General features: G+C 42.5%; 1 protein-coding gene across 2 annotated transcripts; it reads right to left on the bottom strand.

The window, feature by feature from the left end:
- Nucleotides 1-5,443: 5,443 nt before the first annotated feature.
- LOC149473346 (transmembrane protein 198) lies at nt 5,444-53,641 on the bottom strand. Of its 2 annotated transcripts, none has more exons than XM_089680275.1 (5): nt 53,313-53,641; nt 21,521-21,760; nt 20,078-20,653; nt 13,970-14,118; nt 5,444-10,629 (listed from the first exon to the last, which is right to left on the bottom strand). In XM_089680275.1, the coding sequence occupies exons 2-5, from the start codon at nt 21,708-21,710 to the stop codon at nt 10,480-10,482; spliced, it is 1,065 nt and encodes a 354-aa protein (XP_089536401.1). In that variant the 5' UTR covers nt 21,711-21,760; nt 53,313-53,641; the 3' UTR covers nt 5,444-10,479. The 2 variants fall into 2 exon arrangements, with proteins under 2 accessions (XP_089536401.1, XP_089536408.1); XM_089680282.1 differs by lacking the exon at nt 53,313-53,641 and adding an exon at nt 52,823-52,848.
- Nucleotides 53,642-65,587: the final 11,946 nt, after the last annotated feature.

The raw sequence follows: 65,587 nt of genomic DNA, 5'->3' as shown, positions 1-65,587 counted from the left end.
ACACTCCAAAGACATGCTGGTATGTTAATTGGATCCTGTGTAAATTGGCCCTTGTATATGAATGTGAGTTAGGGACCTTAGACTGTACACCCCTTGAGGGTTAGGGACTGATGTGAATGTACAATATATATGTAAAGTGCTATGTAAATTGACGGCACTATAGAAGTACCTGAAATAATAAGTGACACTGAAAGGCAGCTCAGATGTGCACTGATATGTGGCACTGGCAGGTGGCATGGATGAGCGATGGCATTGATGGACACTGACAGGTGGCACTGATGGGGCTGCACAGATCATCAGTGCCCTGATAATCAGTGTACATGTCCCCTCCGAAGAATGCCACTTACCAGCTCTCCTCTCCAGCTGTCAGCGTGACAGCTTGTGAGGAGAGAAATGCCGTTAACCGGCATTTCCCCTATTTACATGCGATCAGCTGTGATTGGACACAGCTGATCACGACTGAGCCGTCATCTTCGGCTCTTTCCGTTGATTCGCTGTGTCCGAGGGCCACAGCGCACCGCCGATCGCCACGCGTTCCTGGAGCCGTGAAGCGCGGTTAGAATGGGAGAACGTCATATGACGTCCTCCCAGAACGAGAGAACCGCCTTGTGCCCGTCGTTGTACTATATGATGAAACAATGAATATCAGTCTAGCACCTTCATACAGTCTTACGTTTGTGATGAACAAACAATAAGCGCATAGGTTCAACGTGTTTTGCTGCATTTGCTTCCTCAGGATCCACACTTGAGATGCAACACTAGAATTAATAAAAATAGAATCCAAATAATATCTTAATTTACATAGAATCAGCAAAAGAAAAAAAAAACTATGACAATAGCAATAGTGGGGGTCAATAATGAGTCAATCCTATACGCTTGTTTGTTCATCACAAACTTAAAAGTCATGTATGATGGTGCTAGACCATGATATTCATTGTTTTTACGTAAAATGTCTATTTTAACAGAATGGATTAAAACATTTGGGGTTTTTTTAGTTTTGTGTTTTATATTAATCCCATTGTGAGGTACATGTAAAGTTTTTTTCTGAGCAAGATAGTGCCACATTTTTGCTTCGGAGTGGTTACTTATGCTTGCTATTGTTCCTGCTATGATTGAAAGTTTGGCATGGTACCACAATGTGGATACTTCTAACTTGGCTCCAAAACACACATTGTCTTTCTTGCTAAAAAATTTTTTGGTACTTTTTTCTCTTTAACCACTTGCCCTCCAGAGGATTCCCCCCCTCCTTCCTTACCGTACTAACGACATTTACTTCCTTCTTTTCCCACACATAGAGCTTTCTTTCAGTGGTATTTTATCACTTCTGCTATGCAGAGCCATACAAAGCAGGGTGCATGAGCTGACAGGGGAGAGATTTGTGTTGCTTATACACAGGTCTCCCCCCCCTTGGTAATAATCAGAGGCTGCCGGGTGCTGGCGGGGGATCAACAGCAGGGACCCAGTGATTGACAGCTGAGGCCACACGCCCCCTACCTGAAACTGCAAAATCACATATATATATGTGATGCGGGAGGCGCAGGCGCAAAGTTGTTAAACATGTCCAGTAAAAAAAAATGTAATCAAATTTAGGCCAAAATGTGTTCAGCTACATGTATTTGCTAAAATAAAAAAGCACTGACTCTGTACTAATGGCACTGGGCAGGAAGGGCTTAACATGAGGGGAAATCAAAGGGTTAACTGTGTGCTGGGAGTGTTTTTCTGGTGGGAGGTGTGTTGGTGCTTCACTGTAAGAACACTGCTCTTGATGGCTGTGCTGTGCACAGCCATCCAGAGCAGTGTGCTCAAGCCGACAGGGAGGAGGACTGTTAGTAAACAAAGCAGCCCTCCTTCCTGTCGGAGATCCTCGGTAATCAGCAGCCGGGACCCAGTGACTGACGGCTGCGAATGAAAACGAGGGAAGGGTGCGAGTGCCCCCGACCCGGAAATGCAAAAGCACGTATATATACACATGTGATTTTGTGCACCCCTGCCACCCTGTAGCAGTATAGCCACTATAGGGCAGCGGGGATGTGGCTAAAGGAAGACAATCATTATAACATCTAGGTAACCAGGAGAGGTGACTAATGGTCTACTTCTTTCATGACAGATTTCCTTTATGTTAGAAAGTCCAGGGGATTGACTTAATTTAAATATTCTGTATATAAAGCTTTTTTTGCTGTCTGTGTCACATTGGGAAGATCCTCCTTCACTCCTCATTCCAAAAGACAACAGGAAGTGAGAAGAAATCTCTTCAAAGTGACAAAGGTGCTGTTAGTTGGCACCAAAAGTCCACATTGGAAGATTTCACCTCTCATTCAGTTCTTGGAATTGCACAAATTTTTTAGCCTTCTGACCATGGTCATAGCACATACTGAGGGATAAATCTTCCCTTCAGGGACACACACAACCTGACAGAGGTTCCAACCCTTCCCTACTCTCTAAAATGTAAAAGGGATCGATTTACTAAAACTGGAGTGCAAAATCTGGTTCAGCAGCGCATGGTAGCCCATCGGCTTACTTCTTCAGCTAGTTCAATTAGGCTTTGACAAAAAAAAAGAAAAACCACCTAGAAGCCGATTGGTTTCTATACAGAGATGCCCCAGATTTTGTACTCCAATTTTAGTAGATCAAGTTTTGACCTTAACCATGCTGTCTCATGCTCACTTGTATTAAGGCCATACTCTTTTTTTCCAGAATTAATTTTGGCCAGAGCAAAATACTTACGTGTTCTTGCAAGGCAAGACCACTTACTGTTATCTCACATATATATTCTTATTATAGCCAAATTTACCACCTCGACTCCTCCCACAGTTTTTACACTACATAGACAGTAATATACCGAAACGTGCAGATTGTTCCCTATTGGTGTGCTATTACTTTGTGGAACGTTTCGCCGAATGGTTCACGAAATATCGGCGTTTTTGTGGTGAAATTGGTCCCATAGGAATGAATGGCGGAATGTTCAAAACTAGAGTGTGAGCTGAAAAATCAGGACATGATTTCTAAACTGGTATCACTCCCTTATTTTCAAGCCCGCCTACACAAATCTTATATCAAAACATTCAGCTATCCCTGCTGCCACTAAAAATGTCCATGGCTAAGCCATAGTCCTGATAGTTTTCACAATATGACCATTTGTTTGCAACTCACGCCGCCCATTGACCTTTTCACAGTTACTCCAGCCACTCCAACCACACAACAGTTACTCAAGCCACTCCACCCAGTTACTCCGCCCACTCCAGTTGTAGACTACTGGTGGAGGCAAGAACACTTCACACAATTTCCCCAGAAATTTTAGCTTTTCTAGTTTAATTTTAAAATCTCAGATGCAAAGAACCCTCCAGTGTTTTCCATGATCAATGGGCCGCACAACCCCATGTACATATAGTCTGAATAGTGAGATCTGATGTCCTACCGGAATGTACATTCCACAAAAGTACATTAAGTCCTTGGTGCGGATGATACGCAAATATGCAGCCTCGCAGTGGCTGGGCCTTGACGCCAAGAGGCCACATATTTGTGTACACAATGTAAACAAACATACGTCGAGAGCGTGCGTCCGGTGTGCTCCCAGCACATTTAATGGTGCCTAACGGAAAGGTCCCTATTGCTACTTGCGATCATGGCTTTCTGATTATGTGACCGCCAATCATGGCAGTCACATGACCCTAAACCCCGCCTTACAGCATTACAAACCCCTTAAAGGGCTGGGAGGCACCACTGCCAAAGGGTTAAGCCATTTGCTTTGTAAAATTGCAGCGTTTTGTTGTGTGATTAAGGGAGGTGTTGCGGTGCAAATCAAATGCATTTCTGAATATGCCTTCTGCATAGGTTCTCTCCCTCCCCTCTATGATAAACTAACACACTTATCAGTCTACCAGGGAAAGGCATGGGAAAACTCATTGTAATCCGATAGCTCCCATTGAAGTATTCAAATCGCACAACACGCAGGACCCTTTTTCAAAACCGCACCCCCACTATAATGCATATATGTGAATGCCCTTTACTGAAACACATTCAACTTCACTTGTTATGGAAATTCGCAAGCTCAAAACGCACGCACATAAGTGCAAAGAGCAAGTGGAAAGTGTAACCAGATTTTAAAACTGCTCTCTATCCTCTTGAGAGATAGTTTATAATTGGGTGATATGGGCTTCTGAACTTTCCACATCCTCCACTTTCATGTCCAAACCAGTATACATATGAGATACCAATCCCACATTTGGGGAGTGGACATAGCTTGATAAGATGTGACTAGGAGTATGGGACTCACGGATAACGATGTCTGAAAGGAACCACATTCCGCCAGGCCTGTGTTCAGTGCAGTAGGGGAAAAATCTGATTGGTTGCTAATATTTATTGCTGACACTTTGAAGTGACGCTAAAAGGAGATCCTAATCTCCAAAAATAATCCAGTCTCCTCCACTACTTAATGACCTGTGACCTATTTTTCATGAAATCCAAACTTAAATTTTTTTTGCCTCCTTGTAAATGTCTTTCATGAGCGCCCAAACTTCTTCTTTTCCTCTCACTTCCATTTGTTTGGAATGAGCAAAAGCACTGTTCTATGTACACTACAAATTTCAAACTCCATCTCGGGAGCGAGCAAAAAAGCATGGCTACATTCCTACATACCATGGAGAATGAACCAGGTACCCTCTAACAGGAGAAAAAAGAAAATGTACAGATATGGAGGAGTCTCAGAATAGGGGGGTATCATTTGAGTTAAAGAATAAGTTCATGGGCGATGTATGGGCAAGCAGATATACAGACAGGAAGACTCAAACTATCATAGCACCAAAGTAGTTCATTGAGAACTACAAGCCGACAGCCGCTAAAGCTGTCGGGACTTGGTAGTTTCTCATTCACAGAGGACTGTGAATGAGTGACAATTGGGCAGGCAGAGTCCTGCACAGCCAGTGGGGGAGAGAAGATTCCCTGCTAGATGTCAAAGCAGGGGCCAGTCTGATCATAACTTGTTACACTCTGAATTTGGGTGTAACAGGTTATGAAAGGTGAACTTATCCTTTAAAAAAATCTATTAAAGTATATATTTTTAAACACCCTGGTCGTACCCCATTGTCCACGATTAGTGCGGTCATATCAGTGCGGTTCCAACTTGGTCAGAGCCGTACCAATTTCTAAAGTAGTGCATGCACTACTTTTGCTGCGATTTGCATAGACATCTGTTACAGATATCTTGAAAATCGCAACTGAAATCGGCAGGTCACCCGATTTTTAAATCATGTGACTTCATTGTAAGTCGCACGATTTCAAAATCAGCTTTGATGTGACCGGGGGCTTAATCCAGATTATAGTGTCACTTTAATGAAGGAGGCCTTGTATTCTCAGAGAACGCATTATATTCCCTTCCCTGCAGTTTATTTCCTTCTCGTTTTAACCCTCACATGAAAACAGCAAATAACCAGAATCACAAATAAAACCTTGTTCTGTACATTTTATTTCACAATGGCTTTCATGAGGCATTTCTAATATTCAGATTATAGAACAATAAGGCCCCATTTTAAGAACATTACTAACAGTTCGAATGACATAAATATTTGTAGTAATGTGGTCCTTACGAGGATGTGCCTGTGGGAAACCATACAAGGGGTGAGGATCGAAGACTCTGTTAATAGAAATGTTTTTAACACAAAGCAAAGCCAGTTTAGTAATCGCTCAGTATACAGTTTAACAAAAACGTAACAAAAATACAGCAAAACAGTATTTAAAAGGGATCGCCCTACTAATAGAAACTTTGTACAGAACAAGGCCTTCCTTTTACTGGTCATGTAAATTGTCACAGTGGCTTAGGCATATCCCAGGGAAAGCAGGCTTATATGACTGTAGCAAACCACTGGGATAACTTCAAGCCCACCTCCAAGGAACAGATAAATCCTCCCTTGCAGCGGGGCTGCTCCTGCACTGCAAAAATTAGGTGCTTTTTTTAGATTTGGGGCAGCCGGTGCTGTCCATTAGTCCTTTGCCATCCTCATATCCAATTCTAGCCTATAGGCTCTTTATTGGACTTGACATCAGAGGACCTGTGACCACTGAGTGTAGAGCAGACAAGGCAGCAGGGACTGGTCTTAGTCTGAGGGGATACAGGGGAATCGGGTACATTTTTTTTTTTTTTTTTTGTGGCCCCTTAGACCTAAATAAGCATTTAACCCTTGCAGGGTAACCCCACTACAGAGGAGGATTTTTACTTTCCCTGGAGTTCATGTAATAAGTGTCACTACTCAGATGACAGATAATGTGGCTAAAGAATTGTGTCTAGCCACTTCCAATAAACACCAACAATACCAAAACACAATACTTTTTTTGGATACGAAATATCAGAGTTAGCAAAAAAGATTGCTATATATTGTGTACAATCTGTAACTGTATAAAAGACTTTGAACATTTAATATTAGGAGCCAGTCAATCTGACCTGCAGGCCAGGAAGGACTTTTAGAGAGCAAAGTAGTATGTGACCTCAGTGAAAACAACAGAAAAGGTTAGGTTCCAGCTGCCATGTGTCTGGCCATTTTTCTCTTGGGATCCATCTAGTCCTGCTAGGTTTTTTTTTCTTTGTTTTTCATAAGATTTAAGAAATGTCAAATATAACGAGTTACTTTGCCTCCAAAAACTTGGCCTTGAAAGAATTGTTCTGTATATAGGTCACATTTGCTCCTTCCATTACTTGAACACAAGGTGGCAGCATGTGAGCTGCTATTATCCTATTAACACGTTGACTATGGCAGCAGCACACAATTTCCACAACATTGATGCGCAGAACCATCAATCCAAGGGGTATCAAAATAGTGTATGAAACATTCTGCACTATTCATTTAATTCTCAATAGCATTAAATACATACACCCATGCAATGAAATGGTATATCCTATTTTCTTACAAAATACCTGTATTACCTATGAAGAGCCATCAACGTTCTGCTTTTCCTCAGCCCATCACCATGTACATGTAAATAAAAGGAGTCTGTCTGGATTAAAATATAGCAGCTGCAACAGCTGACTTTTTCCAAAGTGCAGGCTACAAGACTATCCTCCTGACCCTTCCTGCACATACAATAAAATGAGACATTGATCAAGCAAATTAGCAAAATAATTAGTCACAATTTAGGATAAGTCTCCACCCACAGGTTTATAGACCCATGCCTTGGGTTTTCCTGGGCAGCCAAGTGTGACAGTTTGAAAAATTCAAAAAGATTACTGAAGACTAGATAGATTTCTACTCTAAACAGACATCATTAAGCTGTGGTCAGGGTCAGGTTTAACACAGTCACCCGTGCAGAGTAGCCAAAAGGAGGAGTTTATGACTTGTAATAAATCTGTCCAACTGCTCCTGTTTAGCATTGTGACAGCATTGATAAATGCCCCCCATTGGCTCAGAACAAGTATGTGTACATGAGTGGTCTAACAATCCACTGGGTTGCAGGATTGTGCATTAGACCAACCACCCCAGATTATACACCTTACAAAAAGTCAGCAATGACAGCTCTTTTTTCCAGCCTGCCAGTTTCCCTTTAAGGAAAAAAAAAAAAAAAAAAACCTTCTGTGGCACTTAAAAGGCTATTATCTGCTCTGTACCAGCCATTCTCCACCAGAGGTTGTTAGGGAGCTCCGTTCCTTTGATGGTGCCTGCATAGCCAAGGACCCTACGACACCCTAACTGTAGGGGGGGGGGGTGTATTAGGACCACCACTGTAAGGGGAACATTCTTCCAACTATCCCTCAAGGTAAGGGACCTTTTTCCCAGTGACCTCCAGGGGTTCCCTGAGGCCTGGATATTATTTTAAAAAGGTCCCACTAAAGGTGAAAAGGTTGAGAAAGGCTGCTATAGAGATAGAACAGGAACCAAAAGTGTGCCCTGGGCACAGAAGGCAAAATTGCAATTATACTTTGGGGTGGATTCACTATATAGGTCTCACATCTCTTTATATTTGGCTGCCAAATTACAGCTATTTTAGTAGAACGTCCTACCTGTTTAAAATGCATTGGAAACAAATGGGTGCAATTGGAAGAAACCACTCATCAGTTTTTGAGGACAGTCAGTTGAGTTACCACTTTCTTCTCTTTATCTCTTGGGGGTTCTTCTTGTAGAAGAAAACAACCCTCTGAAACATGTGGTGGTGTGGGAGTTCTTGTGCTGGGATCTTAAAGTGGTTGTAAACCCTTACATTATACTCAGTGAATGGACTGGCCTCAGGTGATGCACAGATGAAACAAATCCTCCTACATATGTTGAATAGATGTACAGGACAGATGGCTATAGATAAAACAGGTGCAAATCCCTGAATTTACAAAGGACCTCTCTGAAAAATAAGGTGTGGGGAGCTCTCACTTTGCAGAGCTTAGTGAGAGGAGCTCTTAGAGCTCATTGGAGGGAAGGGACGCACCCCCTTCATGGAGCACACAGGAACAGAGCTGAGGCTGTCAATCGATCTGTAGGTCCCTCCCCTGTCACCATTTGTCAGAAGTGACTCATGCAGATAGCAGGAGGAATTAAGTAGCAGATAGAAATGACATGTAGTGCTCTGGATTAAGACAAGTACACACTATAGAGGGATAGGCTTTGTTTATTATTCATGTCTGAGGTTTACAACCACTTTAACAGGTAATAAGGAGAGGGATCAGGCATGCAGATATAAAAGATAACCTTTCAAAAAATATGGGGTCTAGATAAAAAAAAAAAACACTTTAGGGTGCATGTGCAGTGGCAGACTTTGTAAAATGAATGACAAAGAAAATGCATATCAGGTGTCGCCTCACTAAACCAAGAAAAAAGATGGCACCTCCCATACATCTATCCCAACGTATTCCTTTAATTAGGCTATATGCAGCTAAAATGGAAGTAGTGGTTTTGGGGTATACCTTTGTAATATTCCTATAATGCTTTTCATAGATAAATCCATGGCTATAGAAAAAAGGCATAAGTAGGATGAACCTGAGTAGAGGTGTCATGCTGCAGAGTGAGACTTTTGTGGATGACCATGCTGCAGGACCAGATGTTATCCCCATTTGCTCTGTTGTTGCCCTCATAGCTAAATGGACATTTTATTAAAGTGCAAGAAGTTTCATTTTTATGCATCCAAAATTACAGTATTATATAGATCAGTGTGCTGTATAATACAGAGATTTAACAATTTTTCCTCCAACCAAAAATATACATATGTCTTTATATAAATTTTTTTCTCTGGGGTAAATAGTCCTTCATAAAATCCATGACAACATTCAGCTAGTCTAAAAAAAAAAAAAAAAAAAAAAAATATTTAAGCCACTAATTTCTGCATTTTAAGGTTGTACACTGTCTGCAAAGATACAAATATAAAGGCCTAAAAAGAAAGAAAAAAAAAAACTAATATTAGCTCCAGCCATTTTTTGTTCATTATGCAAACTTTTGCTGTTTAAAAAAAAAAAAAATGCATGAACTATACTGGCCATTTAAATTTTACTATTAGGCGGCATTTTAGAGGTTATAGAATGAAGCCTTTTATGAATAGAGATTTGGATTCTTTATCAGTCCTATGCACATAAACAAAACAAAAAAAATAAAATAAAAACCAAATACAAACACACTGCAGTCTTAAGGCAGTGTAACATCTCAATATTTTCCCCTCTGATGCATTTTTCATTGAAATTAATAGAAACATCAAACACAGGTTAGTTGCATGTTATTAACACCAATTGCAATGCACTTTGTATTGAATGTCAATATGCATCATAATGCACATCAATATGTTTAGTAATAAATTGGCATGCATCTTAAAAAGGCATTGACATACATTTCTATTGACTTCAAATGGAAAAGGCATCAGGCAAAAAGGTGAGAATCCAGCCTTAATGATTAAATTATACTCCCACATAGATTTTGTTTGTAGCAAATTTGTCTTTTTAAAAACACATGCAAAATCATTGCTCGATATTGGTTTCCATTATGGCACCCATATTTCCCCCATTTTAGTGGCTGTCTTTCTCGCTCAAGAAGCAACTGCAGCATCCAATCAGAAAACAGAAAGAGTTGCTGTGTTAATTGCATCACTGAACAATTTGTTGGTGATAACTCAAGGGAAAAAAACAAAAAAAAAACAAACAAACTTTGAAGCAATATGTGCATACATACAGTACATGTTACAATACATCTTTATAAAGCACAGTTTTATTTTAGGTGTATTTTCCCTTTTATACGGATATAAAACCCTGATCGAATGTGCAGTATTGCATACATGTTCACTTAAAATGAATCTTTCTATACTAGCCTGCCTGGAACCAGCACAATATAACAAAAGAACAATTATACTGATCCATTCATTACAAATGGTCTGGGAATTCGGGTTCCAAAAGTTCGCATTATTTGGAAGGCAAGACATGGGACACTCGCAAATGAAATGGTAAGATGTGATAAGAGGCGACACGTAAGGCACAGAGAAGCTGCTATGTCTGATCACATAGTAAGTGCAGCTGGAGATCAGAACACCTCACACTTGGATCACAGGCGTAGTGGCTGTAAGAGGCACAGTGGAGCCACACTCATAGTCCATGTCCACAACAGTTTGCATATTTGTGCTAAGGCTGCTCATGGATGTGCCGCTACCAGACTGACGTTCTCTCAGGCTTTGCAGGTAACTCTGTAACAGAAAGAGAACAACTCAGATGATGTTGAAATTTTACATAGCCGAACAGCAAATGACAGGCCGCTGGCCATGGCCTCTGAAAGACCAGAGCAGTAATAGTTGTTCAAACAGCTTTAAAGAGTATGTTACCCCAACATTTCTTACTCTAGATATGTGCCTGAGATACCATGTACTTGTATGGAAATGTATCCTGCTCGCTCTGTATTGCTTCCTTTTTGTGAAATTCCCAATGTTCCTGCCAGACCCTCTGCTTTCCTATTAAAAAATGAACACACTAGGCATGAGAGCACAGCGTGGTCAGTTTTCTGGCTGCGCTGTGAACTCAGCATGCTCTCCTCCAATGATCAGACTTGCACTAACACACCCCTGTGCACAGCCATTCACTGGAAAGATCAGTGCACTGCTGTTTCTCCACCCTCACCTCTCTATGCAGAGAACAGAAGGTATGTGATCACTTATTAAAAAGAAAAAAAAAAAAAAAAAGTGCTTATGTTTTTTAGAACTACAGTAATACCTCGGTTTAAGAATTTAATTCGTTCTGCAGGACTTTTCTTATAGCGAAAAAATTCTTAAACCCAAACGCCGTTTCCCATAGGAATGCATTGAAAACCAATTAATCTGTTCCGGAGATCAGAAAAAAGAAAACACTAATAAATACCGCATGAGTTATTTTATCAAGTCATGAGGCATTTTAGTAGTGACAACCATGTGTTAGTATTTCAGCTGTCAGTGGGGTTCCCCACTAACAGTTGAATGTAAAAGATTTGCCGGCAATTAAAAAAAACAAAAAAAAAAAAACCACCACTGCGTGGGGTCCCCCTTCCCATCCATACCAAGCCCTTCGTGTCTGGTATGGATTTTGAGGGGAACTTCCACGCCAAAATTTAAAACAAAATGGCGTGGGGGTCCTCCCAAAAATCCATACCAGACCCTTTTCAGAGCGTGGCAAACAATGTTTCTTTTTAGTTTCTTAAAAGAAACAACATTTTCATTAACTTTGGGGAAAGTGACACCTAATTCTATGAGCTATAGTGAAGAAAAAAAAAAAAAAGCCAGCAATTGCATTTAAAAATCAGCACTGACATACACTTCGTATTGCGAAAAAAATTCATACAAAATTTGTAAACCGAGGCATTATTTTCAGTGGATTTTCATTTGTAAACCGAAAATTACTTTAACCGAGGCGTTCTTAAGCCGAGGTATTACTGTATACACAAAATTAGTTAGCCCATTCAGTTTAATATAAAAATGAAAGGCAGTTTTACAAGGTGCGGGTTTACATATACTTTAACCTCCTTAGCGGTTTTCCCGAGTGTAGCTCGGGGTAGAATTTCTATACCAAGAACGGTAACCCCGAGCTACACTCGGGCTTACTATGCAGCGTTCTCTGGGGGTCCCTGCAGCACTTACCTTGTCCTTCGCTCCCACGATGTGTCCCCTGCAGCGTCCCCGTCCATCTCCTCCGGCGGATGCCGGCATCTGGCTTCCGTGTTCCGGTCCCCGTGCCGTCGGAACGTTCGGGCGGCGGAACCGGCGGGAAATTTGAAATTTTTTAAAAAATGACATTTTTGCGGTCATTGCTTTTTCACTGCATTTCACATACATTTTGTCCCCACTGCTTTGTCCTGTGCCCTGCCTGCATTTTGACTGTTCTTTCTGCCTGGAAACTTAGAAAAGTCCATGGCGGCCAAAAAGCGTCCCTTTACGTCAAAAGCGGTTTTAGAACAGCGATAGTAAATCAGAACCACTTGCAGAATTGAGTGATAATGATTTGTGGGGAAATTCGTCATCAGACACTGAAAACGATTTTGCGACTTTGCTCAGCGATGTGCGAATTTGCCTCTGTATTTCAAATTTCAGTGTTTTTGGTTTGATTATATTATTGAATTAAATTTATTATATTATTATTTTTTATGATTATTTATTAAATTATAATTTATGATTTCATGTTTCAAGTTTTATCATATCCAGAATGTTTAATAGACTCTTTTTCGGATAGATTTCAGTGAGTTATTCCTAAAAATTACAGCCTACAATTAAAAACTACATATTTCCATGCAAAAAAATGGTACCGCTTTCAGCACAAAATTCCTGACATGATCATACCGCCAGGGAGGTTAAAGCCAAAGGTGGCGATTAAGCCCATCCTCTGTGCAGAGCCGCTGGCAGATAACGTGCGTTCGGATCCGTGCAACTGTTCCTGCCCGCCTGTCAAACTTTGATATGCGAATGTGTCCGCGCAGCTGCTGCATGTGCATCCACCTCTATGGGCTGTCTGCAAGCAGTTCCAAGGTGGATGCACACGCATCTACCATGAGCTTTGTGTGGAGGATGGACTTAATTGTTCAACTCTACGAGCCCTATGAAATATCAATACAAGACTTCCTCTGACTGGCTTGTGTGGCGAGGCAAGCAGCTGATACCACAATCTCCACGTCAGTCAGTCAATTAGAAGAAGCTGGTCATTGATTAAATCAGAACTAAAAAACTCCACAATTTAATGTTCCCAAAAGAAAGTTCACTGAAAACACCATCTTTCTAGAAGGCTTTATGTACAGTATATAGTCAAGTTTGTAGTTACCCGATCACCACACCTGTATGACAGACCTTCACACCTATATGAGCTTATGGTTACCGGACCATCAAAACTATATAGGTTTGTAGGACTTTCCTCTCTAAAGCCGTGGCCATTATATTAGCGTTGGCAACAATTTCAGCCTCTTCTCTTTGGTAAGGTTTTACATAAGATTTTGAAATTGTGTGTCTGTGAAATTTTGTGCCTATTTCACCAAAAAAGCATTTGTGAGGGATCAAGTACTGATGTAGGATGAGAAGACCTAGCTTGAAATTCATCCCAGTGTCCAATAAGGTTGAGTGTAGTGTAGAGTTGACCAAACTGGTCACATCATGTCTTTATGAACCTGGTTTTGTGCATAGGGCACAGTCATGCATTAACAGAAATGTTGCCACAAGGTTGGAAGAGTCTAAAAATCTTAAATCGCCATACGTTAGAGAATTGACACAGTCGTGTGTCAATGCTAGAGTTTAAAAATCTTATCACTATATATGTTATAGCATTGACACAGTCATGAACACAATTTGGCAAGGTATTCTCAAACTTTTGACCATATAGTGTAAAACTACTGCTATGATATGAGTAATGGTCTATCTAATCTCATTTTAACCTTACGTTGATATTGCACTATAGTCACTGTCCTCCATATGAATTAGAATTGATTCCTTATAAATACATAGGAGGATAAAATATAACCTTTTTTTCATATAAAGAAAAGGTTGGAGAGAAATAAACAAATAAAAATAGATCTATTCTTACCGGTGCAAGGATGTCCCCAGTGTATCTTTTAATAGGGTTGGCCTTCCGCCTGTAAGTCCCATCCTGAGAAGCAACATTCTGTCTCTTCTTGGCCTCTTTCTGACGAATTCTTAAGAGCTGGAGGCGTTTCTGGCGTCTGCTTATGATCACTGTCAAATCAAGTAACAAAGCAGTGAGGGCTAATAGAAACACCAAACATGAAGCCAATTTTTTTTTTTTCAAATACTACATACAAGGGAAGCGCACAGCTAAATAACCTCTAGGATTCTAAGAAGAAATGTACAAAAATAAAAATCTGTCTTCTTGACAAACACACACACAAAAAAAAAAAAAAAGGGGAAGAAGGTGGAGAGCCATTTAGACAAAGACAGACAATACACTGTTTCGTCTCACATCTTTTTTCCTGCAAACAGGGTGACCTGCTGACCGTTTCAGCTTACATCTAAATGTGTCTATTAGAAGATACACAGGTGTGCATGAAACAACACTACATCTGGTTATAAAAACATAAAATAAATTTTTTTTTAAAAGACCACAGCTATTTAAAACAGTAATATAGACAAATACATGGAAACATTGATACATCTTCAACAAGCAGGGTCAAAGCTTCTCCCAATAAGCAGACAACTCTGTTAAAGCATCCTCTTCTGCTTTTTGTAGGTCATGTAAAAGTAAGATAGCCATAGAGCTTGTGCAGTCTTTAGCCCAGAGTAACCCAAGAGCAGAAAGTCGACATATCCTCAACCTCAGTTATTAGCCTCTAACCCAGCGGTTCTCGACCTGTGGGTCGCGATCCCTTTGGGGGTCAAACGACCCTTCCACAGGGGTCGCCCAAGACCATTGGAAAACACATTTCCAATGGTCTTAGGAAAGAAGACACCGCTCCTCTATCCGTCTCCAGGTGGGTCCGCCCACATGCAGCTACGCCCACATACGAGTACCCGGCGTGATGACATCGCACCAACCCCATCACATACACCCTGTACAAATACAGGTGTGGCAGGGTTGGCGCCATAATGTACTTATGTGGACCAGTCACACGTGTAAAAAGAGCAGCTACTGTGTAGAAAGCAGCAGTATTGGAGGTAAACCGATAATTAAAGCATTATAATTCATGAAGTATGTTCAAATTGTAACAATGAAAACACATCCTGCATATCAGATATTTACATTACGCTTCATAATAGTAGCAAAATTACAGTTATGAAGTAGCAGCGAAAATAATTTTATGGTTGGGGGGGGTCACCACGACATGAGAAACTGTATTAAAGGGTCGCAGCATTAGGAAGGTTGAGAACCACTGCTCTAACCCTTTTTAACCTCAATGCACACTCATGAGCATCACAAGGCTGGCAAAGGCCCACACAATGGCTCATAATGCTCCAACAATGCATTTTTTTCTAACTTTTTCTGATCTACAAGAATCTCTCTCTTTCTCCTTTAAAAGTTTTACATTAAATATGTGTAGACACAGGCAGTCCCCGGGTTACAAACAAGATATGTTCTGTAGGTTTGTCTTAAGTTGAATTTGTAGGTTTGTTCTTAAGTTGAATTTGTATGCAAGTTGGAACAGGTACATTTTTTAAGTGCAACTCCAGACAAAAAATACTTTGTTTTTTGAATAGCATAGGGAAGGGTTAACGCCCCTGTAATGTTTGTTTGGCTGTTTGTGCCCTTGTTCAGAAGATTTCACCTCCCTTTCTGTCCCCTGTGACAATTGGATTTTGAAAAATGTGGGCTGTCGTGGAAACAAGGGATTGGTGATAAACCTTTAGGAGACATCTTTTTCCCATAATAACTCTTAAAGGAGTGAATTTCCCTTCCTGGGGTAGATTTGCTCTCACTTCCTGTTTCTCCCTTCCTTTGCAAGTACAAGTTGTTCGTAACTCGAATGTTCATAACACGGGGACTGCCTGTATATCAATAGCTAACACCTGAAAATGTAAAACATCCCAAGTTAGGCAAACAGAAGAAATGAAAAATAGTCCATTTGCTTTGGGAAATATTCTAAGATGTATGGAGAACAATTTGCATAACAAAATTGCTACAAAACAAGATGCAGGTCCATTCAATTTGTAAATCTGTCAACACTCCAGGAAGAGATTTCCACATTTTTGCTGTTCAGACTGTTGAGAACCATTTCTGCAATTTTGGTTTAAACCTCCTTTCCTCCGGTCTTAAATTGTGACTATGTAGTCTCATCAAGTACCTGGGATTAAACAGGTTTTTACCAGCTGTACAGTCATCACTGATGAAGTTGTAGATAGCAGCTATGTCTCCTATTAAAAAGGGACACTAAACAATATCCTTTTTCTTCCAAAGAAATCCAAAAACACATCTACTACTTGATTTCATGAAAAATAGGATTACAGGATCATTATTTCTTACCGTTTGCCTTGCTACATCCTCCGGTGAGATCCTAAACCTCTGCCCCCCCCCCCCCCCTCCTCACTTCAATTTGTTTGAAATGAGCAGAGCATGTTACTAGTGGTCATGCACTAATAGTCTATATCCCTTATTTCCATCTTGGGGGCCAGCAAGAGAAAGTGGCCATGTTCCTACAAAAAGTGGGACCATGGAGAACAAACACAGCAACTCTCGAACAGGAAGTCAGATCACAACAGCAAATAAAAAAGAAAAAATATAATTTTAGAGAAAACACACACCTTCTTGCCATGATCACAGTATGTGATCATCCAGCAATTGTGATAGAATACAATTTTTGTACTCATGAAATCCTTTACTTGGAGGCCACTGAAGGAAATAAGTCTTTAAAGTGGGTAGAGTGGGGGGGCAGCTACATGGTAGAGGTCTACGTCAAAAGAGTGGGAGCCCAACAGTTTGTGAAACAAGATAGAAAGAAGAGAAACCCAACCTGTAATAGTGCTGACGGCCAAACACTGGTCCAGCCCCAGCTACAGGAAGGAAGGGATTCATCCCACAGAGAAAAGCTCATTCGGGTGAAACCCCCAAAAGACTCACACCAAGTGTCATATGCCTTCCAATGATAGACTTTGCAGATAGTAGATTTTCTAACATCCTAGGAATTACAGACTCAGCCACCCATCTCTCAGACCTCGTATTGTTGGTCTCCTTTCTGCAGGCAAAGCAATCCAGTTTGCTGTTAAATCTGGAAGCCAGATCGTCCACCTCAGGGTGTTTCCCACCTGCAGCACAAGTCCTGGAACATCTGCAGGTATGAGGACCACTCATCCAGGTTCAGGCGATTCAGTTTGTAGACGCTGCAAATGACAGACTGCACTCAGGCATCCAAGATTTTTTTTGTGATGTCTTGGCTCCAGTCTTGGGAAGCTATATCTGGCATTGGAAGACTGAGAAGGAGGAAAGAAACCCTTCCCAATTTCAGAGGTAGAAGACCTACTGGTAAAGGCACAAGCCACAAGATGACTCGCTAGAGATCTGTCAGGCTATTCACATTAGCAGTGCAAAGCCTTAGGTAAAAATGTCTGTTGACTGGTAAAGAGCTTTAAAAAAAAAAAAAAAAAAAGAGAAGAAGTATGGGTTAACAAAAACTATATAATGAATACCCTCACCAGCCACTTTATTAGGCACACCTGTTCAATTGTTTGGTAAGACAAAATTGCTAAAATCAGCCAATCTCATGGCAACAACTCAATGCATTTTAGGCATCTAGAGTGATGAAGACGACTTGATGTCAAATCGAGCATCAGAATGGGGAAGAAAGGGGATTTAAGTGACTTTGAACGTGGCATGGTTGTTAGTGTCAGAAAGGCTGGTCTGAACATTTCAAAACCTGCTGATCTACTGGGATTTTCATACACAACCATCTCTAGGGTTTACAGAGAATGGTCCAAAAAAGAACGCACATGTCAAACCTTAAAGCAGATGAGCAACAGCAGCAGAAGACCACACCAGGTGCTAATCCTGTCAACTAAGAAGAGGAAACGGGGACTACAATTCACATAGGCTCACCAAAATTGGACAATAAAATATTAGAAAAAACATTGCCTTGTCTGATGAGTCTCAATTTCCCTAAAGATGGTTGTGCGTGAAAATTCCAGTAGATCAGCAGTTTTTTAAAAATACTCAGACCAACCCATCTGACACCAAACAAAGCTTCAGAATGGGGATTTATATGACTTTAAACATGGCATAGTTGTTGAACTTCAGCAAGTCGTCTTCACCACGTCTAGATGCATAAATGCATTCAGTTTCTGCCATGTGATTAACTGATTAGCAAATTTGTGTTACCAAGCAACTGAACAGGTGTACCTAACTGGCTGGTGAGTGTACACACATGCAAGTTTGATGCTGCATCTGTCCCCTGCTTGATCAAAGACTGACAACTGAGTGATCAAAGACCACAGATTGCTCAGTTCTCAGTGTTCTATGAGCAGAGATCCAGAAAAATGTCATGTCACAGGCTCTCTGCTCTGCCCCTCCAGTGCTCACTGGAGCACTGAGCCATGGAAGGGGAGGGAGCTGCTCTGAGCTGTGGAAGGCAAATTTAGGCTGCTCCAGCGCTAGACAAGAGCTTACAGCGTCAATAAGGGTAGCGAAGGTATCCTTTTGATTAGGTAAAATCAATGTAACAGGTGTGTCATCCTGAGTTAATGCCTTAAAATGCAAGGATCCTCAACTGCTACCTTCTCTCAAGTGCAAAAATCAAAAGACTTATTCAAGAAGGCTGAACGGACCAGATCATGAACCCTACTATCCATGACTTTAATAAGGCCAGAAATTCTGCTCATGAATTTTGACACTGTGGCAGAAAATTCTTCTCTAGCTAGAAGATGAGCTGATGGGCCATTTAAATGGCTAGAGGAAGGCATGGAGTCAGAGTAAAGGCAATCGGAGGAAAGAGTACTAGGGCTTTAAAAGTATGAACCACTACCACCATCCCCCTTCCAATAGAACTAAACGTTAAGCCTGAGCTAGCAAGTCCATCTGACCCCTTTTTCCATGCGCTTATGATCTGCCATGCCTGTGAAAAATTGTCCCCAGATGGGTACTCGCCACCTTTGTAGCAGTACAGAAAGGGGAATGCATCCATGCCAAGCACTTGTAAGCCACAGTAGCCCAGGTATTATACTATTAGCTGCTATAAAAACAAAAAACTAAGAGGAAACAAGATTTTGCTGGTCCAAAGCAGCACTTGGGCATGCAGTTGTAGTAACTTCCACCCCCCAGGATCAAGGAGTCCAGTCCTTGGGCTATGTAGCTGCAGTAACACCCTGTTTGTGCAGGCACACTAGGTCCTTGTCCAACACCATGACCATTGGAAGGTAATTAATGACTCCCAAGCATTCCAAAAGGGTTAAAAGAGGTGACATCCTTAAAATGGATTTAAACACCCTCCTGGCTTCGCCTGATGAGCTTATTGCCACAGGTGTCTTTTAGGGACAGGGCTCTGCACCAGGCAGACCAGAGCCCTGGACCTGTAGAGCACCCTACAGCGAATTCCACAGATTACACCAAATGTCAAAGGAAGTGCCCACAGAAAAATCCAGTGTACAAGCACCATTATAGGCCAGCCCTACATCTTCCACCAGGTGGGGTCCAGGTATGGTCTGCAGTCAATGGTTCAGGAGATGCACGAAGACCCACATTGGCCATGGTGCAAAAAGAAACATCTTTGACTATAATCATCCAAAAGACTGACAACGACTAAAAGAAACCTCCATAAAAGAAAGTAATCTTTTCTAAATAGATCAAAGAAGGCCATCACCTAAGAGACTAGATAAAAAAAAAAAAAATAAATCGAGGCTAGATGGGAAGGTTTTACATAGGGGATGTCCTAGCAGTTTTTTTGCCAGTGTCCAATCACCTGTAGGTAGTTGCACAAATTGTGTTTGCTATAAAGTGTTGACTGGGTTACATGCACCGATGCAACATATTTCCACAAGATGTAATGTATTCATGCGTTCCACTTTTTATAGACAATCCTACCCGATTTCATGAAAAGGACATACCAACTCTACTCATTTTATTTTGGGGGGTATTGGTTTTCAAACTCAGCACAGCTGCGTAACAATACAGTCAAGGCTATATCAATATGAAAATGAGGATACAATGTTATGTATATACAGAATATTAACAGGAATTTAATGAAAAAGCTGTACTTACCATCAGTATGAGAAAAGCCTTCAGCTGTCAGCTTCCACTGAACTACAATTCCCAGTACACTTAACAATGGCCACATACCCAACACCACCCAGCTGAACCAGCAGAGGGGATAGGAAGGTTCTAAGCGGAGTGTGTCATACACATACTGCACCAGCAGCATCATCTCAATGAAATAGTCAGTACATACAGACAGGATAGCTGCTCCAAACGTTGCAGTGGAAACCACAGTGAAGAGCTTCTGCCACTGCAGAGTCAATACAGCAAACAGCATGGCAGAACCCATCATTATTCCTACTGGAATCCAGGCTGTGGATGGATGATAGAACTGCTCCAAACCCACCAGACAGGCAATGGCCAGCAAAAGTCCAAGAAGCAGGCCAGTCATAAACAGGCCAACGCTGTGCACAAGCATGGTGACTAGTCCGCAAAGAAGGCCGATGCCCAGGGCAATGCCTGCACTCAGCTCCAGGCTCAGCTGTGTGTCCAGGATTCTCTCTTTATAACAAAGCAAAAAGATGACTGCTGATCCAGCCAACAGTCCCGATAAAAACATAATGGCTTTGAAGCACCGGTAACCTGTAAAAAGAAAAAAAAAAGAACACATGCTGAAAGTTAAAAGAAAGACAATCATTGGCTAATAACAATATAAAATATAATTCAGCCTTCCAGTAAAAGGGTCTTGGGGTGGCTTTTTTTTCCCCAGCAGTAGGACAGGGTGTGCAGTGGTATTCTGTTGTCATTGCTACAGCATACATACAGTACATAGAAAACAAGCTACTTGTGTCAATGACCTGCAGGTTCTCCACATACTCATAAAAAAGAGAAGTGGTCTAAGGCTAGGTTCATACTATTGCGGTCCAAACGGACCGCGTTTTCTCAGGCACTGCAACTCATTCGTATGAATGGGCTGCTGTGCTGCATTTCCCGCAGGAAAAAGGTGCATGCAATTTATAAAAAACGCAGCCACAGGGAAGCCGCATGGTCTGACAGTTGTTAAAGTTTCAGTTAAAGATCCAGTCTTTAACAACTGTGCTAGGTACAAGGGAGATCGCCCTACCCAAAACCAAGTTCGACCTAACAAGAAATCATCCATTTCCTGCAGAGTAGAGGGATGCACATTACCCATTGTTAGCTAGTGACCAACTTAAAAAGAGATGCAAGTTTCCCCCCCCCCCCCCAATATTTATAGTTGCCTAGGTGGATGCAGCATCAGGCCGATGCCAGGTGCCACTCCAGACTCTGGGGTGGATCCCAACTTTGAAGTTGGGATCTCTCCCCAGCCTGGACCGGCTGAGTGCGGTCAGCTGAAAACGGGTCACAGGAGTGCAGAACAAATTGCACTCCTGTGATCCACAGGAAAAGTAAAGCCGAAAAAGCTTCTGCTTTAATAAAACAAAAAGAAACAAACAAAAAACACACACTCGGAAGTTTTTTGCTACTTACCAAAAAAGGTATATACAAGGCCAAAGAGACAGCATAAGGAGCACACAACTGTGGGAACCACATCATAATGTCGTCCATTTTCCAAGCTACATAAACCTTCAAAAGGGTCTTCTTGCCCAGTGTCTACATTTTGATTGTTGAAGTGCTGAAAACCACTGGGTATAACAAACGATGACAAATCCAACGCCATAGCTCAATGTAGGCCACGGGTTGAAGTGAAAGCATCCATCAATGATCAACCTGAAAAGTAGGAGACAATACTACATTAAAACGGTTTTTTGGTTTGACAATGGCAAGAACAAAGCAAATCTAAAAAAGAGGCCCGTATTAAAAGGGCACATCTAAAGCATATGTCCACATGCCACTTTCCTCTATCACTTGCGAGTCTGGAACACACCCCTACAAACTTGCACAGAACCTTTTCATAATAGCACTGAAACCACAATGCGTGTGAACAGATCTGTGTGAACCACCTCAATAGGAACACACAATATCTAGCGTATCCTGCGAATATAGGAGTTTGAAAACACATCCAGAATCGCATGTTTGAATCAGGACACCTCCGTTGACACCTGGGCATTTGGGGATCGCGACAGAATAGCTGTGATCACAAGACGCAGGTTCAGTTGCCATCATTTTCAATAGTGCCTAAAAACGAAATGCAGTTTTTGTGATTGTCGCGTGGACAATTGCATCGTGTGAAGCTTGTCGCCCAAAAGTTGTCTTGCCCTGGGTGCGAACAATAAATATATATGTGGCTCCTAACTTTTTTAGCTGGCTCCTAGATTCAAAGCTGCACATTCATACATTCAAATTTAAGCCTAGGTTCACACTTGCCCACAGCCAAATCGCACTGCTCTGTAGAGCTGCACAGGCCTGCTATTCATTCTTAATAGCACCCCCATGCATCTCAGCCTGCAGCACGCTTGCTGGTGTGGGAACCGTAGGGAAATTGCAGTGTCAAATAGTACAAATGTGATTTCCCCACAGCAGAGTATTTAAAAAGGTGCATGCACCTTTTTTTTGTGGGAACTGCTGGCACAGCAGCCCATTCAAACGAATGGGCTGCAGGACCCAAGCGAAACGCAAACCACACAGCCCTCAGAAGTGTGAACCTAGGCTGGAGAGGAACTTTACACACAACTCCTCTCTTTTGTTTTGTCCTCCCCTCCTGTTAGGCATGAATGTACTTAACCCACGTGTCCTCTTGCCAAATGAATCCAGCATTGTCCTGCTGTGATCCGCTACACAGGTGCAGGAGCCTGGGTCTCATGACACCATCTTTCCTTCTGATGTCATCAGGAGCCTGGCTGCCTCCTCTGGGTTGTTGCAGCCAGCCCTCTGACACATGCCAGGCCCACCCACCAGCTGCATCTTTGTTCCTGTATCCTCCTGGGATGTACGAAAGATATCCCAGGAGGTTACGGACAAATCAATCTTGCCAAGATGAGAATGGTGGTGGGGCCATAGTAAAAGTAAAAAAACACACACACATACAAAAAGCTTTTTATTGTGGTGGATGAGGAGGTTGCAGAGCAAAACTTTTTGGAGTGAAGGTCTGTATTAAAAGTAGACTAAAGCAAGTTATTTTCATCTTTTTAAGCCTCCAGCTTTCAATAAATACTGAATGATCCCATAATGAAGGTCTTAGGCATTTGCTATTCTAGGATGACAGCCAGTTGTGCACCTGCATTGTCATCTCACCACATGAAGCCATGGTGAAGACTACAAGAGGCCACACTGACACACATCGCTCAAGCAAGGTGTACGTTTGCCACTATTGGGAAAATCTCCTGAGCAATGATTTGCAGTATTGGTATTAAAAGGTTCAGCTTTTATATAAAACACACACACACACACACACACACACACTCTGTGCAATGATTTTGCACAGAGCAGCCCTGGTCCTCTTCTCAGGTCCCCCACCGGTGCTCCTCCCTCTTGACCAGTGCCCCCAATAGAAAACTGTTTGCTATGGGGGCACTGGCGCATGCTTGCTTCTGATCCCGACTCCATAAAGACACAGAGCTGTTGCTTGCCCCCCCCTCTCTTCATTGGCTCACTGGCTGTGATTGACAGTGGTGGGAGCCAATGGCACCAGATTTTGCACACTCCAGTTTTAGCAAATCAACCCCATAGTGTTTAGTAAATGTCATCCCTCCTGCACAATTATCACAAGCAGTGCTCAACAGGACTCCTCACTAGTATGCAACGTGTATGGGTGGTTGTAGAATAGCCATATACTAAACAACATTTTCATCTAATCCAGGGGTAGGCAACCTGCGGCTCTCCAGCTGTTGCAGGACTACAAGTTCCATCATGCCTCTGCAAGTCATAGCTGTAACTGTCAATTTTGCATTGTCTCATGGGAAATGTAGTTCCACAACAGCTAGAGAGCCGCAGGTTGCCTACCCCTGATCTAATCCAAATAAATCTACCCCTTACTTGCCTTTCATAGGATGACTGTATAGTATAGTGCATTTCCTGAGAGTGAGTGTAGCAGACAGACACTAAAGTAGTCCTTCTGTGAATAGGCAGATTCTGCAGTCACTGGAATGGGCCAACCATTGCCATGATATGCTACATATAGCGTTTGAATAGAGCTGACCACATGCAAGTGAACAGTCATACATACATGATCCAACTGACTGATTTCTGCAGTTATTCAGGAAATATCAGTAAGAAATGTGACAGTAAGGGCTCATGTACACTGCAGCTGATAAACTCATGTTTGAATCCTGTAAATTGACAGCAGGTAAATGCAGGTTAAAAAAAAATCAGTTTTGATAATACATACCGCATTTAGAAGAGTTTTTTAAAGATAAGCACAAGAGAACCTCCCAAATGTCCAGAATGCACTGGAAAGTGGTAAATTAACTATTTCAGAGAAATATAGAGAGTAGAAGCAGAGGAAGCAGTATGTGTTGAGATTATTTTTTTTTAGTTGCTCATTAACATTTCTTTTGTTTCCAAGGGTGGGAAAGGTGTCTGGTGGAGTGATCATTAAGGCCACCTGGCAGGGGGAATTTGAGGTGTGAATGGTCATTAATATATATCTTTTGTTTCCAAGGGTGGGAGAGGTCTGAGGTGTGAATTGGTCATTACAATGTGTGGCAAGCTTGGTAGGAACATCCTGTGTTCAGTGTTTTGTCCATTTGAGTACCTTGACAAAGATTTGCATGCATTTTTCATGATGAAAAAAGGCTCTGGGCAGCATCTGGAAATAAGAGTTAAAAAAAAATTCCAAACGCTTATAAACACGGTTAGCCGCATTTACAAGCGTTTGGAACGCTGATAGAATCTACTCCTGAACGCAAGTTTATTGCGTTAAAAAACAAACTACTGTAAAAACTCAACTGCCTGTAAAAGACTGTGTACATGGACACATAGGAAAGCATTAGGGTGAGTTCAGGTGCTGCTGAAGAAAAAACGCAGAAAAGCTCCTAAACGTGAGTTTATCAGCTGTAATGTACATGAGCCCTAAAGACAGGGATGATATCAGCCATATCTCACATTCTTTCCATAGAATAACACCAGAAGTGAGTGGACGCAGTGCCTCTTGTAATAGGACAGACATTCAGAACGTAAAGGACACATCAGTGGTCTCCATTAGCAGAATACACACCCTGGCGGCACTCAAGAGGTCCGTATGGGTCCCAGACATGAAACAGGAGAACAAGGTAACAGCTGGGAATCCCAGCCATTCCAGTGTGTGAAAGCTTGTATGTGTGCACTAGTGAGCCCTTCCCAGCACAACATCTGGTGCACAACACAGAGGACCAGTGGGCTTCCCCCCAGCATGAAACGTGAGATCCAGCAACAGCCCTGAAACACAATCCATGCCCTAGAGACAGCAGAACTCCAGAGATCCAAAGCAAGCATATGTGAATGTCTACTATCACGCCTTTCCCAGAAGAAGAAGAAAGAGAAGCTAACAGATGCCTAACAGGAAAAGAAAAGAAGATGGAAGCATGATTTGGAGATTTATAAAGCTAAATGCCAATAAAGTCAGAGATATTAGTATAGTGTGTTTTTAGTGATCATGCTAGTCTTTGTTTAAACAAGGTCACGTCACGCTCAACATTACTCTCTCATTTGTGTTACGCCGTTACATGTAGAATATTGCAGATTAGTCATTAGAGGCACATAGGGTCAGCATAACTATTCGGATAGGAGCCACACAAGGAGTGCATGGTTTCCAAGGAGTCAGTCAACCCATAGATCTGAATTGGAAGGAGAAAAAGCACAACTATCAGGAAACAGACTACATACGTATTGAGCAAATAGGATAGTCATGTGTACAAACAGAACCATACTATATAAAAACATTGGAAATACTTCTCTACTAAAACATTATTAAAGAACTGGAAAATCTACTTAAAAAAAACACAAAGTCTGTAATATGTGGATAGACTTATTGTTTGTCCACTGATAAGTAAATAGCATGGTGGTTCAGTAGATAGTACTGTGGCCTTGCAGTACTAGTGTCCTGGAATGCACGGCCATCAAAGTCCCCATGGAATGTTCTTTCCATCAGTACGCCTCTCTGCAGAGCACAGTAGTGATGTAGTTGCCTGCAGGAGGAACCACAGCACCCAGTAGGAGACACCTAGGAGTGTCGGTCAGCAGCAGCACCTGAAGCTCTGCAAGAGATAAGATAAGTTTGACTACAAGTATACAATTGATTTTCTTTGTAATGGGTGTGTTCTCTCTCGCTCTCTCAGATTACAGGAACTGAATTTATTCTCTTGAAAAGAGGAGATTAAGGGGGGGATATGATCAACATGTGTAAATACATCAGTGGGTCATATAGTGAACTCTGTGTAGAGCTATTCACCCGGAGGTCATCACAGTGGGCGATATCTTATTTCAACAGTTTTTAAAGTAACTGTCAGGGGGGTTAACAAAATGACAGTACCAGTACCCTGTGTAGCAAGCAGGATTAAACTACCTGTCCATTGGCTCATTTGCTGAAACGCCAGTCTGTAGCAGAGATCCTTGGATACCTTGAGCTGGTCTAATAGCGGGCCCTCTCACCTGTCACTGTGGTTCCTCCTTCTGAGCCCTAGTCACTGCAGAACTTAGTAGCAACAAAAGGGTTAACATGAGGATTCACAGCAACAGTGGGGACACACTATTTAACACACTTGGAAGTGTGGAATGAGATCAGTGTTGCAAGCTCTACTACAAAGCGAAGTTTTAGCAAAAGATGCACCAGACAGGTAAGTATAATGCGACTTTCCTGTCAAGGTACTTCAATTGCAGTTTTGGTAACCCCCAACAGGGCCAATTTAACTAGTTTTAGAGTCCCGTCTAGTAGCCAGTCTGCAAATTCAGTACAACAAGAAGAAGAGCAAGCATGCTGAAGTTTGAATTCCAGGAGACAAACTTTTCCCTAATAAAATAGCAAAAACTGAAGCTCCAGTCTCACGCAATGTGCTTTAAGGGTTGTATTGTTGGCAATGAAGCTGCTGTTTTCTAGGCCAAGATTAAGCAATGCGAATATATACAATGCTACTGATCTCAAGTATCAGAGTTTATAGCAGTTACCTTTGCTCATTCGAATATCCACTGTTCTAGGATGCCTTCTGGGAACCCTAGAAGGCTCTACTTTAAAAACATTCTTGATATTAATCTTCTTTGCAAAGAAAAATCATCTGACTGATGGAAGTGCCCTCAATCCATAGGCTCTATTTTCTTGGATACAATCAAATCAACTCCAAACTCTCATTAGAACATGAAACATGAGGATACTCAGGAAAATAATAGACGGTCTGGGGTAAATGGATATCATACTTATTTTTGTATATCAAAATAAATTAATGAAAGTATGAAAACTGACACTTTTCGAACAAAGTACACAGTGGTCTGGGTTTTTTTTTTTTTTTAATTTTGCCTATTTCAACCTTTTACAAAAAAAAAAAAAATGAATAAATTAATGAAAGCCAATCTGAAAACCAGAGAGAAGTATGAGAGGTTGTCACCTTACTCCGAAAATGATAGTTGCCTGCTGTCATGTTGACTACCTTCATTGCACCATTGAGCCAAGTATGGAGATCAGGACTTCTGACTTTCTGGTAGTTAATAGAGATGAGCACAGATTTGGTTTAAAACTTAGGTTCGGACTGTATTCGGAACCAAGCAGTCACTCCGCCAAATCAGCCATAGGCATATTTGATCAATGATGTCACAAGCATCCCTTTGTTTTACGCGCAGCTCTGGGGCGATGAATGCTCTGGCTACAGCTGATTGGGTGCCGATTTGGCAGGAATAACAGCTTGCTCGCGGGTTCAGCCAAAACCCATGCTCAGCCCCACTTGTTACAAGTTGGGTATTGAATCCACAAAGTCAGCATTACAATCAGGCAAGCAACCATCATTTTCAGGTGTTCCACTATGGACCCCCTATAATTTTGCTTTTCTTCAATTTTAAGCTAAATTTAAAGATAATCGGCCCACTAAAAAGATAATCAGTTTTCACTTTTGTCTGCCACTAGATGTCCTCTGATGGCCAGCATCATTCAAACAAGCTCCTCTGAGCCCAGGCCATTCTCTGTTACTCTGCCCTCTCTTTGAAAAGCTCAGAAGTTGGTCAAACCAATAAAAACAGTGCAGTCCCTATACGAGTGATATTTCATCTCAGTTGTTAAAACTGAACAGTGAAGATATGGAAAAAATAAAAAAAAAAAACATCAAAATTATATTCAGTATATGCTCACTGACCTCTGTAGCTGCATTTACTCCGAAGTAATTCACCCTCAGAAAATCACAACAGACTGAAGTTGGTTTCAATCAGCTTCCAAGAGCTTACAATACCAGCTGTTTGCTTATATTACAAGGCTGGCAGACTGCCAAGTCCATGCCAGAGAAATGAAGGGCAAAAAGAAGCTGTGATTCAGGGACCATTGTGAGCTTTAAAGATGACATTTTGCAGACTGTCTATAGCTACAGAGGTAAGTGAGGGCTTATTTATATCAGGAATATGTACTGGAGGAAACCGTGCAGAGGCATTTCAGAGTGAAATTTTAAACTAATCCAAAGTTCAGTGTTAAAAAAAGTTAAATATTGCAAAAATCATTCAAAATATATGTTCAATGATAATACCCTTTACTTTTGTTGTAGCATATCGCCTCCTAACCCATTGTATATTTGCCATTATTTAAAACTCTCCACGTCTGGCAGTATTCGGTGTACCAATTTCCAAAGAAAATATCTTATAGCCAGACATATTTCAAAAGGTTCTGTAGCAAACGCGTTTGTGGCAGTTAAATGGTTAGCAAAGGAAACAAGAAAATCGGATTATACGGAGGGTGGAAAAAGTGACAAGTCTATTTAGGCTCTGTATGGAAACTATCCTTTTCTCATCCAAAACCTCTGCTGTTGGATGTGCAAACAAAGGCTGTGAATGAGCAGAATGTGGAAACAGCTGTGTACTTCCCTCATGCACTTCTTTTGTAGCAAGGAATCCATAACCTTCCCATAACACACACACATCCCGGGGGCTGTGTCCACCACAGAAATCAGGGACAACACATTTCCATAGATTTAATACGACTTATTAAGAGAGAATTAAACTCTACACAGTTCAGGTGGAGGCGAGTGTGTTATATAGAAGTCACTCATCTCTGGGGCCCCACATTTGTAAGCTGCAGCAAGACAGTCAGTCTGGGAGGAGGGGAATGTTGGACGTACTAGCAGATTTAGATACACTAACAAATTGAAGCCAAACCCTAGCTCACACTAGTTACAGCACCTGTTTTTTTCCTTTTGGGATAAAAGGTTTTATGTGAATATAGAAAAGCTGACCATTGTAAGCACCCCTGTCAGTGGTAAATAGTTTGTCTCAGCCATGTAAACGGATACATTTGTAGGAAAACTTGTCTGGTTGCAAAATAACAGACTTACTAGCCAGATCGTCTGGTTGCAAAATAACAGAGACTTACTAGCCAGATCACCTGGTGAAAAAACAAAGCAAAAACCACACACCACATAGGAGGCGATCAAATACCACCAAAAGAAAGCTCAATTCGGAGGGAAAAAAAAAAAAAAAGTAAATTTTATTGGGTGCAGCATTTCATGACCGCACAATTGCCAGTTAACCTCCCTAGCGGTCTGATTAGGTCCATATTTCTGTGCTCAAAGCGGTATTTTTTTGCATGGAAATATGTATTTTTTTTTTTTTATTGTAGGCCTGTAATTTTTAGGAATAACTCACTGAAATCTGTCCGAATCAGAGTCTAGTAAACATCCCGGGTATGATAAAATTTGAAACACGAAAATCATAAATTATAAATTTAATAATCATAAAAAATATAATAATACATTTAATTCAATAATGTAATCAAACCAAAAACACTGAAATTTGAAATATAGCGCCAAATCGCACATCACTGAGCAAAGTCACAAAATCGTTTTCAGTGTCTGATGACGAATTTCCCCACGAATCATTATCACTCAATTCTGCAAGTAGTTCTAATTTACTATCGCTGTTCTCTAGCTGGTCTAAAACCACTTTTGACCTAAAGGGATGCTTTTTGGACGCCATGGACGTTTCTCAGTTTCCAGGCAGAAAGAACAGTAAAAATGCAGGCAGGGCACAGGACAAATTGTATGTGAAATGGTTTGATACAGTAATGGTTTCCTATGTGATTTTAGTGTATTTAGTAAATGTCACTTTTGTCATTTTCAAAATTTCCCGCCAGTTCCGTCCCCGTACGTCCCGAGGCTCGCAGAGGACAGAACCCAGATGACGGCATCCACCGGAGGACATTACAGGGGACACTGCAGGAGGGACATCGCGGGAGCGCAGGACAAGGTAAGTGATCAAGGGATCCTGGAGCAGCACCGCATGGTAAGCCCGAGTGTAGCTCGGGGTTACCGCTTGCGGTACTGAAACTTTACCCCGAGCTACACTCGGGAATACTGCCAGGGATGTTAAATTAACGCAGCGCCGTAACTCAAAAAATGGCCTGGTCAGGAAAGGGGGGGGGGGGGGGCGGGGTAAATCCTCAGGAGGGCAAGTGGTTAAAAAAAAAAAAAAAAACCCACACAACACTACTGTGTACATTGTTACAATGCTGATGTTATAGAATGAAAATGAGTACTGTGGCCATAGAGCTCCTTTAAGACTGGATTTACCCTGTTCCCTGTAGCCCTGTAGGTATGAATGAGGCCTTCAGATGTGAACCAGTCACTTAGAGAATGGGATGCATGCAAAATGCAAGGGTTTAGCTCCCTGGTGCCCAATCTGGGGCCCTTTGGCACTTATGCGTCCCTCTGAGCCCTGTCAAATAGGGTTTTTTTTCTTTTATAAAAGGTTGTAAGGAGCAAAAAGATTAGGATGCATGGATTTGTAAAAGGAGCTGTAATATTGGTGAACTCTAGCAGTCTCGTGTAATGCACCTGCGGCCTCCGACCATGTCCGGCAGCGCGGCTGAGGGCCTCCGACCATGTCCGGCAGCGCGGCTGAGGGCCTCCGACCATGTCCGGCAGCGCGGCTGAGGGCCTCCGACCATGTCCGGCAGCGCGGCTGAGGGCCTCCGACCATGTCCGGCAGCGCGTCTTCACGATTACACTTACAGAAAATTGTGTGTGGTGATGACGGCAAGGGGAGCACTTGAGGACCTCTGTATTAAGAAAGTTGACCACCATTGCTTTAGCTGCTTCAACACAGACAAGTGTGAAGAGACCACACTACTATACCGACAAATAAGTGACCAAGCTGCCTAAAAAACACAGACATTTGACTTTAGAAATATCTGTAGAGACATGAAACCCATTTCTACTGCTGGAGAGACCGAGTGATGGCATTCCCTGCCGCAAAGCTTACATACAGTCTCTGCCCACAGCCATATAATACCCCAACTTATCAGACTTGGGATAGGGGAGGGAACCCAATTATTCTGCATTACTAGCAGGCAAGACAAGCCACTTGGTTCATTGCCGTTACTGGGGAGAATATTATAAAGAAGAAACTGTGCCCGGGACTGGCATGTGAAAGCGTGAGAGAAGATTGGGATGTTTATTCATACTTTTGTCATGCTCACCCCTGGCATTCCACAAAGAGTGGTGATTGTGTGTGTCTCAGCCATCATTAATTCCTTTCTATGAAGACCATGCAGAGCCTGAACCTTTTACTCCGGCCCGCCTACAAGTGTTCAGCAATGACCTGCTGGCCCCAGCTGAATATTAGAAGAAGAGGGCAGACAAAGGCAGCCGATCAATTAGCTATTCAATGGCAAGACTCTTAGTAGGGATGACGGTTAACCATGTCCCATCCACCAGAACTGTCTAGGGGACAATCGCAGACTGAGGCAGGCTCAATGAATGGACTAATAAGGGTTAATGCACAGATTATCTCAGCGGCTAGTGTCTGAGGTGGCTCAATTTGAACACCGCATCTTTCAAACTTTAACCGGCCACTGGAAGCATCTGTGTTCCCCAACCTGTTAGCCACACAATCTGTTGCTTTCCTACAAGTTACATGGCCCTGTTTGCTTTCCTAGACAGAATGTAGGTTAAGTTCCAAGTCACTTGACACTACTATTTACACCGACATGTTAATCAGCCTTTACAAGCTCTGGAAACTTCAAAGAAAGTCAACATGAAGGGCCAGTGCTGAACAAGGCAGCCATTGAACAGCCGAGCCCATAAAACCTATTTTATTATAACTGTCAACCACTAAGTGATTCCATATACATTAGGGAGAGAACAGAGAAATGGCCAAGAAGTTTCATAAGTGTAGTAACAGCTTTACCCATTACATATAGCACTCCAGTGACTGGGTGAATGACAAATTACAGCTAGCCTTTAACCAATTGACCTCTGGAAGGTTTTACCCCCTTCATGACCAGGGAGGTTTTTGCCATTTGTGCTACTTTCAACTGCCAATTGATCGGTCATGCAACTCTGTACCCAAAATAAAAATTTACAGTACATCTCTCCCCCCCCCCCCCACCCAAAGAAAATAGAGCTTTCTTTTGGTGGTATTTGATCACCACTGGGTTTTTTATTTATTCTATAAAATAGAAAAAAAAAACAAAAATCGAAAAGGAGAAAAAAAACAAACAAAACACCACACATTTTCTGTTATAAAAACACTTCCATTAAATTATTCATAAAATTAAAGGCCACAATGTATTCTGCTACATTTCTTTGGTAAAAGCCAAACTGCATTTTTGGGGATACTATACTATTGGAATCACTACTATAAATTCTGATTGAGATACAGAACCATACAGTCACTGTGATAGCTCCAGATTTCCCGCCACACTAACTGACACTGACTGGGAGGGACACTAAGGGCTCGTTCACACCATGGTGCAGAGACATTTTCTACATGCGTTCTGCAAGGACACAACAAAATTAATTGTTCTCTATGTGCCCTTTCAAGCACAACACTAGTATCACGTGCAAATTTTATCCTGCACAGGAATCTGCAATGTGTATAAAACTCATTGAAGTGCATGAAAACTGATATAAACCAATATTTCTGCAAGTGAAATCTGCAGGTCAGTTTCCATCAATTTTCTGCATGTATGGTGTGAACGAGACCTAACTGACCGACATCGCTAGTGACACGAATACAGTGATCAGTGATAATACTGTACATTGCACTAATTACATTGGCTGGGAAGGGGTTAACTGTGTGCCCTAAGTGTAATGTGTGCGGCTTTTACTCAGATCTTGCATTTTTTTTCTCCCTGCTTTTCAGGGAGAACAGCCAGATTGCGTTCTTTTTTGTAAACATAGGACTCTGTGTTGCGATTGGCCACAGCCGATCAGCAGGTTTCAGCCAAAATCATTGGCTGAAACCTGCTGCCAAATTCATGCGATGTCTAATCACAGGCCAGTTGGGGGCATGTGCATGTGTGCCCGAAAACCAGAAAGTTCACCCCAATGTACCCAAACGTGCCTGGCTGTGCTGCCTACTCACAGGAAATCTATTGTGGGCAGGCAGCAAGTGGTTAAAAGCACAAAAACGTAATATGTTACAAAAAAATAAATAAAATCGTTCTGCGATCTACTAAGGGAACTTAAGCTGTCCATCGATGGATCAGTTCTCAATCAACCAGCAATTTAAAAAAAAAAAAAAACAAAAAAAAAAACCCCACACACAACTCACTTGATCGCCCTTTCTCCACACTCTGTGGATGGGGGAATAAACCCCACTGATCTATTATATTTTAATAGAGTGTTGCAGGCTATAGCTGACAGTGCTGATAAAACTGCCTATGCAGATAAGGGGTGTCTATAGATAAACTGTGCAAATTTGACCAAAATTAAATAATTCTCTTTTTATAGGTGTAGGCCATTTATGTACCTCAGGAAGCCTGCCAGAAAAACTCCTAGGACATTACCAAGAGGCCCAGCTGTAATTGCTCACCTCCATCATCACAGGAGTGAGCTCTTTCTCCGATTCAAGCCCCCTCACATGCTCTCTCTTCTGACGCAGTAGCTTTGACTTCAAAGTTTGAGAGCTCACTCCTGTGATGGTGGAGGTGAGCAGTAACAGCTGGGCCTCTCTTAGCAACATCCTGAGAGTTTTCCGGTCAGGCTTCAGGAGGCATGTAAATGGCCTACACCTATAAGGGCATTATTTAATTTTGGTCAAAGCTGCACAATTTGTTTTATTTTGGGGGGGGGTTCCAGACCAAGAACACTTTCGGCAAGTAAGATACTGGCTGATCTTGCCAAAAATGCAGTGTCCTGTCACTGTGAGGTTAAAAAAATTGAAAACGAACGACAGATTGCAAAAGATAGCAGAACAAACCCCCAAAAATTCTTCAACTATATTAATAGTAAAAAGGTCCGGTCCGACCATGTAGGCCCTTTACAAAATAATCTAGAGTGGGTGACTGGGGACAAAGAGAAGGCAAATTTATTAAATACTTTCTTCAGCTCTGTGTATACAAAGGACCATGGGGGAGCTCTTGTTCATAATGGGCCTGGTATTGCCATAGCTCCAGATGATCCACATTGGCTCACAACTGAAATGATCCAAAAATATTTAACAGCATAAAGGTGAATAAAAGCACCTGGACCAGATGGCATACACCCACGGGTCCTTAAAGAATTGAGCTCTGTCATTTCAAAGCCATTGTTTCTAATTTTTTAGGGACTCTTTAATGACTGGCATAGTACCACTGGATTGGCGTAAGGCCAATGTGGTGCCAATATTTAAAAAAAGGGGTCAAAGTCTTTAACTAGTAATTATAGACCTGTTAGTTTAACTTCTATAGTTGGGAAGATCCTGGAGAGTTTAATAAAAGACCACATAGATGGAGTTCTTGCTGAAAAAAAAAAAAGATTTTAAGCAACAAAACAGCATGGATTCATGAAAGACAGAAGTTGTCAAACAAATCTGATTTCTTTTTATGAGGAGGTGAGCAAAACCTTGGACAGAGGGGTGGCGGTGGACGTGGTATACTTGGATTTTGCAAAAGTGTTTGACACAGTTCCCCACAAATGGCTAATGTGTAAGGTAAAGCCTACAGGCTTGGAAAAATCCATATGTAAATGGATAGAAAACTGGCTAATCATATTCAGAGTAGTGGTTAATGATTCATACTCTGAATGGTCTGGGGTTGTCAGTGGTGTACCCCAAGGTTCAGTGTTGGGACCCTTACTTTTTAATATATTTGTAAACAATATAGGGCCTGGGATTAAAAATCCCATTTCAGTCTTTGCAGATGACGCCAAGCTGTGCAGTGGAACAACGTCCTTACAGGAGGTCTCTAATTTACAAGCCGACCTCAATGCACTGTTTAATTGGGCAACTATGTGGCAAATGAGGTTTAATATTGATAAATGTAAGGTGATGCACTTGGGGGCTAAGAATATGCATGTATCATACATACTAGGGGGGGTACAACTGGGGGAATCAATTGTGGAGAAGGATCTAGGGGTTCTGGTAGATCACAAGCTTAATAATGGCATGCAATGCCAAGCTGCAGTTTCTAAAGAGAGCAAAATCCTCTCTTGTATTAAAAGATGTATAGACTACAGAGAGATAGAGATCATATTACCCCTGTACAAATCATTAGTAAGACCTCAGCTGGAATATGCAGTTCAGTTTTGGGCACCAATTCACAAAAAGAACATTGGGGAACTGGAGAAAGTACAGAGAAGGGCAACCAAACTGATAAGAGGCATGGAGGAGCTCAGCTATGAGGAAAGATAAGAGGAACTGAATTTATTCTCTCTTGAGAAGAGGAGATTAAGGGGGGATATGATCAACATGTATAAATACTTCAGTGGTTCATATAGTGAACTCGGTGTAGAGCTATTCACCCTGAGGTCATCACAGAGGACAAGGGGGCACTCTTTACGTTCTGGAGGAAAATAAATTTAAACTCCAAAAAACACGGAAAGGTTTCTTCACAGTGAGAGCTGTGAAAAATGTAGAATAAACTCCCTCAAGAGTTGGTTCTGGCCAGCTCAGTGGATTTTTTTTTTTTTTAAGCAAACACCTGGATTCCTTCCTAGATACACAGAATATAACTGGATACTAACATTTATACGTAAAGGTGATCCAGGGAATATCCGATTGCCTCTCGGGGGATCAGGAAGGAATTATTTTCCCAATAGGAGCAAATTGGATCATGCTTTGCTGGGTTTTTTTGTCTTCTTCTGGATCAACTGTGGGTATAGGATTGTAACTTTTTTTTTTTAATGATTATTAATGGTTGAACTGGATGGACTTTTGTCTTTTTTCAGCCAGACTATTTAATTTATTTGGTCATCTTTTGCTCCGTTAACTTTACCAATTAAAGCATTTTGTTGATCTTGACTGTCTGCCGGTACCAACTTATCAGTCAGGCTGATGACACATGGGTGGATTCTTCCCCTAGCGACAAATCACCAGCGTTAGGTTTGCTATTTAAAAAATAAATAAAGGGAAGGAGTATATGCTGTTTGGGCATCCAAATGGAATTGCTCTTTTGGTCGCTGGCCCAAAAAGCTGCTGAATCTTTATCGTTAGCAACATTTCTCTGCCTTAGCTACACAGGGAGCAATTCTATAGGGACTGATAAGGCAGAATCACAGCGATCTTGCTTCTACCAATGTGTCACTAGTGACAGAGTCCCCTGTGTGTCATCAGACTTAAATCCAGCCATAACCTAGTAGAATTTAATTCAAATGGTTTTCATTTTAAGAAAAAGTTTGTTCAATTTTCTAATCACTACTGGGGCCAAATCAATTCGTATTCGAACACAGTGATGAGAACATTCGAAATTCCACTTAAACAAATTTCTAACAGCGTATGTGTTCATTTTTTTTTTCAGGAAAGTACATTAACTCATTCCAAAATCAAATACTAAAAGCAAAACAAAAAGTACTTTCGAACTACATTCGTCAAGTCATCAAATGTACTGAGAAGTTTCACAGAAAAGGTTAGTGCGAACGTTCATCCGGAAATCTACTAGTATATGACCAGCTTTACACCATTTTCTGGGGTCTGCAGAACTACACCCCTCTATGTTAATGGGCAATAGGAGAGGGTGTAGTTCTATCTTGTTTTTGTTGCTGTGATACAGATGGGTAAGTGAATGTTGCCATCCTAGGACTCAGGTGTGTTATCTGGCCAAATTACCAGGTGGTGATAAAGCTTGAGAAAAGAAACACACAGCCACCACATCAAATGACTGGAAAGCTGCAATATATTCAATTTTTGCTGCTGCGGTCAATTAACATGACAGATATTGAGAACTGTTTAGGTAGGTAGGTGAACCATGTCTAATAATTTGTGGACAAGGAAAATGCACAATTCCAATTCAAAAAAGGAAACTACATGACAACCAAGATGTTTCCATACAGTATAAAAAAATTGTAGATCAAAGTAGCTTAAAGCAGAACTATTTTTAATCTTTATGCAGCTAGCATCATATCATCCCCTCCCTCCTAGATTGTAAACTCGAAAGAGCAGGGCCCTCGAACCCCTCGTGTATTGTTTTGTTACTGTATTGTCCCATGTACTGTCCCCCACTATAATGTACAGCGCTGAGCAAACCTTTTGGCGCTATATAAATACTGTATAATTATAATATTTACTTGTTTTAACTTTTTTTTTCTCAGTTACTTCACATTTCCTTGCCTAGACAATTGATGGCATACATTCCAGAAGTCTTGGGGGGGGGGGGGGGGAGAGGAGTCTTCTCACCTAAGCACACCCTTCTGCCAGCATGCCTGAGCCAAGGGAAGAAGGATTCCAGGAAATAAATACTACATGATTTATCTGCCCTTACTCAAGATGGCTACACCTAGAAATGTTAGCAGGGTGTTTTTCAAAGTGATTACTCAGCAAAATAAAACCTGAAGATGTGGATGGATGAGTTTGCTTTGAATATTAAAAATGAATTAAATAGCATTTTTGGTTTGTGGTGCTCAGATGCAGTGTAGTTCCACTTAAACACCGCAGCGCTAGGTGATTCTGTAGAAACCAAAACAGACTGCCGCAGGTAGTGACCATTAACGTCCAAACGGGACTAGTACATTAAGCCAATGCTGCCTAAGGTCAGGGAATCTTGCAACTGCACAAAAAAGTACAACAAAAAGGGAACAAAAGTCTATGACCAACAGCACTTAAAATGAGAAAAAATAAGGGAGTACATACCCTCAAGAGCAATGAATGAAACAGCATTGTACGTGAACTCAAGAACCAAAAAGGTCTTTAACACAATGGAACTCCTATGAGTTGCATTGTATTGAAGACCTTTTGGTTCCTGAGATCATGTACAACGCTGTTTCATTCATTGCTCTTATGAGTATTTACTCTTTTATTCCTCATTAAAGTGCTGTTGGTAATGCACTAAGCTTTTTTGCCCTTTTGTTTTACTTTTTATATAAAATTGTAGGGTCAAAGGCTAAAAAGTCCAGGAGGAAGCCGGCAAGGAATTCAGAGCAGGAACAGTATGAGCACAATAGGATTAGACCACATTGCAAGCGGACATAACAAAATAGTTTTGGACAACAGGAAAGGGTGATGAACCAATAATCATACGACAAACGATGGAGCAAAAGGATCAAGTTGTAAGTGAAAACTGTCAGGAGTGTAAGGGTCACAACTGGAAATATGTAAGCAATGCAGAGCCACAACTGTCCGTTATCCAGGGCGGAATGAACATGTATAGGATAGAGTAATGTCAACGCCAACTATCACATGCCAAACCTCTTCGCCAGCTGCTGCCATTCCCACGCTAACATGGGGATCAGAGGAAGCCAAAACCAAGCCTGGCATCAATTCTTCATTCCACGGCCAGAAAATTACCAGTGTGATATGGGAAGAGCAATTCTATGCCAGGTGGGACCAAGTCCTGTGTCTGACGCCATCAAACCGAACTAAAACAAGAAACTGCAATATTTTTACTTTAGAAGACATACTAAACTGAACATTCCCATTCTATGTCAAAGTTCTGTTGCGGTTTAAAAGTCTCCCAAGTATAAATGGTCAGAAACCATGGCTGACTCACGGAAAAAGGTCAGAGAGTGCAGAAAAGGTCAATAACCCCGGCTTTCCCTTTAATAGGACTTTCAACAGTCCTTTCTTTGTAATGTTGATGTAAATTAATCCACCTTTTTAGCACTAAGCTTGACCAAGACCTGGGATATCATTATACATCATCGGTTTACCTAAAATCTTACTAAAACTAAATGGATCACCCTACATAACCACCGCAAAAAGAACTACAGAGAACCATAGTCAATACAAAACAATGAGAGATATCTAACCACCGATTAGTTTGGAGAAATTAATTTTGCACAAATGCTCCGAAGCATGATTAGAGGGAAAAAAAAAAAAAATAACCATGTTATAGTAAATAGATTATGGAAGAAGTAAAGGGGGTCTCTACTGAGGATCTTCTAAAAGTGCTCATTCCAAGAAAGTTATACAAGCACTTTAGCTTTAGGGCTTCTCAAGTCACTTACCTGGAACAAATAGGCAGATATGGAGTTCGGAGTTCTGACTTCACTTGCTGCATTGCATACTTTCTCCCCCCCCCCCCCCATGTGCGGGACTTAAAGCAGTAGTAAACTGCATTTGGAAAAAAAAAAACCCTGGTCCCCCTTCAGAGTAAAGTCATAATGTGCTAGCATACACCACATACTAGCACATTATGACAGACTTGCCTATAAAACAGATCCCTCCAGTGGCACCGTCACTGCTGACAGGGAATCCATCTTCACCCAGTCTTCCTTCCAGGATTGCCAGCTCCGGTGGCTTGAAAAGCTGTGCCGCGATGACATCAATTCCGTGCATGCATGTGGGAATCATGGCTGCAGCAGTGGATGGCATGCCATCCATTGAGAGCGCAGTGTCATCGCTGGCTGCTTCACATGGTGCATGTTTAGGAGATATTTACAGAACCTACAGGTAAGCCTTATTAGAAGATTATCTGTAGGCACAAAAACAAAAAAAAAAAAAAAAAAAAAAAAAACAACCACACACACCTTCTTTAAGTTACTAATCTCCCCATTCCCCATGTAATGGTGAGTAACAAAAAAGGTAGCCATGTTTGATGTCTAACCTGGGTGGATAGCTCCCACCAGAGATACAGTAGAGGGGTGATGTAGCCACTAGGGGAAGAGAGGTGTTATTTGCAGAATTATCAGATGTAAAATGGGAAGAAAAAAAAAAAAAAAAAAAAAAAAAAAAAAGGAGTGGTAAGAGGCAATAGATTGTTTCTAAGTTTAGAAAGGCTAAAGCTGAATTCCAGGTACAAAGATGTTCAAATCCTATCACCTGATGTCCAGGACATGTAGTCCCGGGCACAAGGTTTTTTTTTTACATTTAGCCCTGCTCTGGGCAAGCAGCAGGGCTTACTGAGCCGACTGTTGGCTCCCTGTTAAAAGCAATCCGAGCGGTTACCAGTCAAGCTGAGGCCGCGCCCCCTTCCCGCCTCCTCCATACAGCCATTGTTGGCTCTAGCTGAGGGTGCTCCTGCCACCTCCTCACCAGGACAGTCCTCCCCCCTGATCTGACACTGACCAACCTGCAATACTGCCGACTCCCCTTCACGTAGATTCATATTATCCACGGCAATGTGGCAGGCTGGCAGCTGAGTAAAAAAAAAAACAGTGATGGGTGGATGTGAAAAGGGGGAGCAGTAGATGACAAATGCACCAGTGAGTTGCCACCTCATCTCTTTAAAATGACATATTATTTACACGGGTTCTGTGGCTGAATAAGGTGGTCTTAAATTCACGAAGTGCCTTTTCGCAGCAAATTAGCCCAGGAGCCTGTGTAATTAACGTGTTGGTTTTAAAGGGATGATGTGGCAGCCAAAGCTCCCACCATCTCTCTCTGCTTGACAGATTCTCACCGCTTTGTGATACTCCACTGCAGCCCACCCATCCCTCCAGCTGCGTTACTGATTGGCCACCTCAACAGGCGAGGAAACGCTGAGGCCATGATCCTTCACGCTGATGCCGTTTAGCAGCAAAGGACACTGATAGGAGGCCACTAGTGCAGCACTGTTAGGGCCACTAGTGCAGCTCTGGAGTGGGGCTCTGCCATCCTCTACAAACTGGTATGTGTATGCACTCCCACATGTTCTCCTTCACCATGTAAGAGCACCTGTCATCTGTCTGCCCTACTAGAACTACTTTGATGGGAAGGCAGGAGATTGCCCTAGAGGAGCTGATGACACCCCCCCCCCCCCCTCCTTATACCAGCAGATCACACTGCAATATCTAATATGGTACTCACCATGACGGTTATAGTGGCCAATCGTTACTTCCTCCTGGAACAGTTGTATCTCTTGTAAAAGCAATCCGAGCAGCTAAGCAGCCGCTGGAACTCTTTTACAAACACCCCCCCCCCCCCAACTGCCTTTCAATACAGATGTACTCACCACCCCCCACCCCCCCCCCCGCCCAGGAGGTAAGTAGGAGATAAAACAGTGCAATGTTAAAAGCATTAAGAGTTCAAGTCACCATAAAGCCCCTTTCATTTTTAAAAGCCCGACACTACTAAAATCACCTCTACCTATTAAAAAACATCAACCCTTCATATTTTCCATCCTGGGAAAAAAAAATATTTCTTTTCAAACAGGCTAAGTAGATTGTTATGAGGAACAAGTAGACTGGGACCCCAATTTAGACAAGTAGTTTTGAAAAAAAAAAATAATAATTTTTTTACACACCACACCTTTCCACACCCCTGAGGTATGGCTTTTTTTTTTTTGCTGCATTAGGTACAGCTTGGACCAGCGTAAGCATATATATTCCATACTTGGCAGATCCCTGTGAAAGCAGAGAATCGCTGTAGTAGTTGCCACTACTACACTGATCCTCACTGGCTTCTGGATCCTATGCTGAGCAACTACCCTACAGCACAGTAATCATGGGGAAGGGGCTGTCTGCTTGGCACTTGTGCCATTCAGAGATTCTTTGCATTTTTTCTCAATGAATGCAATGTTCTCTCGGATTAGAAAAGGTGGAGAACATGATGTCACTGCACCTGCCTCTCCACCTTGTCCAGTCAGGGAACACTTTGCATTTACTGGTAAAAAAATAAAATCAAGGCATTCTCTGAATGCTACCCAAGCCAAGTGATTGACCCCATGCGGCAATTATGCAGCAGGACAGCCGTTAAGCTGGAGATCCAGAAGACAGCAAGGATCACTGTAATAGCGATGGCTACTAAAGTGATTTTCCACCTCCACAGGGATTAGCAAAAAAGGTATGGAATATGTACACTTACATTGGCCCAGCTTGGAATACTACAACTATGCGAAAAGCACAAAGTACACAAAATTCAGCTTTAAAGAACTAAACCCACTGATTGAACAGTTCCCAGTTATGGAAATTTAACAGTCACATTGGTTGGGCTCAATTAAAAAAAAAAAAAAAAGTCAAGCTATTAAATGTCTGGTGTCATAACTGATCACATGTGCAGCACCATGGCAACTGCAGTTCAAACAGATGCCAACATGGCAGCTTCTTTGGCTGAAAAAGGAAAGAAGGGTCTAGTTCCTCTATGTTCTTTTGAGTCACAGACCCAGGACATGGAAAACTAAGCTGCAGCATGGCAGCCAGAGATCTAGCATTTTCAAAAGGAAAGTTCAGCAATGGCAGCCTTCACAAGTCACAGGGTCCACTGAAAATATTGAATTTATTTATTTCAGGTACTTGTATAGCGCCGTCGATTTACGCAGCGCGCTTAAAATCAGTTCCTAACCCTCAAGGGGTGTACAATCTAAGGTCCCTAACTCACATTCATATACAAGGGCCAATTTAGACAGGATCCAATTAACCTACCAGCATGTCTTTGGAGTGTGGGAGGAAACCAGAGTACCCAAAGGAAACCCACGCAGGCACAGGGAGAACATGCAAACTCCAGGCAGGAGGTGCCGTGGTTGGGATTCAAACCAACGACCCTAGTACTGCCAGGTGGAAGTGCTAACCATTTAGCCACTGTGCTGCCACAATTCAGGAGCAATGTGGGAACCAGAAACTTTCAGGTGAGCAATGGCAGTCTCTGTATTTCCCTGAGGACCCAATCACACTGCTGTTCTTGTGCTCTTTCAAATGGGACACCAATGCCCCAGAATGGACGTGCAGCATTTTTACAGTGTCTCAGCACACCACAATGCAAGATGTGTTATGATAAGCTGCAACAAAAGTGCGTCATAGCTGCGGTGCCTTAGTGCGTTGTGGTGCCACAACATGCAACAAGTTCTGCAGTGTGCCATGCTCCCCAAATTGCAGACATTTCTTGCCTGTTGTGGCGCATAAAGCGCCATATAGATGGATCAAAATTTGCCTACAAATTTTAACAAAAAAAAAGGGGGGGGGGGGGGGGGAGCATTTACATATGGGCTGCTTCAGGTAGCCCATTTGTTTAGAGCAGGGCTTTCCAAACTTTCAAAAGAAAGGGCCAGTTTACTGTCCTTCAGACTTTAGAAGGGCCAGACTGTGCTCCCAGTGGGAGCAAAAATTGCCCCATCTTTGATATTGGTGGATAAATAGTTGGTGTCAGTGGAAGGAATTATGCCCCATCGCTGGTGTCAGTGGGAAGAATAATACCCCATTGTTGGTATCAGTGGGAGGAATAGTCCCCCATTGTTGGTATCAGTATAATGCTCCATGCACACTGGGCGGTTTGATAACGCTGGTAACTTTAGTTGTGTAAAGTCACGTTAAAAACGTGAGTTTTTCAGCTTTTTTGCATTAGCGTTTAGCTGCATTTTTTAGCTTTTTTGGGTCAAAAAAAGTCCAAAAACGCCGGTTTGCGGCGTTTTACCGTGTTAGAGCGTTTTTGCCAAAAAAACATTGATTACAGTCTATGTGTGCATGGACACATAGGATAACATGCTGGGGGGTTTACTGGCTGTAGAAAAAAAATGTCAAAAGTCAAAAACAGCAGCTGTAAAAACATCAACTGTGCATGAGGACTAAGGAATAATGCCTCAAGGGCCAGATAAAGACAAGCAAAGGGCCACATCTGGCCCCAGTTTAGAGACCACAGCTTTAGAGCAGTGCAGAGGACTGGGTTTCTGTGAATAGGCCCTCCTATGTTTTTCCAAATACACTTGAAAAGGATGAACTTAATTCAAATAGTTTTTTTAGTGTATGTAAAAGGTTTTATAGATTGTGTTCCTGTGTATAGACAGTAATTATGTGTGTACATGGACACAGGCATATTTGCTCATTAAACATGCAGTCTCCACTGCCTTGCTGATCCTCTTATCTCTGACAGGCTTTATCTTTAGTCTACCTGATAAGGTTTGTATGATTAAGTCCTCATACACACTGGACGTTTTTACAGCTGACTTTTTTTTAGCTTTTGACATTTTTTTTCTACAGCTAGTAATCTCCCCAGCATGTTATCCTATGTGTCCATGCACACATAGATGGTAACCAAACATTTGTTTGCTGGGAAAAAAACCCCAGAACTAGTGGGTTTCTAGAGGAGTTTTTTTAGCTGTAAAACTAATTCTAAAAGAAAAAAAAAAAAATAAAATTAGATATATATATATATATATATATATATATATATATATCTACCAACACTGAAAAATGCGGCAAACCTCACATTTTTAACATGACTTTACACATCTAACGTTACCAAATCGCCCCGTGTGCATGGAGCCTAATGCCCTGTACACACTATAAGAATATTGTACGAAAATGTTCGTACGAGGACCGATCGTCCGATAATCGGATCGTTAGTACACAGCTTTCAAGAGCCGATCACGACAATTTGTGCAACAATATCCGAAGGGACAAGCACAAAAATTTTTTGTACGATACCAGATCGTACAATTTTTGTTTAATCAGTACAGTAGTCATCCGAAAATACAATACATGACATCACTTTCGAAATTCTTATCTTTCATAGGAGAATTTTCGCATCTTTAATAACCTTTTCACTTTCGATGTGAGATTAGCAGGCGGAGAAAAAAAAAACAAAAAACAAAAAAAAACCCACAGGCGATAGTTAGTCCGATATTCTCATTGTGTGTACGGGGCTTTAGAACAGCTTCTCTACAATCTCTAATGACATGAAGCCCCCATAATGCTACAGCATGCAGAATCCATGTGATCAGTAACCTGAGCTGCAGATGACCAGAAATTCTCATTTGTGGAAAGCAAGAATATTTTAAATCCAAATAAATTTGGTTTTTTGAATTGCTGGTGTGACATGTAAATATTAATGGATAGTCACTTTAACCAATCATGTCGAGATACAGTTTGGTGCTACTGTCTCCGCAGTGTATTAATAGTACAGACTGCAAATCACACAGACAGACAGCAATACATAAATTATGCAGCAGCAGGAAAATAAATAAATAAAAGTCCACACATACACTTGAACAGGAGATCATGCCTACTTCAGTTAACTGTCCCACAAAGATCAACTATTAAACAGACCAACCTCATCTGATGTTATTTGCACTTGCTCGTGTTCTGGGAGATCTGAAAAACACGTCTGGACAAGATCCTCAAGGCTGGGAGTCGGATGGATACATATGATCCGAATACACAAGAGGGCAGATTTACAAAAGCAGGGAATCAGATATGTACATGTAACAAACATTCCCGGCAGGTGAATCTCCCAAGTCGATGTGTTTAAAATGACAGATTGATTCTCCATCAGTGAGCGTCTGGTGAAAGTCACATTCATGGCTTTATAAAACAGATGCCAAGGTGTCCTCCCTCAACTAAGCACAGGTGTGAAACTATATTTGAAGATGCAGTCTATGATTCAAATTAAAATATCCATTAGAGTTGTATAATTGGACAGAGCACTCAAAAACTTTAAAAGTGTTACTAAACCCAGGACCCTGCATTCACTATATCTGGTCTCCCACAGTACACACAACATGGAAATACAAATATTTTAGTAAATATAAACTGCTAAAAACCTTTTCTCATCAGCAGTTAGAGCAGTCTTGTGACTTTGATCAGTGTCCAGCTGAGCACTGGTTAATCTTGTGGAAGACGTTTTGATTCTGCTCTGACTATCTTATGATCCTACATGACCTCTGACCCTCTGGACAGAACTGATTGTCCCTGTGCAGATCATATGCACTCTCCCAAAGAGGGAAAAAAAAAAAAAAAAAAACCCTACAAATACACACCAAACTGAGCATGTGTAGAGTTAGAGCTCTGTACTATCAGGAGATGGAATGGGGATGGTAGAAGAGGGGGGAGGATGTGAGAAGACAGGAATAAAACAGCCTTTACACAGAAATGTGGAGGATTAACCCCTTAGTTTCCACAGTGAATACAACAAGCATATTTTACTGCATATACAGACAGAATTTACAGTTGTGGATTTAGTAACACTTTAATTCCATTTTTGAAATGGGGGGAGGGGAAAAAAAAAAAAAAAAAAAAAAAAAAAAAAAAAAAGGGGGGGGGGGGGGGGGGGGGGGAGAGGGATGCAGCAAAAACAATAACACATGTAAAAATGGATCAGACATCTAGATTGCCCTGATATAACTCGTGGGGGGGTTTGGAGGAATTTCTATAAAATGCGTTTTTTTTTTTTTTATTCAAAAATTTTCAGTTTAAAGAGTGTTAAATCTTAGTTCAATTCTGGATTTATATGCTGTAAGTATATTCCTGTGTTGTGGTATAGGCCTGAGCAGTAGATTTGTACTGTGAAATTGTTATTTTAAAAGTATTCTTAAAGCCTAGTACACACAATCAGAAAATCGTATGAAAGATACCGCTTTCAAAGCAACTGTACAATAATTGATTGTTGGCACACAGCTTTTGTCCGAAATTAGAATTTGAAGGGACAACCATGAAAATGTCTTGTACAATACCAGATCGTACAATTTAAATTTATTCAATACAGTTTTCGTCCAAAAAACACAATACAAAAATACAATACATCACTTTCAAATTTTTTTTCTGTCGTACAGGAATCTTTGCAACTTCTTCACTTTTGATATGAGACTAGCATGCAAAAAAAAAAAAAAAAAAAAAAAAAGGGGGGGGCGGGGAGGGGCTGGGGGGAGTCCGAGTGTCTGATGGTTTATTTCTAAAGGATTAGATTCCTACACGTAAAGCCAGTCCAGAGGCAAACTCTGACCAAAACGGATATTACAGTTCTGTGTAGTCCTTGGCAAGCCAAGTCACTAATTATAATAAATCATCATCATAATCATCATCGTCATCTTCATGGGCTTCAGTGGGGATACCCCTACCAGAACTACCAGCTCTACCAGATTGCAGCAGCCATTGCAAAGCCAAATGAAGATGTCACAATACCCAGTCTGATTGTCCATTATGCAGATTAGGGAATCTAGCTGTTTGAGAAAGACTGCTTTGTGGTCCTTGAGTGAGATAGTGGAGACCCAGAGCATTGTGGGGAAGCCAACTTCTCCAGCCTTGGGAGAGCAGAAAAAGCCAGTGAATGAATGAACCCAGACAAGCTGAAATATGTTGTTTGGGTTAACAGTATCTTTTGGATCACATTCACACAAACGCTAAGGCCTGTAAACCATGAACAGGGCTGTGCGTTTATGCAGCTTGAGTTGTCAGGTGCTGCTCGCAGGCCGCCTATGTAAGTATTTGGGAACCCCAGTTTGACAGAAATGAGGCTGCACGGCCCCAAACGCACACTGTCTATGTTTGGGGCCACTCACCCACACACTTGATGAGGCCTGTAGACCATGAATGGGCCAGAGGTTCAGTACCCATCTGAATGAGGGTAACAGTAAAGGAATTGAACCAAAGAAACACGAGGCACATTGCTTGGTCAGAGCCGCATCCATCAGGTCTGTAAAATATTTTGGTTGGTGGTATTTATAATGATCATTGTGCCACTGAAGCCTCAGGTTGTTTGGTTCCACAGAAAGTCAGGCAGCTAAAGAGAATGCCATGATAGCGTTCACCAGTATGAAGAATGCCCCGCATCCCAAATGAACACACGTGCTCCCTCCCGCTTCCAGTATACCACCTGTCCACTCTTCCCCAACGTTTCACACATGCAAAGTGGATGTACATCACCAAGACTCACAACATCCTGGCTAAAACAAATACATGCAAACTAATGAAACAATTGTGTAATGCTTTAAAAAAACAAACAAAAACCAGCCGATATTCCTCTTCAGACCTATTTGAAGTACGATTTTACTCTGAGATTTGATGTAAGCTACGAAGGCTGACAATAAATTGATCAAAAATCAGCCATTTCAGCAGGGGACCAGCCAAGTTTGGATCCATTTGTGGGCATTGCGTTGAACAGAAGTCGATCTACTGAAATCTACTCAACTGACCTGTTGATGTTTCAACGGACTGTGTTGATGGGGGAATCCCTCCCACAAAGCTATTGTGTTGTCCCGGAGGAGAGGCGTGGGGGGACCCTTTCCGGTCCGGAGATCACAATGATTATTACTAGTGGCTATAACTGGCAATTATTGCATGTAAAATACGAAATGTTGGTTGTGCCTAAGACATACAGTTGGCTTGGGTACAATCAGCCTGCCCATTGATGGTTCGAATCTCAGACGGTCCTTGCTGAACCGGCTGAGATTTGAACCATCTATGGCTGGCTTAAGGCAGCATTCAAATGGATGAATAGAGCCAGCGCTGATGACAGTAGAAGGACTCCGCCGATTCCTGCTACCTGTGAGTGGCTAGCTGTGGCTGCCAAACCAAGGACATGTCTCCATTGTCCTCAGCCACCCATGCCTGTCCACATAGCCAGTGATAATCTGCTGTGTTTGCTGCTGGATGCAGTGCAGGTGCCAGAAACCCCCCAGCATTGGTGTTAGTTGCCTGTACAAATGTTGGCTAAGGCAAAGACATAGACATGCCAAAACTGGAGGAGAACTGTTGACCTAGCAAATGTGATATTCCAGTGGAGACAAGAAAGACGGTAAGCAGTTCCAGTTTCATGTACATGTATTTTATACCCTCTGGTCATATACAAGTCCAGTGTAGTGTATTCTACACCCCCACCCCAGCCATGTGCAAGTCCAGTGTAGTGTATTCTACACCCCCACCCCAGACATGTACAAGTCCAGTGTAGTGTATTCTACACCCCCACCCCAGACATGTACAAGTCCAGTGTAGTGTATTCTACACCCCCACCCCAGACATGTACAAGTCCAGTGTAGTGTATTCTACACCCCCACCCCAGACATGTACAAGTCCAGTGTAGTGTATTCTACACCCCCACCCCAGACATGTACAAGTCCAGTGTAGTGTACTGTATTCTACACTCCCCGTGTCATGTACAAGTCCAGTGTATTGTATTTAATATCCCCAGGTCATGTACAAGTCCAGTGTAGTGTTTTCTTCACCCCCTGGGTCATGTACACGTCCAGTGTAGTGTATTCTACACCGCCCCCCTCCCAGTCATGCACAAGTCCAGTGTATTGTATTCTATACCCCGGTCATGTACAAGTCCAGTGTATTGTATTCTATACCCCGGTCATGTACAAGTCCAGTGTAATGCACTATGCTCCACTCATCCCTGGGTTATGTACAAGTCCAGGATAGTGTGTTCTACACCCCTCCCAGTCATGTACAAGTCCAGGGTAGTGTATTCTACACCCCCCCCCCAGTCATGTACAAGTCCAGTGTAGTGTATTCTACACCCCCCCCCCCCCCCAGTCATGTACAAGTCCAGTGTAGTGTATTCTACACCCCCCCCCCCCCAAGTCATGTACAAGTCCAGTGTAGTGTATTCTACACCCCCCTCCCCCGGTCATGTACAAGTCCAGTGTAGTGTAGTGTATTCTACACCCCCCCCCCCCAGTCATGTACAAGTCCAGGGTAGTGTATTCTACACCCCCCCCCCCCAGTCATGCACAAGTCCAGGATAGTGTGTTCTACACCCCTCCCAGTCATGTACAAGTCCAGGGTAGTGTATTCTACACCCCCCCCCCCCCCAGTCATGTGCAAGTCCAGGGTAGTGTTTTCCTCTCCCCCTGGGTCATGTACAAGTCCACTGTAGTGTATTCTACACCGCCCCCCTCCCAGTCATGCACAAGTCCGGTGTAGAGTATTCTACACCCCCCTCCCCTCCCAGTCATGTATAAATCCTGTGTATTGCACTCTATGCTCCAGTCATCCCCGGGCTATGTACAAGTCCAGTGTAATGTATTCTACACCCCGGTCATGTATAAGTCCCGTGTATTGCACTCTATGCTCCAGTCATCCCCAGGTCATGTATAAGTCCAGTGTAATGTATTCTATACCCCGGTCATGTACAAATCCAGTGTAATGTATTCTATACCCCGGTCATGTACAAGTCCAGTGTAATGTATTCTATACCCCGGTCATGTACAAGTCCAATGTAATGTATTCTATACCCCGGTCATGTACAAGTCCAGTGTAATGTATTCTATACCCCGGTCATGTACAAGTCCAGTGTAATGTATTCTATACCCCGGTCATGTACAAGTCCAGTGTAATGTATTCTATACCCCGGTCATGTACAAGTCCAGTGTAATGTATTCTATACCCCGGTCATGTACAAGTCCAGTGTAATGTATTCTATACCCCGGTCATGTACAAGTCCAGTGTAATGTATTCTATACCCCGGTCATGTACAAGTCCAATGTAATGTATTCTATACCCCGGTCATGTACAAGTCCAGTGTAATGTATTCTATACCCCGGTCATGTACAAGTCCAATGTAATGTATTCTATACCCCGGTCATGTACAAGTCCAGTGTAATGTATTCTATACCCCGGTCATGTACAAGTCCAATGTAATGTATTCTATACCCCGGTCATGTACAAGTCCAGTGTAATGTATTCTATACCCCGGTCATGTACAAGTCCAGTGTAATGTATTCTATACCCCGGTCATGTACAAGTCCAATGTAATGTATTCTATACCCCGGTCATGTACAAGTCCAGTGTAATGTATTCTATACCCCGGTCATGTACAAGTCCAGTGTAATGCACTCTATGCTCCAGTCATCCCCAGGTCATGTATAAGTCCAGTGTAATGTATTCTATACCCCGGTCATGTACAAGTCCAGTATATTGCACTCTATGCTCCAGTCATCCCTGGGCTATGTACAAGTCCAGTGTAATGTATTCTATACCCAGGTCATCCCCAGGTCATGTACAGATAAACTGTGAGCTCTTTGGCCTAGCAATCATATTTCCAGCAGGGAGACAATGAACCAGTCTGCACTGGAGAGAATTGCATAATCTCATTATTCTAATAGGTTTTGGTAGAAAAGCCCCTGTACTACAGAACATTGTGCTAATGCAATAAAAACAAACACACAGCTCCACCATGGAGGGGACCAGGTCTGATAGAGGTTAGCAGTGCTACAGCTGGGAAAGAATATGCAGACAGGATCAGCAAGTACATGGATCAGGATCAGAGGCTACATAGATCAGGACATGAATCCGTACATACATCATGATTGGTAAAGCACATGAATCAGGATTTGGATAAGTATATGGATGAGGATCAGTTCATAGACTAACAAGTACATGGAGCACTATATGTATCAGTGTGTATATGGACCAGTAGGTACAGGAGTTAGGATATGGATCAATATACTGTTCAGGTTCAATAAGTATTTGTATATAAGTGTAAGTACATGGGTCAGTAAGTACACTGATCAGGACATGAGTATCAGGGGTCAGTAAGTACACTGATCAGGACATGAGTATCAGGGGTCAGTAAGTACACTGATCAGGACATGAGTATCAGGGGTCAGTACATGGGTCAGTATCAGTACGCTGGCAAGTATCAGGATATGGATCAGTAAGTACTTGGACCAGTGTATGGATTCGTTCATGGATCAGTAAATACATGGTTCAGGACATGGGAAAGTATTAGGGGTAGTAAAAGGATCAGTATCAGGACAAGTAAGTATATAGGTCAGGATCAGGACATGGATCAGTAAGTACATGGGCCAGGTCATGAATCATTAAGTATATGGACCGGTAGGTGTATGGATCAGTATCAGAACATATATGAGTATCAGCACATGGATCAGTGTGTACAAAGATCAGGACACGTATCAGTAAGTATTTGAACCAGGATCAGGAAATGGGTCAGTATCAGCACCAGTATATGGATCATTAAGTATATGGACCAATAGGTACATGGGTCAGTATCAGGACATGGATTAACAAGTACAAGGATTAGGACATGGATCATTAAGTATGTGGACCGGTAGTTACCTGGGTAAGGATCAGGTCATGGATCAGTAAGTATAAAGAGAAGTACATGGATCAATAGGAACCTGGGTGAGGATCAGGAGGGTTCAGTTAATATACGGACTGGTAGGTACCTGGGTGAGGATCAGATCATGGATCAGTTAGTATATGGACTGGTAGGTACCTGGGTATGGATAAGTTAGTATATGGGCTGGTAGGTACCTCAGTATGCATGAGGTCATGGATCATTTAGTATATGGATCAGTAGGTACCTGGGTATGGATCCGCCCATGGATCAGTTAGTATATGGACCAGGCCATGGTTCAGTTAGTATATGGGCCGGTAGGTACCTGGGTATGGATCAGGCCATGGATCAGTTAGTATATGGGCCGGTAGGTACCTGGGTATGGGTCAGACCATGGATAAGTTAGTATATGGGCCGGTAGGTACCAGAGTATGGATCAGTTAGTATATTGGCCAGTAGGTACCTGGGTATGGATCAGTTAGTACATGGACTGGTAGGTCTGGGTATGGATCAATATATGGATCAGTAGATACCTAGATATGTATCAGGACATGGATCAGTGTTTGGACCGGTAGTTACCTGGGTAAGGATCAGGTCATGGCTCAGTAAGTATATGGACCGGTAGGTACCTAGGTGAGTTCAGGTCATGGCTCAGTTAGTATACTGGCCGGTAGGTACCTGGGGGAGATCAGGACATGGCTCAGTTAGTATACGGGCCGGTAGGTACCTGGGTGAGATCAGGACGTGGCTCACTAGGTATATGGAGCGGTAGGTACCTGGGGGAGATCAGGACATGGCTCAGTAGGTACATGGAGCGGTAGGTACCTGGGGGAGATCAGGACATGGCTCAGTAGGTATATGGATCGGTAGGTACCTGGGTGAGATCAGGACATGGCTCAGTAGGTATATGGAGCGGTAGGTACCTGGGGGAGATCAGGACATGGCTCAGTAGGTACATGGAGCGGTAGGTACCTGGGGGAGATCAGGACATGGCTCAGTAGGTATATGGAGCGGTAGGTACCTGGGTGAGATCAGGACATGGCTCAGTAGGTATATGGAGCGGTAGGTACCTGGGGGAGATCAGGACATGGCTGAGTAAGTATATGGAGCGGTAGGTACCTGGGTGAGATCAGGACATGGCTCAGTAGGTATATGGAGCGGTAGGTACCTGGGGGAGATCAGGACATGGCTCAGTCGGGTATCTCTCCGGCCCAGCTGGGATGATAGAAGAGCTCCAGGCAGCACGTTGTCACTTCCTCTAGGATGGGATCGCAGAGGGGGGTGGGAGCCGTTGGTGGCTGGAAGTTTTCAGTGTCCCTTCATAGGATGCACAGAGTCCTCCACATCCCAGGATGGCTCCTATCTCCAGGCTGCCGCTCATGCAGATGTCACCTCCATACGCCGTGTCGCCGTCGCATCTCTCTCCAGCCTCTCATCACATTCAAACTCACCCCGAGCCCCTTCTCTTCTGAACAGCTGAAGGGTGACGTCACCTGCTCCGGACCACACCATGTCTGCTACACAGAGGGGGGGTTGGGGCCAGCAGCCATCGCAGCCACTGAAAATACTTGGTGCTGAAGACAATGAGGAGTGCATGGGGAGTTCTGAGAAATAAATCTCTCTGTGTTCAGGGACAAAGGCAAGCTTTGCTGTGGGTGGGCTAATGGAAGCAAGGAATAATGAGTTGAGTAATCCCCCCCCCAAAAAAAAAAACAGCAATGGTCTGGGCTGGAGATAATGGTAGTCAGTGGGAAAATTGGGGTGGCTTGTCCCAGGACAGTATGATGACTGATCACTGGCCAGAGATATCATCATCATCAGAAACAATTATCAGAAACAACATCCATAGCCATCACTTTTCTTTCTCATTTTGGATAGAGTAGGGAAGGTTATAACCCCTGTCAGTTCCTTTGCCATCTGCCTCCCATTGAGGAGATTTCCTTTCACTTCCTGTCCCATAGCCAAAATAGGAAGTGAGAGGAAGTCCCTCCAAAGTGAGGGAATGTTTGGGTGTCACCAGAACTAGTGTCCCCATTGGAAGATTTCCCCTTTGTTCCTGTTCTGGTGACAACCCAAAATTTGGAATTTTCTTTCAATCTCGGTAATAATAGTAAACTGGATAAATAGAGAATATCTCCCCAACAGGGGCACAGACTGCAATAAAAACTGACCGGTGTTCGAATCCCTCTCCAGTCCATACAAAACGAAGGAAGACATTTTTGCCTTTAGTTACACTTTTAATATGAAGTACAGGAAGAATTACAGGGTGGTTATCACTCATAATCTCTCCTCACTGCAATACATACATTAGACTCAAGCACGCGTGTGCTGTTTATACTAAGAAGGAAGAATACATTTAAAGCTGAAATCCAGGCAACCAGCTAAATACGCCAATAAAAAGTATGTAGGAGAGCATCTACAATTTGTTTTTCAGTCCATCCAGTCTTGAGATTTACACAGCTCTGCTACATAGCACATCCCTGTCTGGTAGAGGAGGGGAACTGATTTAGTGCAGACCTTTAAGGCTCATTCAGACGTGCGATTAGTCCTGTTCTCCCTGCAGAACTGCTGGCAGATGCATGAGCATGCATGTCAGAGCCGTGTGCAGGCAGCCCATAGAAGTGAATTCACATGCAGTGTAAAACGTTGACATGCAATTGTGTATGTGCATTCACTGCGTGTGCATCCACTTCTATGGGCTGCCTGCATACGGCTCTGACATGCATGCACACTCATCTGTCTGGGGCCGGAGCTAATCGCTCCTCTGAATGCGTTCTTACTCAAAAAAAGATTTCCTACTATAGTCCTCCCTCTGGGATTCTTCACACTCCATCCCCTCCCTCCTTCCTCCAGTCTTGCAGAATGACCCCAGCCTTGTTCCTGGGCAGGGGCGAACTGACCATTTGGAAACTCGGGCACTGCCCGAGGGCCTGGGGTCAGTAGGGGGCCCCATGAGATGCCCCTGGTACCTTTTTCATAGGCTTTTTTGAGTTTGGGCAAGGACACAGGGGCCCCATTATCCCCTATTGCTCGGGGGCCCCATGAGTTGTCAGCCCGCCCCTGTTCCTGGGTCCTCTGGGATGTACAGGTGTCATATCCTATGAAGCATCAGCTAGCCAGATGCAGCCAGAGAAGGCAGAACCTGGCAGTGTGTTCTCAGGGGCCAGCTGCCAGAACCCAGAACGAATGTCCTCCCAATGATATAGGAAGGAGGATGGAGGCATTAGACCCTAGCATGGCAGCAGATCACAGCCTGTGCTGGATTTCTCATTAGGCACTGTAGTCATGCGCCTACAGGCACCCTTCATAGAGGGGCACCTGCCACACCTGTCTGGAGAGAGAGAGAATTTTGCGCTTCTCTCCCTCCCGGGTTCAGCTACAGGCTGCGTGGCAGCAAACAGCAGCGTCTTCAGGATGTGGGTAATCCAACAGACAGAGGACGCGGTGAAGATAGACAGCGAGGACAACTAGGCCTGAAAGCCAGAGAGGGAGAAGAGCTCCATCACCTCCTTGACCCCTGAAGAGGAAAGCAGCAGTGGGTGAAGCATCCCCAGCGCCTCCCTGAACCAGAACTCCTCCAGTCTCCACTCCAACATCAACATCACAGTCTGCAGTGTTCCCCTTACATCAGAGTTCCCCTTTACATCAAGGTCTGCAGAGGTCCCCCTTGCACTGTAAGGGGGAACCCTGCAGATTATGATGTAAAGGAGAACTCTGAGGACTCTGGTATAAGGGGAACTCTGGGGACTCTTGTGTAAGGGGGGGCTCTGGTGACTATAGACCCCCTTACATCAGAGTTCCCCTTTACATCAAAGTACACAGAATTCCCCTTTACACATAAAAATATTTATACAAAAATATTTCATAGAAAAAAAAAAAGTCGGGGGGGGGGGGGCCTTCAGAATACTCTGCCTACAGGCTCCTGAGCTGTAAATCTGGTTCTGATCACAACTGGTCATGTGGATACATTTATAGCAGATATCCTACAGAAATAGGTGAGAGGGGACGATAAAATAAAAAAAATCACAGGGGGTAATAGGTCTTGTCCCACCCCCAGCCTGTCAATGGACACTGAAAGAAAAAGCAGTAGGCTGATGAGCTCAGTTCACCCTCTCCCAATCTGAACTCTGCTGTACAGGGGCTGTAAGGGGCCAATACTTAGGCTAGGTTCACATCTATGCAGAATTTGTTTGATGCATTTCTGTATTGCGTTGCGGTTTGCACTTGTGATTTTGCCACGTTTTTGATGCATTTTGAGGGTTTTATTTTTTGTTGCTAGGCAGATTTTAAATGCAAAACGCATCAAAAATGCGACAAAAACGCAGAAAAGACGCAATACATGCTTTTCTGCAGCATTCCCATTGAAGTCTATAGAATCAATAATGCAACGTTTTGCGTTCAAAAAAGTCCCTGACCCTTTCCAAAAAACACATCGGGTGAAAACACAGAGATGTGAACATGTCCAATAGGAAATCATGTTAAATGGACTGTACTGCGTTTCTGCAAAACTCTGCAGAAAACACTTAGGTGTGAACTTGGGGTAAGTCAGATTCAGGTTCTCACACTGCTTTTAAGAAATACATTTTATCATGTAGAGGCAACGTTTACACCAGTGATGGGGTGAGGATAGTTTGCTGCATTCAGAGGCTCTGGATGAAGATACACTTTGTATTAAGGCCAGATACAAGCTGGCCAATTAGTTGGGGCTAGTTTGTGTATGGGCAAAACACAGAAACACTGGAAGCATGCTAGCTGTTGACACAGGGTCACTCAGGGGCTCTATTTACATGTAACCTCTGTCCATCTTCCTTCCTTCATAATGTCCTTAATTCAAGGGGCACACTGTCACCCCTGACAGGGCTTCCATCTTCACCTGTGCCTTCTTCCAGGTTCCCGGGCTCTGGCAGCTAGAATGGCCGAGCCGCGATGACGTCACTCCCTCGCATGCATGCAAGAGTCACTTTTTATGGCACACAGCTCTGGAGGAATAGCATGGACATGGTTTAGGTGATATTTACAGTACCTACAGGCACAAAATGGTAAAATAAATGACTTTACTACCACTTCAAACTCACCTGTAGCCATAATTGATGCTGAAAATATAGAAATCACACTGGCAACCAGTTAAAAAAATTGACTCAACTTTTCTGTTGTGTGTATCTGTGTGCCACATGGAGCATGGAGAAGAGAAAGAGCAGCAAAGAATTGTCTGAGGATTTGATAACAAAAATTGTGAAAAGCATGGACAATCTCAAGGTTACATTGCCAATCGATGCTGTGCAGACACAGATTCATACATCAGCAGAGTACTAGAAACTCCTCCCTCAGATCTTTTCCTGAGGACAGGAAAGACCTGGGAAATGTCATGTGACTGCTGAACAGCAATGATTCAATAAGGTACTCAGATGATTTATTTATATTAAATCAAATACAGTGGCATGATCTTTATACACTGTATTGGGATGTCTGCCTTTACAAGCACATGAACTTTAATGGCATCCCAGTTTTAGTCCGTAGGGTCAATATTGAGTTGGCCCACCCTTTGCAGATATAACAGCTTCAACTCTTCTGGGAAGGATGTGCACAAGGTTTAGGAGTGTGTCTATGGGAATGTTTGACCATTCTTCCAGAAGTGCATTTGTGAGGTCAGGCACTGATGTCAGACGAGAATGCCTGGCTCTCAGTCTCCACTCTAATTCATCCCAAAGGTGTTCTATCGGGTTGAGGTCAGGACTCTGTGCAGGCCAGGCACGTTCCTCCACCCCAAACTCGCTCATCCATGTCTTTATGGACCTTGCTTTGTGCACTGGTGTGCTGTCATGTTGGAACAGGAAGGGACCATCCCCAAACTGTTCCCACAAAGTTTGGGAGCATTAAATTGTCCAAAATGTCTTGGTATGCTGACACCTTAACAGTTCCCTTCACTGGAACTAAGGGGCCAAGCCCAACCCCTGAAAAACAACCCCACACCATAATCCCCCCTTCACCAAACTATACACTTGGTACAATGCAGTCAGGCAAGTACCGTTCTCCTGGCAAATGCCAAACTCAGACACGTCCATTGGATTGCCAGACAAAGAAGCGTGATCCGTCACTCCAGAGAACACGTATCAACTGCTCTAGAGTCCAGTGGCGGCATGCTTTATACCACTACATCCAACGCTTTGCATTGCACTTGGTGATGTAAGGCTTGGATGCAGCTGCTTGGCCATGGAAACCCATTCCATGAAGATCTGTACGCACTGCTGTGCTAATCTGAAGACCACAAGAAGTTTGAAAGACTTTAGCTATTGACTCTGCAGACAGTTGGCGACTTCTGCACACTGTGTGCTTCAGCATGCATTGACACCGCTCTGTCATTTTTCATGGTCTACCACTTCATGGCTGAGTTGCTGTTATTCCCAGTTTCTTCCACTTTGTTATAATACCACTAACAGTTGACTGTGGAATATTTAGTAAAAAGGAAATTTCACGGATGGACTTATTGCACAGGAGGCAACCTATCACGGTACCACGCTTGAATTCACTGAGCTCCTGAGAGCGACCCATTCTTTCAGAAATGTTTGTAGAAGCAGTCTGCATGACTAGGTGCTTGATTTTATACACCTGTGGCCATGGAGGTGATTGGAACACCTGAATCCAATGATTTGGAGGGGTGTCCCAATACTTTTTGCAATATAGTGTATATAAATAAAAGGGATAATGGCAATTAAACATTGTATGTTTAGTATCACTTATCATTTAAGTGTTGCATATTGAGACTTCATTCATGTCCCTGCATAGCAGTGCAGTGCAGCGCTGGATGCTGTGCCATCAACTGTACTGAGAAAAAAAAACAATTGTCTATGTGCCGTAGCAGTGACCTGCATTTATCCAGTGTAGACAACTGCAGATAGTGTAAACAAGTGATGCAATGGCCTCCTTATGCAGGCCATAGATGGGTCGAAAACCGGCTATTTTTTTAAAAAAAAAAAGAAAAATCGGTCATTCAATAGGCCGATACCTACGGTACCTTACCACCAATGGTAAAAAAAATCGGCTGATTTTCGTCCCATCTACGGCCGGCATTTAATTACTTCTGTCCCTGCAGAGAGCTCTGCTATTATATTTGACATTAAAAAGTATAGCGGTTGCAACATTGTATCTATTTGTATCCATTTTGGATACAGATGGTTTTATTCGGATACAAATAGATACATTGTTGCAACCACAATACTTTTTAATGTCAAATATAATAGCGGACTGGAATTCTTTTTTTTCTTCTTTTTCTTTTTCTTCTTCTTCTTCATTTTCTTCTTCTTTTTCTTGCAGGTCACGGCTCATGCGCAGATTTTTTATCTGTAAAAAGATCGGCCAATTTGCCCATCATTGCTGCGAAAATCGGCCGATTGACAAAATAGGACGATTTTTTTCCAACTTTATAGATTAAAAAAAGTGCCAAAATCCAGAAAAACGGCCGACCAATTAAACCAATAACGGTGCGAAAATCAGACGATTTTCAACCCATCTATGGCCTGCATTAGTCAACTCATGGGTTAAAGTGGTAGTATACTCGTTTTAAGAAAAAAAAAAAAGTTTCCTGCTGCAAGGTAATTTAATAATATATGCATCGCATACTAGCACATTATGAAAGACATACCTTAGAACGATTCCTCCAGTGGTGCACTGTCACCTCTGACAGGTCTTCCATCTTCACCTGGTCTTCCTTCCGGGTTTGCAGGCTGCTTGAATGGCTGAGCCGCGATGACGTCACTCCCACACATGCAAGCAGGAGTCTCGGCCACAGCACACACTTCTGAAGGAACAGCACAGGTATGCTGTTGCTTCAGAACGCATGCACCGGTGATGTCACCGGCTGCTGCTCCATAAAATATCTCCTAAACGGTGCACATTTAGGAGATAGTCGTTTTAGAGACAGGTAAGCTTTATTATAAGCCTACCTGTAGGTAAAAATGAATAAAGTGATTTTACTACGACTTTAGATAAAACATCACTGCATCCTTGCAGCCATAATAATATCACACAAATTTTTAACACCTACATGATAAATAAGGGGAATAGGTTTAATGAGGATGTTTTTACAACAGTTGATGGTCAACTGACACTTGCTCATAGATGTTCTGGCCCCACAGAAAAGAGTTCACACCTAGATCCTAGAGAAAGGACTTGGTGTCCTGTCTATTCACATGAATCTGTTTAGAATAATTCATAATCCCAGTTCCAAAACGTTTTGCAATGCAATGGGACCACATGTCTTAAAATGTGATGTACTTTAACCCATTCCCTGCAGGCTTGGCTGATTCCTTAGGATGGGGCTCACCAGGGTTTCAGTGGATGCTTTCTAGGAATATCCTGTGGGCAACCTGGCTTAACCTAAACCTGGGACCTCTGATTGAACCTGTTGTCCTGCCTACCATGGTAACTCTCATTTTCCTGGGCACAAGCCCGTGTCCAAGAGTACGCCCATCAAAACAGGTTAAGCACCTAGGCTCCTAAAAAAAATAGTTTGTCTTTACTGAAGAACGCTAAAAAACCCTTTTTAGCTGTACTTTTCTTTAGGGTTATAGGAGTACATTTATAATTGTATACCTGTGATCCAGAGTCAGCTGATAGCAGGCTATTCATGTGTACTCTTCAGCGCTCCAGGAATTAAATGCCAAAGGAAGGCCAAGGGAACCAGTACCAAGGTGGTGTATGGATAGCGTTTCGGAGATGCAGCCCTCCTCAGGCAGGGAAATCAACAACTGGAAAAGAGCAGACAGGTGGTGCATACACCTAGTGCATTATCCTAGGTTTATTTAAAAGTGAAAATTACTAAAAAACATATTCACAAACATGGCATTTATGTAAAGCTCAGTATGAAGGTAGAGATGGCCAAAACAATGGCAGGGTGTCTGACTGTCAGTGTGGTCAGCTAACGCGTTTCGGGGACGAGTCCCTTTCCTCAGAGCTAGTGACCAGCCTGGATTTGGGTCATGCTATAAATAGCTATGGCTGAAGACATAAAGAGCTGTGCTCCTCTCCTTAGGTTTGTTAAAGGGGGATGGAAAGGGGGGGGGTTAATTATAACCATAGGTACCAAAAGTGCTTGTAACCACAATGTAAATATAATGGAACATATACCATATGCCTGTATAGTTACGGCAACCAATACATCAACATCTCAAAGCATAGTATTTGAAATTCAGTGGCACTAAAAGATAACAATGTGAAAGTGTTAAAAATGTTGAAATAAAATAAAACAACCAAGGAAGTATGCATTGTACACACTTATTCCACAGTACCTCGTGTCAGGATCCAATCCTGGATGTAAGTATAGGGTATCGTTTGGAGAGACTGTGCTGCTTAGAATACCTGGTAAGTATAATGGCTGGATTGGAAGTGCTGTGAGAAATGCAGGTCATAAAATGGCCGCTGGAACACACGTTAATGTGGTCGTGCACTCCAGGGGACCAGAGATATGCATCCTGCTGATGCAGAAGGAGGAAGGGTGTAAAATGGAACATACACCAACGTGGAACTGCAAAATGACATTTATTTACGTGATTTTGCACAGTAACACTGCCCTGTAGCAGTAAAACTGCTATAGGGTGGAGGGAAAGTGGTTACTGACCTAATGACACTGGCTGGCAAGGGGTTAAAATCTCAGGTAATCAAGGGGTTATGCACTGGTTCACACTGATGTGAATTCTATGCAGATCAGATACGATCCGAAAACCACAGATTCGTTTGTAATCTAGAAAAGCATTCTTTCCAATTCAGGCTGTTCACATACAGTCAGGTCCATAAATATTGGGACATCAATGCAATTCTAACATTTTTGGCTCTATACACCACCACAATGGATTTGAAATGAAACGAACAAGATGTGCTTTAACTGCAGACTGTCAGCTTTAATTTGAGGGTATTTACATCCAAATCAGGTGAACGGTGTAGGAATTAAAACAGTTTGCATATGTGCCTCCCACTTGCTAGGGACCAAAAGTAATGGGACAATTGGCTTCTCAGCTGTTCCATGGCCAGGTGTGTGTTATTCTCTCATCCCAATTACAATGAGCAGATAAAAGGCCCAGAGTTCATTTCAAGTGTGCTATTTGCATTTGGAATCTGTTGCTGTCAACTCTCAAGATGAGATCCAAAGAGCTGTCACTATCAGTGAAGCAAGCCATCATTAGGCTGAAAATACCCTCAAATTAAAGCTGACAGTCTGCAGTTAAAGCACATCTTGTTCGTTTCATTTCAAATCCATTGTGGTGGTGTATAGATCCAAAAATGTTAGAATTGTGTCGATGTCTCAATATTTATGGACCTGACTGTATATGCAGTGTGAATCTGATGTGGTCCAAAAAAAAGTCCTGTGCGTGTTTAGTGCGGGTGTGATGCAAATTCCATCTCCTGATATGCCCAGTCCCCGCAGAAATCGCATTCAATTCGCACCTGTCACAGCAGAAATCACACTGTGATACCACACTGTGAAACCGCATCAGATTCACACCACATCAGGGTGAACCGGTACTCAGAGGGGTTTATTTACTGAAGCTGGTTTGCTCAGAATCTCATGCACTTCTACATAGAAACCAATCAGCTTCTAGATTTTATTGCTAACGTTTAAGTGAACAAGCTGAAGTTAGAAGCTGATTGGCTACCATGCACAGTTGCACCAGATTCTGAGTGAACCAGCTTTAGTAAATAAACCTCACTGTGTGCCTAACAAGTGTTAATGTGTGTATTATGTGCTGCTTTTTACTAAAAATCTCTTAATTCCTTCTCCCTGCTTTGAAATAATTTGTAAGTTTTATGACAAAGTTCTCTTGGAGAACAGATCTACAAACTAAAACTGCATTGTATAAAAAGTACTAGCCATAAGAATCAATAGGTTTATAATGATGTACTCCCCTCCCAATAAATATAGAGTAAGTACCATGACTTAAAGTATATGTAAACCGCTCAAAATAAGAGGGCTATATGGAGACTAAATGAGACACTTATACAAGACCCCGATATAGAGAAAAGGTTAAGGGAAGTGTTAGAGCAATTTTTTGCTCTGAATGAAACAGAGGAATTATCGGTGGCGACTATATGGGAGGCACATAAGGCCTATATGAGGGGAATCTTGATTGCCGTAGGAACAAAAAAAAAGAGAGATCGAGAGAGAGGAAATTAAAGGGATAAATAAAGAGTTACATAAACTAGAACAGGCACATAAAAAAGCAGGATATAGATTTGTACTGGAATATTACCCATGAAAGAGAAGAACTGAAGGACTTATTAGAACAGGAAACGAGGAAAGTCTTTAATAGAGTATCAAAGAAAAGATACCAGTGGGGGAATAGACTAGGAATATTTATGATGAAAAGACTGAAGGAAAATAAATCAAAAAATTATATAGAAAAAATGAAGGATGATGATGGGGAGCTGATTTATTCTACCACTGGTATTGCTGATATGTTTCAAAAGTTTTATAGAGTTGAACCTTATAAATCAAAAAGCAACAAAGGAAGGGAAGAGGAGGAGAAGGCAAGAATTTTTAAAGGCAGCAGATACCAAAAATTGCAGAAGTTAAATTAGCATCCCTAGAACAAGTTATTTCCCAGGATGAAATTAGAACAGCCCTGAAGGGTACGGCAGGAGGAAAGAGCCCTGGCCCTGATGGATATACGGTAGGGTACTACAAGATATTTAAAGCGTTATTGGTCCCTAAACTTTGTAGATATATGAACGCATTGGGGGAGGGAACAGAAATTAAAGAGGAATCATTGCACGCATATATAACAATTATTCCTAAAGAAGGGAAAGATATTTCACAAAGCGCTATAGACCTTTATCAATACTAAATACTGATACTAAATTGTTCGTGAAAATATTAGCTACCAGGTTAAAAAAACTGATGCCAGAATGGATAAATTTAGATCAGGTAGGTTTTATCCCAGGAAGGGAAGGAAGAGATAACGGTTTAAGAACACTGCTCCTTCTACAAAAAGCAAAAAGAGGCAGGCAGCCGACAATTATATTGTCGATTGATGCAGAAAAAGCCTTCAATAGGGTAGATTGGGGAGTCATGATAAATAAACTGGAGGCAGTGGAATTAGGGGAAAAAATGTTGAAGTGGATAAAAAGGCTCTATAATACCCGTCAGCAGCTGTGAAGGTCAATGGGTCCCTGTCGGGGACCTTTAGAATGTATAATGGAACCAGGCAGGGATGTCCATTATCCCTGTTGTTGTTTGTCTTATCCCTGGAACAACTTTTGGTGTCGGTAAGAAAGAGCATATATATTACAGGAATTAAAATAGGAGAAGTAGAACATAAGGTAGCAGATGATATGCTATTTTACATTGTGAATCCTAGTGTTATGATCCGCCAGGTGGTGCTGCTGGCTGCCCACTTGACAGACCTACCCAAAGCGTGGAGTCTAAGTCCCGGTCTGTGCTTTCACCAGGGCCCCTGATGGTGGGGATGGACTTGAAACAGACCAGGACCAGGTCACGACCTCTGAGCAGGCCCACCAGTGGCAGGGGGAACCTCTGGGGATGTATTGGTAACGGAAGAGCCAGATGTGAGGAGGACGGCAGGGCCCAGCAGGATAGATTGCGAGCAGTGGTCCCGTGGGAGAGGCGTGGTACAGAATCGGCAGGCGGAGAATCGTCAGGTCACTCGCAGGGTCAGCAGGAGAAGTCAGTCCGTAGATAGGTTTAACAAGCCGGGGGTCAGGATGGGAGAGAGTAGAGTAGTCAGGACAATCCGGGTCAAAATGCGGAGAGAGTAGAGTAGTCAGGACAATCCAGGTCAAAATGCAGGAGAGAGTAGAGTAGTCAGGGTCAATCAGGATCAAAAACACAGGTACAGGATTCAGGAACTCAGAAGACCTTGCGGCAATCAGTGACAGTGCAGGGCATCTTTAAATATCGCGCCCTGCACTGTCATTGGCCGCCCAGGACGCGCCCCCGGGCTGTCATTGGCCGCCTGAGGCGCGCCCCCGGCTCCCACTGCGCATGCGCGGCGTCCTGTCATCCGCGGCTCGCCGGGACCTAGTGCTTGTATCCCGGCGTGAGCCGTTGCCAGCGCGCATGCGCCGGCCGACAGGACGCCGCGATCCCTGACACCTAGATTGACGTTGCCTAACTTAATGGAGTTATTATTATTATTATTATACAGTATTTATAAAACACTACGGAGCATTATCTAATCTGAAAATAAACCCCACAAAATCTGAGGTTTTAAATATTAATGTGTCAAAGGCATAGAGGATGAACCTACAAGAAGATTTTCCAATTTCTTGGAGGGAAAAGGAATTAGGCTATTTTGGGAATAAAGTTAACCCCCTCAATAAAGGATTTATACCAAATATATCTCATTAATAAATTAAATTGAAGATGAGCTGAGAAGACTCTCAGGGGGGTGGGTTTCATGGATTGGGCGTATAAATCTGGTTAAGACGGTAATA

The sequence above is a fragment of the Staurois parvus genome, unplaced genomic scaffold, assembly GCF_062004578.1.
Source record: "Staurois parvus isolate SC_StPar_1 unplaced genomic scaffold, SC_StPar_1.0 ptg000017l, whole genome shotgun sequence".
NCBI lineage: Eukaryota > Metazoa > Chordata > Amphibia > Anura > Ranidae > Staurois > Staurois parvus.
Note: the sequence above shows the minus strand (reverse complement) of the source record. Positions and strands in the feature narration are given on the sequence as shown.

What these genes read in the sequence shown, in the direction of transcription:
- LOC149473346 (XM_089680275.1), bottom strand. Translation starts at nt 21,710, where the DNA reads ATGGCGTTGGATTTGTCATCGTTTGTTATACCCAGTGGTTTTCAGCAC. An exon ending in AGGCTTTTCTCATACTGATG is followed by an intron (nt 14,119 to 20,077) that starts GTAAGTACAGCT and finishes TTGATTTGACAG; the next exon opens with TGATCATAAGCAGACGCCAG. An exon ending in CTGGGGACATCCTTGCACCG is followed by an intron (nt 10,630 to 13,969) that starts GTAAGAATAGAT and finishes TTTCTGTTACAG; the next exon opens with AGTTACCTGCAAAGCCTGAG.